Source organism: Cibotium barometz, chromosome 42, assembly GCF_041138505.1.
Source record: "Cibotium barometz isolate CiBa-2024 chromosome 42, ASM4113850v1, whole genome shotgun sequence".
NCBI classification, from domain to species: Eukaryota; Viridiplantae; Streptophyta; class Polypodiopsida; order Cyatheales; family Cibotiaceae; genus Cibotium; species Cibotium barometz.
This window is the reverse complement of record NC_141087.1, coordinates 26,698,231-26,770,319: the sequence shown is the minus strand read 5'-3', so window position 1 is coordinate 26,770,319 and position 72,089 is coordinate 26,698,231.

The following is a 72,089-nucleotide window of genomic DNA, read 5'->3' as shown; positions in this document are numbered from 1 at the left end:
TGCAACAAAAAAGATACTTAGGGCTCTTGTAAAGAGTTCCACTTTGTAGATGAATGTGGGAGAGGGCTTGACAATAATCCCACATGGGAACTTTTGGGAGTTCTAGAATTTTTGTATAAAAGGTGGCTCATTTGAGAGCATGGGGACATTCGGCAAACTCATGTTTGAGCTCTCTTGAGACTAGCTCTCCCTCTTCTTCCATAGAGGTGCAAGCTCTTCTCACTCCCCATCAACATTGTTGTAAGTTCTATTCTTTTGTTAATTCAATGCAATGAGTTGATATTTGTCTCTCTTCTCATGTCAATTCTCTAGTGTGCATGTTTCTTATTGATAGCTTAAAGGGTTGTGTGCATGCTAGGGAAATGAGTATTTGAGAATGAAGAATGCTTTGATCTTGTGTAAGCAATAGCTAAGCTTTCTTCTTGTTTGGATGTATGGATGAGTGGAATGTGGAGTTGAGTGAGCAATAGCAAGATTGAGCTTGAGTGTGTGTTGAGTCTATGTCATTAGTAGTAGTTTTCTTAGCATTCTCTCCATCAAATGGATAAGCTTTTGTGCACCGGTACGGGTTGAATCCCTAGCTCCGAAAGGGATGCAAATCCCATTGGATTGAGCTAAGTGTGGATCATACTACTCTTGCTACAAGTGAGAGAGTTTTCCGTCTCTCCATTGGCGCCGCTGCCGGGGAAAAGACTCAAATCCGGTTGAGAATGTGTGGAAACCACCACTATTTCCTCTTTTGGTTGCAAAACCATTGAGTGATTAGGTTAAGTTCGGGTGTGCGATCCCAGTGTGAGAAGATAAGGTTAGGATAAGAAAAAAACCATTGAGCGGTCGAGGTTTCTCCCGCATTGTTTTTTATGTTTCATTGCTTTTATGCTTTTTCAAGTACCGTTCATTATGCTTACCTTCATTGTTTTTTGTCATTTCATTCTTTCATGCTTTTCGTTAACATGTAATTAGTATAAATAAATAAAAAGAAAAGAGGTGCGTTGCTAAGCTCTTCCATAGCTTATGCAAGCTCCATGGACTCCCAAGCGTGAAGCCCGCTTAAGAAAGAGAGGAGAGAGGGAAAGAGAAGGGAGAAAGGAAGAGAGGAGAGGTTGAAAATTTGTTTTTTATTTTTTATTTTTTTGAGAATTTTGCATTGATCTTCACTCTGGCCGCACGTCACTCAAGGCGCAGCAAAAAGAATTAAAAAAGTGAACTAGTCGGCAGAGAAGGCGGCCTTAAAAAATATATATATATACATCTATATATATATAGATTTATATTTTTATTTTTTACAGTGGCGTTGAAGCGCTGCATCGTGGAGGCGGCTGGAGTTGAGGAGGCGCAGCTGCAGTTGCGTTGAGGAGTCGAGGCGGCCGACGAGTGGAAAAAGCCATAGTAAGTTGACTGGCGGCGGGCTGGCGACTCAGAGGAAGGCGGGCGCAAGCATAGCTGACGTTTCCTGTGGGAGGTAGAAGGTGGAGGCACAGTGGCAGTAGAAGGTCCGCGTGCAGGCAGCGTGGAGTCTAGGTGGCCGAGCGAAGAAGATAAGGAGGCGCTGCTGGCGGCCGGTTGGAAGTGAAGGCGTTGAGGCGTCGAGGCGGCTGAAAACCAGACGTGAACTAGCCGGCAGAAAGCACAGTGGGGAGCCGTAGGAGGCGAGCTACAGCTAGGGAAGGCAAGGAGTGGAGGTGGTGGTCGCGAGGCCAACAAGCGAAGGCAGTGGCCGGCAGAAGCAGAGGTCGACGGCAGTGAGAAGGAGAAAAAGGTGGCAAAGGAGTCGACGGCAGCAGAAAGCGCAGTGGGGGGCAGGTAGACGAGAAGAGGAAGTGGAGGTGAAAGCAAGCGAGGAAACCTGTGGGCGGCCGTAGAAGAAGCTGAGTGAAGACGGGCAGCAGAGTGAAGGCCGGTGCATTGAAGAGGGCCAGTGGGTGCGCCAGCGCGAAGTCCGGCGAGCGGCGAGCGGTGGAGATAAGGTTAGTGGATTTTTTATTTTTTTATTTTTTTATTTTTTATTTAATTTTCATGATTTTGTTTTTTTTAAATAAAAAAATAAATAAAAACAACAAAATAATAAATATATATATATATATATATATTTTTAAAAAGATTTTTTTTTAAAAAAAGAGAAAAAGAGATTTTAAGGAAAAAAAATAGAGAGAAAAGAAAGGAAAAAAATAAAAATAAAAATAAAAAATAAAAAATATTTTTTTAAATTATTTGTTTTTTTTAAAGGAGTCCATATTGTTTGCATATTTTTTATTTTTGCATTTCTATAATTTTTAGCATAATTAGAGTAATTTGCATTGTTTTAAATTTTTGTAATTAAAAAAAACCAACAAAAGGAGAAAAAACAAAAGAAAATAAAAAAAATCTATAAATTAAGTGTTTTTTAGGAGTCTATTTTTTGCATATTTTGTAACTCTTCATTTTTTTTATTTTTTTGCATGACTAGTGTAACCTGCATTTTTAATTTTTAACTTTGTGCATAATTAGTATCTTTTTTAGTGTGATTCATAATTTTTGTGTTAAAAAAAGTAAAAATCATTAAATCATTAAATCATTTAAAAAACATTTAAAAAACAAATAATAAAAAAATAGGATAGATAGTTACGCCACACATACCCATTTTTAGTTGCCTTTAGTGGTTAGGTAGGGTAAAATATATATATATATATATATATATATACATATATATATATATTTTTATCAAAAAAACAAAACACAAAAACCAAAACCAAAACAAACAAAAACAAAACAAAACAAAAACACACAAAAAGACCAAAACAAAATTTTGACCTTATGCACTTGCGGTCGAGACGTCGTGTAGATTCTGCCGTAGGACCTAGGGCACCTTCTAGAGTACCTACGCAGGAAAGTGGGACCCAATCGGTAGGAAATTTGGCAGATATTGCTGAAACCCTTTCTGAATCCCAATCCGATACCCTTTCCTCTAGAACAACTAGTTCATTGTCCATGGACAATCTAGGGCCGACAAATAGTCATCCCGTAGCCCCAAATAGGACACCCTCAAGATCCTTTAATCCATTTAAAGCTGACACCATGGGGTTAACACTCAATGTGAGACTCCAATATGTCTACACAAATGCTCAAGGAGCTGAGATCTTTAGGGACCCACAACAACGGTAATTTGTTAAGATCGTAGACATTTTCTCAGAACTTGATAGAGCACCTTTAGTCAATGACCAGGGTAACATGTATATGGGTGGAGATGGTGTTCGCTACGAAGTCACCTACCATCCAGAAAAGGTAGACAAATTAGGGGAGCTCTCTAAAACCGAGTTCTTAGACTTATCAGAACTTTCCAGAGCAAGGGAGTCTAGAGATGACTGGCTCATTGAGCCGGATATTCCTGGACCATCCAATGCCCAATCCTCAAAGCCATCCATAGATGATTTACCTCTTATAGATCTAAATTTGGAAAGGGATAGGAAAGGCAAGAGCAAACTGGATCAGGGGGCTAAATGCCAATGGGAGTTTGTACGACAAATTCCTGTGACAAAGGTCTTACAGGATGACCCACTTCAAGAGGTCTATAAGGACTCGTTAGAGGGATATTATGCCACAACTAGATTGCCACAGCTGGATCTTCCTCTAGCTCATGTGGTGGTAGTTGAGAAGCTTGCAGGCATGAATAGAATAATTGATAAATGGGCCAATGAATACCGAACCTTCGATTGGAAAGAGATTCGGGAACTCACGTGGAAAGGACAACCATTATTTATGGAAGTGTTCTCAACAAATACAGCCAAACCAGGAGAGACAGCCTTTCTTGGAGAAACTGTTGCTCCTCCCCTACGAGAGTTCACTAGAGAGGGACCCTCAATATCTAAGTGGACCACTGCTAGTAGCCCAACTCTAGCATCGTCCTACACCAAATGTGCGACCACAGGTCCCACCACACCAACATCTTTCTCATTATAACAATCGGAGGATAGGGGAGCCAACTCGGCCTCCCATAAATGCACCTCCTGAAATGCGGGTGACAAGATCCTTGGAGGGGTTTGGTGAGGCTGGTAATAGGGTACCAACACCAATTTTGGAAATATGTGGACCATCTTTCCAAAGAGAGGAACAATTCACTGATGAGATGTGGGCCGCAGTTCATGAGAAAGTTAATGAGAACATGTCTTCTGTTAGTTCGCCTCCATTCTCTGAGGTGGATTTTACCGGGGGCACGGAAAACAAATTTAGACACCCAAGCATCCAGGAGGAAGTTCAAACAATTGTTTCTCCTAGAAGTAAGAATACAATGAAAACCTTACCATCATATCTGGGAGAATATGAGAACTGTTCTCAAACCTTGAGGATACCCTCCATGCATAAAAGGTTGACAAAGGAGAAAGATATGAGTATGGTGCAAGCTATTTTGTCAGCACCAGTGGCTTGTACCTTACCTTTGCTTGATTTGATAAAAAGTCGACCTGAGTTGTGGAATGATATTGCCACATGTTTATCAGAGCAGGTATTGCTACAAAAGGGTCACCATGAGTGTACTATACACCCTGAGACAAAGCATGTAATGCCAGTTCCTATCAACAAAGTAGGAAAATTTTGTGAGGACGATCAGGGAAATGCTACCCTCCCATTAGAAGTGTGAAAAGTATCTTCAACTGCAATACTTGATAGTGGTGCAGGAGTGGGCATTGTGACAAGGTCCATTTGGGAAAAGTGGGGCAAACCAGCTATTAGGAGTACCAGGATGCGCTTGCAGCTAGCAGATGGAAGCTTAGAACATCCCCTTGGGCTGCTCGAGAACATATTGGTCACCACATGTGGGATTGAATATGAGCACACCTTTGCAGTAGTGGATTTTGGAAAACATCCAAACTACGAAGTGATATTGGGTAGACCATTCATGCGACAATTTCAAATGATTCAAGATTGGGGATACAATTATTTGTACCTCCGACATGATTCTGTCATCACAAGGGTCAACAACCTAAGGAATCACTCATATCGTGATGTAACAAGGTCTCCAATAGATGAGTTTGATTCTGCTTCATCTGAGGGCTCAAGAGTTACATTGTCAGATGGGCGAGAAGATCTATGGATGTGTGGAGCCTCATGTAGGGATTTCAACACTGAGAGACTTAAGGGTAATCGAAGTGTATCATACGAGGCATACATTCCACAACCCTTCCCTGAGCAATTAATTGATCCACTAGAATGGAGTCATGTCCTTGCAACATTATCGACATGTGCTTTACCGAAGCCAATTCAATTTTGTGACTCAGATGGATATGATATTATTCCTATACGAATGGTACAACCACGTGCCCTTTTAGATGATTTGTACTATAGGAATGCATCCACAACAGCATTGCATGTTAAGAAAGTCTCGGCTACTCCACGAGCTTTATCGTGTCAAAGGGGTAATGTTTCTACCTTACCCAACCCACAATCAAAATCTGCTCTTGAAGCTCCAAAACAAATGATGTGGATAATTGATGACTACTCAAGTGAGAGCCATGGGTGGCTGGCATGTTCCAACTACCCTAGTTGCTACTCAAAGAAGGCCAGGTAAGAAGGAATTATCAATGTGGCTACCCAAAACTGCGTACAAACTTGTACCATCTAGTCCAGTTGCTAAGCCTCTTAAGAAGCACATCATTTCCAAGCCTAAACCTCGGATTCGATGGGTCCCAAAACATGTGCTCAAAGCACAAGGCTATTATGAGGGTGCAACAGCAATTTGGCTTCTAAAATGCCATGCCTTGCTAGGGGTAACAGAGTGTGTCGGAAAGAATCCAAAAGCCACCCTTGATTTTCCATACCAGTGGGTGTAAAAGAAATCAACACAAACTCTTCAAGAAAGGAAAGGTGGTTGTAATAGCACTTACAAATCTACTTGTGTTGATCCTCCTAAAACAGGTATTGAAACACCAGTTGTCCCAAATTCTCCATGTTACACAATTCCATCATCAACTGGTGTACCTAAGACACATCCAACTCCAAAGGAGTCTCATTTGAGCATAGATTCTAGCATTTCAAAGCCTAAATCCTCTTATCTTGCTTAAATTCCAAGACAATTGATAAAATTTCCACTCAAGAAGGACATACCTAACACCAAAGATAAGACATTAACACTACAATTGATAAAATTTCCACTCAAGAAGGACATACCTAACACCAAAGATAAGACATTAACACTACAATTGAAGCTCTTTGGTAGATCAATGTTTAAATAGTGTGGTTCCTTATGCCTTTAGAGGATTATGTTCTTTTTGAGATGATCTCCACTACCAGCGCAAGGGTAAGTTCAACGACTCCATAATAAGATCGACAAGCCAGGGCACTTTTCTCCCACTGGGTTTTTCCCCTCGGCTATATTCGGTGTTTGGCACCAATGGCAAATTTTATTTTTTTTCTTTTCTTTTCTTGTTTGTTAATAAAAATTTTGCAGAGATCTTCGCTAAAACAAGAGCATCAAACACGCCCCAATAGTCCACCTATAGTGCAAACAAATTAGGAAGGGGGGAGACATGCTACGCTTACAAAGATCAAGGAGGAGTAATCTGCACAAAATCAGCAATGCATCAATGCAAACGAACAACATCAACAGGGCACTACAATAGGTGTATTCAAATCTTAATCTTTATTTCTTTATGTGCTCTTATCTTTCGAATATATGGTTTGCATGTTCACACAATGTTGGCTGGTTTAAGTTTTTGATTAGTTGTTAAAATATGGTGAGTGAATTCTAGAGTCTTAGAAGACTTAGGAAAAGATATTTCTATCTAAAGACAGTGTAGGATATATACTAGGGGAATATGCCAAGTTCTTATGCTTTCAAGGTATATTAGTTATCCCTAGTGGTAGCTACCTCTTAGATATGAGCTAGGTGCTAGGAGTAATAATAATTTATAAAAAAATTATACCCTAAAAAAATATATATCCAAAGTAAATTTAGACATGAAGTGTCTACCGCCATGTGAAATGCTTGGTAGGACCTGGGGTTGTCTTAGCACCTTGGGGCCGATGCGTTGGTTTCCATGGGGTGAACACTGATGTCTAAAAGCTTCAGAAAAAGACCTTTGAGAAATCTATCGCCTTGATGGATGTTGGTAGGACTCTGGGGTACACTATGGGCCCTCGAGACCGATGCCCTCATCTTCAAGGGGTACTCCTTAGGTCATAAAAGAAAGAAAAAGGGTCTGTCGCCCTTGAGATACTTAACGGTCTTTAGATTCTCTTGGCGGAGGTCTCTTGGCCATTGCTTGGGTCTCTTTGGGATGGAACCTTAATCTTTATCACCTTCTACACACACATATTAAGAAAAAAAAAAGAAAAAAGAAAAAAAAAGAGTTCCAATCACCTTTGCTCATATTTAGGAGTAGGTTTGCCACTTAGGAATAACTTACATACTTGTAGGACATTGAGACTGCGGTCATAACCGGCAGTGTACAAAGCACACTTGCCTTTGCATAGCGTTATCTACCACTTAAGTCTCATTTGGACTAGTCTTTACTCACCTATTTTAGGACTCATTAAAACTTTAATATGCCTTGCACTTATATGCTCACGTGTGAAATTATCATTGTTGGTTTTTCTTTTCTTTTCTTTTCTTTTTTTTCAATAAAAGACTTTTATGTATCCATTGTTTTTTTTTTGTTGCAACTCTTGCTACTACCGCGCTCGAGGACGTGCACAAAATAGGAAGGGGGGAGTGTTGAAGATTAATATAAGGATGCAACAAAAAAGATACTTAGGGCTCTTGTAAAGAGTTCCACTTTGTAGATGAATGTGGGAGAGGGCTTGACAATAATCCCACATGGGAACTTTTGGGAGTTCTAGAATTTTTGTATAAAAGGTGGCTCATTTGAGAGCATGGGGACATTGGGAAAACTCATGTTTGAGCTCTCTTGAGACTAGCTCTCCCTCTTCTTCCATAGAGGTGCAAGCTCTTCTCACTCCCCATCAACATTGTTGTAAGTTCTATTCTTTTGTTAATTCAATGCAATGAGTTGATATTTGTCTCTCTTCTCATGTCAATTCTCTAGTGTGCATGTTTCTTATTGATAGCTTAAAGGGTTGTGTGCATGCTAGGGAAATGAGTATTTGAGAATGAAGAATGCTTTGATCTTGTGTAAGCAATAGCTAAGCTTTCTTCTTGTTTGGATGTATGGATGAGTGGAATGTGGAGTTGAGTGAGCAATAGCAAGATTGAGCTTGAGTGTGTGTTGAGTCTATGTCATTAGTAGTAGTTTTCTTAGCATTCTCTCCATCAAATGGATAAGCTTTTGTGCACCGGTACGGGTTGAATCCCTAGCTCCGAAAGGGATGCAAATCCCATTGGATTGAGCTAAGTGTGGATCATACTACTCTTGCTACAAGTGAGAGAGTTTTCCGTCTCTCCAGGGCCTTCCCAACGTCGAAGAAACTTCTTATCTAGCTGTTTCTCCACACGGCCATCATGCCTCTTTTCCTCCTGGATCAAATAAAACTATCCCCCAGCTCCACATTACCTAGAAGGGCTAAAGACTCCATCAAAATGCATAGTGAAAGCAGTTGGTGGTGTCTCGAAATCTTCATATACTTCTTCCTTTACTCCTATTCCTTCTTCCTCTTCCTTCCTTGTAAGCAAATCTGCAAGAGAGGCCCTAGTGGTGTTTTTTGTAATAAAAGTGAAAGAGAATTCTTGAAGCTCACAAATCCACTTTGCAAACTTCCTTCCTGCAGGATTGGGCTTGCGGACCAAGAATTGTAAAGAAGGTTGAGATGTGAGAAAGAAAAAAGGGCGAGGTAACAAAAATGACCTGAACTTCTTTACTATAAAAACAAGAGACAAACCACCTTTCTCCGTTTCACCATACCTTTCCTCGGCATCAGTGAGTTGTCGGCTTGCATAATACACTTGCTCTCCCTTTTGTAAGAGTAAAGCACCCACTGAATTTGATGAGACACTTGGGTTCACATAAAAGTCCTCCCCCCACCTAGGAGGCTGCATAATTGGACTTTTACTCATGCATTCCTTGAGCAAACAAAAAGATTGAATTTGATCGGGCCCCTTCTTTGTTAACAGATTTATAGGATACATCTTCTCAGAGAATATGTCAAGATGTGGATGTGATGAGATGTGGATGGGATGTGATGTGATTTAAATGGATGTGGATGGAATGGATGTGGATGTGGATGTGAAGAGATGTGGATGAGATGTGATGTGAATGGATGTGATGTGATGTGAAATGGATGTGATGTGATGTGATGTGAATTAAGATAGATGTGAATGGATGAGATGCAATAGGAATGGATGTGATGCGATGTGATATGGATATGGATAGATGTGAATGGATGAGATGTGATGTACAGATGTGAATGGATGAGATGTGATCTGAATGGATGTGATGTGATGTGAAATGGATGTGATGTGAATCGGGATAGTTGTGAATGGATGAGATGTGATGTGAATGGATGTGATGTGATGTGAATCGAGATAAATGTGAATGGATGAGATGCAATGTGAATGGATGTGATGTGATGTGATATGGATATGGGTAGATGTGAATGGATGAGAAGTGATGAGAATAGATGTAATGAGATGTAATATGATGTGACTAGATAAGAATGGATGAAGAACGATGGGAATACATATGATTGGATGTGGATTAAGCAATGTGAATTGATGTAAAAGAATGTGGAACAATGAGGAAAGATGAGAGTTCGTTAGAAACTGTATTTATGACCTATTTTTAATGATTGTTTTATGTCAAGAATGCTGGGAAGCATTTTGACCACCTTGTGAATGAGGTCATGGAGACCTAAGTGATAAAGTTGCACACAATAACTGACGGAGAGTCAACGGAGGACGTCTCGCATATCAAGGTCTCGGCCGAGGTCTTGACAAGCCTTGGTTTGATTTAAATGGTGAGCTTCCAGTACGGTGGATGAGGGACCAAGGAAGCGGCCTATGAGTGAAGCGCTAGGTGACCTGCAAAAAGGAGCCTAGAGGGTGATGACCATACGATGCTCGGGCTCTCGGTCACCGAAGATACCCACATGTGCGTTGAGGAAGAAAATGAAACAAGGAGTTAGAGTTGTTTTCTAAACCCGGGCATGGATCTGGTTGATTGACCTTGCTGGTCCTCAAATGGATGAGTCCATGGCTCTTTTATATGGATCTGTTGGTTGATCTTGCTAATCTTCAACGGAGAGTCCATCTGGATTTTTATAAGTGAATATATTTTCAGGTACTATGAGCTAGGAACTATTGAAAAGGCCCTTGAGTGAACAGGTGGTGAGCGTTTTGGTTACCAATGATGCCATAGGTACTCCGATGAAAGAATGATTGGAAATTAGAATTCAACCTGGATATTGGAGGATTATGATCAATGATACTATGATTTCATAAAAAAGTTATTTTAAAAGATAGTTGAATTTGTGAAACAGGCAATGTTATATTGGGTGGGTAAGTGGTGTGACTATCTTGAAGTTTGCTTGAAGCGCTGGCTAGGGGGCCTGGGAACTCTTTTCCCTAGTACTCGGGACAAAACATAACCAAATTCCTAAATGGATCCTATCACTATAGTGGTTGGGCGGCTGGCTAATGCATGGGAATGGATGGGGTTAGTAGGCTGGACTGATGGATCCCTAAAATGAGACTCAATTCTGTTATGGTACGATAGATGAATGAAATCCCGGATAGTCTTTATTCTATTGAAAAGAATCAACGGCTGTGCCTCTCGATGAGGAAAAAAGCGTTGGTCTCTATGATCCAAGTGCAAGTCATTTTCTAGATCTGACCATGTGACTTATGGGTTCGATTGGATCAGTTTGGTTAGTTAAGGCCCTTGACTACATTAGAATAAAAATATCCTAGAGGAATCACTCGTGCTTTTTGGGTGAGGGAAGTTTTTTCGGGTTTGGTTTTGGAAGAACCGAAGGATTAGTCTCTTGTCCGGATATCCGTGTGGGCGCGAGGCCCCGAGTGAGAGGCTCTACCCTATGCAAGAAGTGCTACTTCCGCTACTATGTTAAAACCCTAAGATCTCTCTAGATAATTGTTATGCATAAATATGCATAAACTCATCCACCTGATCACCCCCAAGCCCAAGGGATGCACACATGAAATATAATGAAATATATCATACCTTTACCTTGATGTCCCATACCATCAAGAGGCATAACTTTAATCCAATAGCATGTAGCTATAGTGTGAAATGGTAGGTGAGTAGATATGATCCTCTACACAAAAGACCATAGCCTAAGCCTCCAAGCCTCAAGCCTCCCTTGAGTGTTCCCCATGCCCTCAAGTGACTCTTGACTCTCCATTTCCCATGTGTGACCCTTGGATGCCTGACCCTAACCTTAACCCTTAAGGTTAGTCCTAACCCATGCTCCACTAGATCTCGTTCCCATGCTCCCATGCTCACAAGCATAATGTGGGTTAGCCTCCTAGTATATGCACACATAATGTGCATATAACACACTTCCCGTCTCTCAAAACATTGCACTCTTGCAAAGAAAAGAAGGAGAACTACACTCAACAATATGAACCGACTCCCAAGTCAAATCGTCTATTTCCCTATCTTTCCACCTAATTTTAACCTCAGAGATTAGTCAACTACAAAGTTTCCTTTCCTTGAATTCAAGTACCTTACCAGGTTCATGTGGAACATAGGATAATTCTTTGACTTGAACGAGTTCTTCGGGAGGAGTAACTATGTTATCCTCACATCCCAGTTTTCCTTTCAATCTATTGATATGAAAGACTGGATGAACTCTAACATGTGGAGGTAGTTTAAGTTCATACGCAACTGTGCCAATCCGATGTATAAATCAAAATGGACCACAATATCTAGGAGATGAATTCAAGCATTTTCTCATTGACAAAGTCTGAGAATCTTTAAGAACTTTTAAATATACCAAGGCTCCTGGTTCAAAAGACCAAGTTGAGCATCCTGTATTAGCATAGAACCGTGCCCTATCCTGAGCACTCCTGATAGAATCCCGAGCTTCGATTAGCATTTCCTGCATATCATGCAAGAAATCCCTTGATGCATCAAGCTCGATGTCCTTAAGACCGACATCAAGCTCGATGTCTTTAAGACCGACATCAATAGGTGCCCTAGGTTGATACCCATACATAAGCATGAACGGACTAAAACAATAGCCGTATGTTGAAAATTGCTATAGGTAAACTTTATCATTGGAAGATATTTTTCCCAATTTGATGCTTTTCTCGAGACAAATGCACGAAGCATATCCTCTACAATCTGATTCATTTGCTCTGTTTGCCCATCAGACTACAGATAATCATAAGAATTCATACTCAAAGTAATTTCCTCATTGTAAACCATTCGGAATAAAGTAGGAAAACATGGCATTATAACACAAAAACTAGGGATTCATCGATGCCCCGACGTACCCACATCTGCACATGGAATTATCCATGTCTCAAGTTATCCATATCAACATATAGAGTCATCAGCGTCTCGATGAGTCGTTCATCTGTAAACCTATCAGGTGGACTGTATAAATCACCTAAAGGATAGAATTAATGCCAATAAATAAAGAATCCAAAATTCCTTAATTCGAACACAATAAGATAAACTCATTGAACTCTAAAGAAAGAGATTTCAACAAGTGAAAATGCCGACGAGATTACACTCATCAATACATGCAGGCTATAGATAAAAGAAGTTTATCTAGAGAATGCCCACACTATAACTTCTAGTGAATTTAGAAAATGAGATTGTCTTTGAATGTTGAGGTCAACATGCTAAGTGATGTAAGGAAAGCAACAATCTTGAGCCCAAATTATCCCATAAGATAATATATGTGAGGAATCGCTAGCGTCCTATACCACCATGATACCACCCATACATACCTTATTAATTTGAAACTCCCTAGTATGTCGTCTAGGAAAATATGACACAAATCACACTTAAACAAGTGCAAAATAAATTATCATGGAAAAGTGTCAAAGGTGAAACACACTTTGAATGCAGATTCTAGCCATCATTGAAAAAATTAAGGATCATGTCCAAAAAGAATGGCTAAACAATGGTAAAAAATCATGAAGACATCGTTTAGAATTAATCCAAACAAAAATATCTACTATTACGAGGTATAATCATATTAATAATATGTGAATAACCTGCATCTATCTAATGTCAGCACGTGAAAACGTATTTTAACATTAAATAACCCTCAAAAATATTAAATTCTCGAGAAAAAAATTATCATGATTTTTTAATAGTTTTTTCTAATTTTATAGGGCCTCAAAATACAATAATTTTGAAGTCCACCAAACCTATCTTATGGCATTACAAACCCATATTTTTTTAGTAACTTTTTAGCAATTTAATTTGCCAAAATACCATTGATATTTTAAAAAATACTAATTTCTTGGATTTCTAAAAATAAATTTTAGAATATTCCTAATTTTTCTTGAGAATCCCATCGTTCAATGAAATTTTCAATTCTGCCTCACAATTCTGAAATCCAATGAAAATTTACAATTTTAATGGATTTTTCAAATTTTTGGGTCAAAAATATATATTTTTAAAGGAATCTAAATGGTCACGGGTGCGCGAATGGACACACCACATGCCAAACATCAACCCCACATTTTCTCAAAATTTAAAATAACCTTTGTCCAAATTTTTTCTAGTTTTCAAGAATTTTTTGAAAATTTTAATTTACCCCCAATGCATTTAGAATACGAATGGTCAAAAAAATTCAGAATCCCAAAAACGGTTTTCTTGAAATACAGAAAATTCAAAATTGAGAGATGAAGAGGGCCCCACGGCCTCTACCTATAGCAATTTCAGATTCCTTTCCTCGTGATTGGAGATGGTTAACATTATCTGTCTCCTTTCTCTCAGCTCTTGTCCTATGAGTGTCAAGATCTTGTTTCCTTAAGCTCAATTCTTGGAGTTGTCATTCCACCTCACTTCGCTGGAAGTCCAATTCCATTTCCTTGGTGGTGGAAAAGAATATTTGACCCGTCCTATAACTGCACTTTTCATATCTCGTCTAATTCTAGTATTTGACAGCCTAGATATCAACGTCTGGAATGGCCCTTCTTATCTTGAACCAAGTCCAACGCTAGTTGATGAACCCATGCCTGCACCGCAGATTGTGCTTCTTCATCATGATTGGTTTGGAGACCAAAAAATCATCGGGCTAAATCAATGATTCCATTGGACTTGGTTGGAGAGTGTGGTTTGTCACCTTTCCCAAACCCAGTGTATCTCAGCCCTTCTTCCATGGATTCCTCACTACTACTGGTTTTTGTGGTGGTCTGGTTTCTCAAGACACTCAAGTGTGTGCTTGGCGGACTGTCTCGATATCCCACACTTCTTTGATAGGAAGTTCCTAGATGATTTGATGCACTATCATAGGCGTAAGGTCGTCTCCAACAATGAGTTTTCTAGATCTTAAGTGCATGTATGTATGATTTGATAAGATAGTATCCAACCCAAACTGATTCACGTCATGAAATAGCATATCTTAGTTCAGGTTGTGAAACTGTAGAAAAAATGGTTCACATTGTGAAACAAAACGTTTTTCATGCCGTGAACTACTTCGAAAATGGTTCACGTTGTGAAAGTCTACTGCACTTTCACGTGATCCAAATTTTCTCCTTAAGATTAAATTCCTTCTTTACTGTAAGATTCCTCCCCCAAAACCCTTTTTGATGTCTAGTATCTTCTTCTATAATCAATCCCTCTTCAGAAATATAAAGACCTTGTTTCTATCTGTTTTAGCCTAGAGAGAGAAAAATATTCTAGAGAGAGAATATTCAGATTTTGAATATTTTTGGATAGAAAAATATCTCTTCTAATTCAGATGAGTTCCCCTGAAACAGAAATTCAAAAAGAATTTTCCAATGTGCAATTGAAATTAATTGAAAATAGCTATAAAGAACCTTAGCCTAAGGGTCTAGATTTTCAGAAATCTTTAGACTATGGTCCAATTAAGGTTCCTATGGACCAATAGCATCAATCCATGTGTAGGGAGGAGATAAATCCAACTTGTAAAAAGAAAATACCCAAAAATGAGTAAATGCTCACATGAGGTGAAGAGTTGAAAATGTACAAGGTTTATTAGTAAAAAACTATGAGCAATATTAAAAATATGACATATGTAAGGAAGGGGAATTCTTTAAAGGAGGTGCATATTTCACATAAGATGAAGAGTTGAAAATGTACAAGGATTATTAGTAAAAAAACTATGAGCAATATTAAAAATATGACATATGTAAGGAAGGGGAATTCTTTAAAGGAGGTGCATATTTCACATAAGATGAAGAGTTGAAAATGTACAAGGTTTATTAGTAAAAAAAAACTATGAGCAATATTAAAATGATTCCATTATGACACATATGTAAGGAAGGGGAGTTCTTTAAAGGAGGTGCATATTTCACATGCTTGAATGAGTTTTAAACTCATAAAAATTGAGATATTTCATCTCTCCTCTCTCCTCATTCAAGTCTAGTTCCAAAAAGTTAGCTTAACTGATCTAAAAATGGTCAAATATTGACCAAACTGATTTAGAAAAATCTAGAATCAGTTTGTTTGGTTAGGAGCTCAATTTTTCCTATAAATAGAAGCCTCCCCCTTGTTGAAAAATATATAGTGTTTATGCATCGTTACTCTACTCCACCTAAGCCAGAAACTGTGAATTCATTTAATAATTCACTAGTTTTTGGAGCTTCTCTCTTTCTTCAATCCCCATTAGTGGCTCCATCAACATACTTAACCAATTGATTGGTTGGGGGCCTCTACCGTGAACAAAGAATCAAGCAAGTTGTAAGGTAATTAGTGAATATTGATCTTTCTATAATTTCTCAATGTTTCTCTCTTCTCAACCCCTCTCAAGCTTGAGAAGTTTAATTGGTATGGTTTTTTTTTAATGCTATTGAAGTTTGAATAGTAGTGAAGAGTTACATAATGCTATTGAAGTTAATTTTTATTTATGTTTAAATTCTAATGATTTTTATGTAAATTCTCTCTCTCACTCAAGAAATGGTCATACTCATGAACCGTTCTCAATCCAAATCAAGCTTTTCATAAAGCTTTTCCTTAACCCAAGACTAAGCTATGCTTGAGGCCAAATTAATGGCTTTTTTCTATGCTTTTAGTTTATGTATATTAATGATTCAATCCATTATGGATTGATAATCCAATTAGAGATTATTTTAATTATTTTCTTAATGATAAGCATTATCCCTTAGAAAAATTGAGATTTATCAGTCATAGCAGCGGAGCTATGGCAAAATTTTTATAAAAATTAGGCATAAAATAATCTCATTCAAAGCATAAAAAGAGGACTTCCTACCATATTCTAGGAATTATCATCCTAGATTAATTGAAAGAATTTCATTACAATCATGGAGAAATTTAATTTTAATATTATGCATAAAGGATAAGTTTTTATATCAAAAGTGTTATTTTTACCATTTTTATTTCATGCATAGAAGTATGCATAATGGATAAATTTTTATATCAAAAGTGTTATTTTTACCATTTTTATTTCATGCATAGAAGTATGCATAATGGATAAATTTTTATATCAAAAGTGTTATTTTTACCATTTTTATTTCATGCATAGAAGTATGCATAAAGGAAAAAATTTTATATCAAAAGTGTTACTTTTATTATTTTTAATTTTCATGCATAAAAGTATGCATAAAAGAAAATTTTTATATCAAAAGTGTTACTTTTATCATTTTTAATTTTCATGCATAGAAGTATGCATAAAGGAAAATTTTTATATCAAAAGTGTTACTTTTATCATTTTTAATTTTCATGCATAGAAGTATGCATAAAGGAAAAATTTTTATATCAAAAGTGTTACTTTTATCATATTGGATTTCATGCATATAGGTATGCATAAAAGATATTCTTTTTATACTAAAAGTATGATTTTCCTCATAAATGGATTTTATGCTTAACTTAGATGCATAAGAGAAATTCTTTTATTCTAAAAGTATAATTCCCTACCAAATTGAAATCATGCATAAGAAGATGCATAAAAGATTGATTTTAATTTCGAAAGTGTTAGTCTCCTTAAATGGAATTTATGTATAAATAAATGTGTAGAGAAATCTTATATCAAATAAAAGAATTCTCTTTTTAAAAAAAAAAAGATATGAAATGTGATAAGATGTGATAAGATATGAAATGTGATAAGATGTGATAAGAGGTGATAAGATGCTTATGAAATAAGTTAGGATGTGATAAGATGAATTAAGATGCGTATGGAAAGTGATAGGATGTGATAAGAGGTGTGATAAGAGGTGATAAGATGCTTATGAAATAAGTTAGGATGTGATAAGATGAATTAAGATGTGTATGGGGGGATGAGGTAAGAAGTGTATGTGATAGGATAAGATGTATATGGGTTGTGATAGGGCGAGAATGGATGTGATGTAAAAGATTAGATGTGAAGGTATATGGGGTTATATAAATGGGAACGTGAAAATGGATGTATGTATGTGGATGTGTGGATATGGAGATGGGAGTGTGGATGTATGAACATGAAAATGGATATATGCATGAAGATGTATATGCATAGATGTAAATGTGGATGTAGATGTGGATGTATGTGAATGTGAATGTAGATGTGGATGTATGTGAATGTGAATGTAGATGTGAATGTGGAATGTGGATGTATAGATGTGGATGTATGTATGTATGTGGATATAGATGTGGATGTATAGATGTGAATGGGAATGGGGATGTGGATGTATGTGAATGTGAATGTAGATGTGGATGTATGTGAATGTGAATGTAGATGTGAATGTGGAATGTGGATGTATAGATGTGGATGTATGGGAATGTGGATGTGGATGTATGTGAATGTGAATGTAGATGTGGGTGTATAGATGTGAATGTGGAATGTGGATGTGGATGTATGTATGTATGTGGATGTAGATGTGGATGTATAGATGTGAATGAGAATGGGGATGTGGATGTATGTGAATGTGAATGTAGATGTGGATGTATGTGAATGTGAATGTAGATGTGAATGTGGAATGTGGATGTATAGATGTGGATGTATGTATGTATGTGGATGTAGATGTGGATGTATAGATGTGAATGGGAATGGGGATGTGGATGTATGTGAATGTGAATGTAGATGTGGATGTATGTGAATGTGAATGTAGATGTGAATGTGGAATGTGGATGTATAGATGTGGATGTATGGGAATGTGGATGTGGATGTATGTGAATGTGAATGTAGATGTGGATGTATAGATGTGAATGTGGAATGTGGATGTGGATGTATGTATGTATGTGGATGTGGATGTGGATGTATGGATGTGTATGTATGAATGTGGATATGGGATGTGGATGTATAAATGAGGATGTGAAAATGGAGGTAAGCATGTAGATGTGGATGCATGGATGTGAATGTGGATGTGGATGTGGATGTGGATATGGATGTGTATGTATGAATGTGGATATGGGATGTGGATATGGATGTGTATGTATGAATGTGGATATGGGATGTGGATGTATAAATGAGGATGTGAAAATGGAGATAAGCATGTAGATGTGGATGTATGGATGTGAATGTGGATGTGGATGTGGATGTATGGATGTGGATATGGATGTGAATATATGATATGTGATGTGAAGGAATCTGAAGTGAAGAGATGGAAAAAGGAGGTGATTGGATGAGAACACATATACATGGAATGTGGAATAAGTAATGTGGATTAATGAGGAACAATGTGGAAAAATGAGAGTTAATATAGAAACTGTATTTGTAAACTGTTTGTAAATGCTGTTTGTAAATGGCTGTTTTATGTCAAGAATGCTGGGGAAGCATTTTGACCGTCTTGTGATTAAGGTCGTGGAGACCTAACTGATAAAGTTGCAACTGCTGACGGAGAGTCAATGGAGGACGTCTCGCGTAGCAAGGTCGACCGAGGTCTTGACCAGCCTCGGTTCGATTAAAATGGTGAGCTTCCGGTACGGTGGATGAGGGACCAAGGAAGCGGCCTATGAGTGAAGCGCTAGGTCACCTGCGAAGGATCCTAGAGGGTGCTGACCATACGGTGCTCGGGCTCTGGGTCTCCTAGGATACCCACGCGTGCGTCGAGGAAGATATTGGAACAAGGAGTAAGAGTTGTTTTGTGAAACCGGGCATGGATCTGGTTGACTGACTTTGCTGGTCCTCAACGGATGAGTCCATGGCTCTTTTATATGGATCTGTTGGTTGATCTTGCTGATCTTCAACGAGAGTCCATCTTGATAAGTGATTATATTGCCGAGTATTATGGGCTAGGAACTATAGAAACGGCCCCTGAGTGGTCAGGTGGTGAGCGTTCTAGTTGCCAATGATGCCATAGATACTCTGATGAAGGAATGATGGAAAATTTGAGAATCAATCAGATAATTTGGAAGACTGTGATCAGTGGTACTATGGTTTCATTAAAAGATTGTTTTAAAGTTAGCTGATGCTAAGAAAAAGGCAATTTCATATTGGGTGTGTAAGTGGTGTGCCTAATTTTATGTTTGCATGAACTTCCGGCTAGGGGGCCTTGGAACTCTTTTCCTTGGTACCCGGGACAAAACCTAACCAAATTCCAAATTGGATCCCATCACTACAGTGGTTGGGTGGTTGGCTAACCCATGGGATCGGATGGGGTTAGGCTGGACTGATGGATCCGTAAATCGAGATTTAATTTCTATTATTACGATAGATGAAGTAAATCCCGGATAGACATTGTTCTATGGATAGGAATCAACGGCTGTGCCTCTTGATGGGGAAAAAAGCGTTGATCCCAATGATTCAAGTGCAAGTTCTTCCTTGATTTGACCAAGTACCGTTAAAGGTGCAGTCAGATCAGTTGATCCGTAACGATCTTGACTACGTTAGAGTAAAGAGTTATCCTGGTGGAAGGAATCGCCCATGCTTTCTGGGTAAAGGAAGTTTTTTCGGTTTCGGTTTTGGACAAACCGACGGATTAGTCTCTTGTCCGGATATCCGTGGGCGAGGCCCCGAATGTGGGACCCCTGTCCCGCGCGAGAAGTGCTACTTCCGCTGCTAGTACCCGAATCCGTTGCTCGGTGGGAACAGGGGGATCTCACAGTATCAAAAAGGGTTTTGGGGGAGGAATCTTACATTCTACCCCACTTAAAAAACGCGAGATGTCCTCATCTCGCAACTTGTGATAATTTCGCAAGATTCATGAATATGAGACTTAGAGAAAAATTTTAATCAAGATTAACCACCAAGATAAGTCTTAAAGAGAGCAAGATTCAAAATACGAACAAGATTTAAACTTTATTCATTCTCGGATCTTATACAGTAAAGATAGAGGAACTCTTTACACTTCCATAAGCCCGTCCATCATATGGTCACAAAAGCAGTCCTCACAAGCTGCACAAGTATAAGGTAACTCATCTATGGGAATGATTCTGTGGGTTATTGCTGCGCCTATCTCAGTGGTATGAGGTGTTCTAACAAAAGGACCTCTGAGAGGCAAGCCAAAAACGGGGTAAAGGCATATCTTCTCATGAGGAAGAAAACACGCCAGTAAGAAGACCCGCTCAGAAAACCCAGGATGTCTTGATCTCATGACGCAGTAGTATCGGGGACCCAAACCCAAAGCTTCAATAACCATGGCCAAGCGGACATTGTTATGGAAGTGTTGCTGACCCCAGGGTGTTACCCTAGTTATGTCTTGATAGGTCCGCCATTTGGTATGCGCTAGAGAAGTTCCCAAGTGAGGGAAAAGTGAGCGCTCATACTGTTCTATAAAATCCTTCTTCACAGACTCACTTGCGTCTTGAAGGTGAGGAATCATTATGGATAAAACTAATTCTTGTTGCCAAGCCATGAAGGAGATTAGGAAGAAAGGAGATCGATGGGAGTAAGATTACTGTGAGCGACAAGTAAAAGTTACGACTTATATAAAGGAAGGAGCTAGCGTAACTTAGAAGCCAACGGTAGCTTGCCACTGAAGTTTTACCGTCTTTCCATGATTTGGGTTTGGCACAATTTTCTATAGAAGGCATTAAGAACTTTGAGATGAGGAGATAAAAGAAGCTCGTAAGCTAAGTCACTTACTTTCTTTGAAGTCAGATAAGGCTCACAATATCTGGGGGATAACTTCTTAAACTCCCCAATAGATAAAGAACTTCTTTTGTGCCGTACTCAAATGAAGACCAAAACCTTGGTATCCAAAACACCGATTTTCACTTCTGAACTCATTGTTCTGAATCCTTAAAACAGCGTGACTCTTGAGAAGTATTCTAGGGAAAGGGTCTTCCTTTTTTTAAACAAAATCTTTCTTTTATTTTTGAGAGGGAATAATTTTAAGATCAAAAAGGGAGATTCTTACTCCTGTATGCCTCGAAGGCTGGGGAGGAATCTTACATTTAGCCAACCCTCACAGCCTTAGTTTTGTCAATTTGTTGGTTCGGTCTTCTCGTGAAATAGTAGGATTGAGTTCACATCATGAAACAAAAAGTTTGTCACGCCATGAACTACTTCAAAAATGGTTCACATCGTGAAAGTCTATTGGACTTTCACGTGATCCAATTTTTGGCAGAATGAATCATGTCAGAGGTGTCAGGATAAGGGTTTCTATTTTTAGAATCTAATCCCATGATTTCCCGCATAAATCTCGACGCCGATTTCGTGAGCGACTCGCAACGTGAAATTGCAATAAAATGGTTCACGTCGTGAACAACTTCCTGCACTTTCACGTGAAGTCTTTTGCGTTGGCAATTTGTAGTTTTGGGTGTATGATACTTATCCAACTGATGAAAATTAAATTGTGCCAATGCTAGGGAATGAAATGCGAGTTCTTGGCTCAATCAATGGTCTTTTATGTTTTTGATTTTTTTTTTGATTTTTTGAAAAAAAGAAGAAAACAACAGACATCTTGCTTCTTCACGTTGGTGTTTTTTGTGGTGCTAACATCAAACCAATGAATCCTTTCCTAAACTACTTTCCACAACATTCACAACATCAAAACTATAAATTTTTTCTCAACCACACACACCTTATCCTTCCATTTTCCACACAATGCGTTACAAAACTGTAAAGGCAACAATGAATACTATGCAATGGGAGCTGGAACTCGAAGGTATGGAAGAAACAAAGGTGTTTCCCCCGTGTAACGGTGCCAAAAATGTTATGCCTAACCACACCTCCAAGAGGGAACTCTACACATTCACCTAATGGATGAGAAATGAAACACAACCATCGTGGGGTACTTACCTATTGAGAAAATGTGGTGCTCATGCTAGATCAAGTGTGTGGAGGAAAAGAGCTCACAAAATACAAGAACAATATCTTGCTTATTAAGTTTTTTATGAATACAACTAGGCCTTGCTCAATACAAAATGCTTCCTAGCTCTACCTATAAATAGATGAGCTAGTGGACCTTAAGTCCATTCACACTCACACCCTTCTCTTCCCCTTCTACTTAACCTTAGTCTCTTAATACCCCCCCTCAATACCAACTATGAAAGAATGGAATAGGTGGTATTGGACATAGGATGCCTTACATTAGGCATACAAGGTTTGGAATATAGGTGTGATTACATTGAGATTTAAAATAATTTCTCAGTAGAGGTAGACGCTGATACAAAGTTTGCCTCTGACTCTTTGTCAGGACATTTAGAAGTGATATGTCCCGTTTGTTTACACTCATTACATTTCATTTTATTGGGATATTTGATCCAACAATTATTTGCCAAGTGACCCACCTTTTTGCAATGGGCACATCTTACTTTGACCACTTGATGTGACAAAGCTTGCTCGATAGTAGTCGATGAAGTGGTTGCATTTGAAGATTTAGTTACTCCCTTTGGCCTCTTTTCTGCACATCTTACTTTGACCACTTGATGTGACAAAGCTTGTTCGATAGTAGTCGATGAAGTGGTTGCATTTGAAGATTCAGCTACTCCCTTTGGCCTCTCAAGACATGATTGAATGACTCCTTCGAGGGTGGGATTAGGTATGTTCTTCAAGGTGGTGACCAAGGTGGGGTACACCTTCTTGACGACTTTGAGCAAAACAGCCACTACATCATCTTCATCCATTCTCGCATTCACTGATGCAAGTTGAGCCATAAGGCCCTTCAAGTGAGAAATGAAGGCTCCGATGCCATCTCCCTCTTTGAGTTCCAAGCTGAAAAATTTGATTTTGAGTGAGATCTTGGAATTCTTACCCCACGAGCTCCATAGAGCTTATCAAGCTCATCCCATTTCTCCTTTACAGTCGGAAGCTGGTCCACATGGTGAATGAGTGCCTCATCAAGATGAAGCATGATGATGGCTTGTGCCCTCTCATCATCTTCAATATCTTCAGCCTTTGTTTGATCAGCAACCTTAGTGCCAGAGATGAATGGCCAAAAGCCTTTGGACATCATCTTGTACTTGACAAGGCTTTCCCAAGTGTGGAAGCCCTCTCCGGAGAACTTCTTGATTTGAGTGTTGTCCTTTGACATTGGGTATTAATAAGGTTATGAGAGAGTAATGGGCTGATTTATGAAGAAGAAAGAACTAGAAATTTATGATATTTAGGTGTTGTCCTTTGACATTGGGTATTGAAAAAGGTTATGAGAGTAATGGGCTGATTTATGAAGAAGAAAGAACTAGAAATTTATGATATTTAGGCTTAATTAGAAAGAGAGAGGCTTGTGAGAGTGCAACAACCCTAATCAAGTCAAGAATGCTGCATAAATAGGAGATTAATAAAGTAATTTTTATGGTTTAGCAATTAAGGTTTGTGCCCAATTACTAATTTTGATGGGGATTAGTTGCATTAGGGTTAAAGAACACTTTGGTTGGTAATTAAGATCACCATTAGTGTTTAAAAAACATAATTAGTACTTAAGAGCACATTTTTAGTATCTAATGACACTTATTTTGGTGATTAGTTCACCATTAGTGTTTAATAATACTCTTAGTGTTTAAGAACACTTTATAATAACTTCCCTTTGCTGGATAAACAGCTTTATTAGTGTTAAACAACACTATTAGTGCTCATAAGCACATTTTGAAAAGCTTTGAAGCTTGAAAGTGATGTTGATGATGAAACTTGATGAGAATGAGGCTTATGGATACCTCATGTGATTGGGCACCGCTTCAAACTCAAGAGAAAGATCAGCAACAATCATTCACATCATCACTTGGATGATTAGAGCAAGGAGGGAAGGATTAGAGCAAGAAAAAAACAAACTTGAACCTTTAATGAAAAGCTTCCATGGAGTTCATGAAGGACCGCCTAGTTTTTCTGCTAGCTACCACGTTGATGCACCATTTGAGCTCAGAATTGAGCTGTAGATAGGAGAGACATTGGGCTTCAAAAACCCTCCACTCTCATAAAATACAAGAACAATATCTTGCTTATTAAGTTGTTTATGAATACAACTAGGCCTTGCTCAATACAAAATGCCTCCTAGCTCCACCTTTAAATAGATGAGCTAGTGGACCTTAAGTCCATTCACACTCACACCCTTATCTTCCCCTTCTACTTAACATTAGTCTCTTAATATTACCAATGCATCGAGCACATGTCTTTTGAAGCCTAGTTGTTTATGAATACAACTAGGCCTTGCTCAATACAAAATGCCTCCTAGCTCCACCTTTAAATAGACGAGCTAGTGGACCTTAAGTCCATTCACACTCACACCCTTATCTTCCCCTTCTACTTAACATTAGTCTCTTAATATTACCAATGCTTCGAGCTCATGTCTTTTGAAGCCTCCAAGCTTGCATGTATGCTCCAAACTCCAAGCTCCACCTCCACACTGTCAGCGTGGAGTTGCTCACACCATCATATAGGCCAATCACACTCTCTCTCACTCTCTCATACAAGAATAAACACAAAAGCATGAAAGAGGCACAATGCTAGAATGCTCACTCCTCACTCTCTCTCAAGTACAAGGGAAGAGCTCTCAATAGCACAAAGGGGATTGTGTCCTTCGTTATGAGAAAATACCTTATATACAATTGGCCCTTATTCACACTTGGGTGCCAAGAACTTTACTAATTAGGCCTTGGGTGGCCAATGTCTCATAATGTACAATCTTTATAGTGCCTTTACATGACACTTATTAATGTCCTCAATTGAGGATCATGGTGTTAATCCAAATGGAATTAACAAGAGGACACCCTTCGCGCCAAAAAATCCTAAGTCTTCTTCTCCAAACCTGCCTACCTCTTCATCCTCCCCGTCCACCCTCTTACCGCCGCCAACCTCATCACCTGAGCTAATCTCATGAGATACAAGCAACCCACCACCATTGATGACACCATTAACCTCGCGGTTACCAATGTTCTATGCCCATACCCTTACCCTTCTTCCAAAACTACCAAAGCCCTACATCTCCTTCAACACAAGGATGGGAGACAATATATTGGGCTTATAAATCTTTACATTGCATGAGAACTCCCACCCTATACCCCTGCGCTCCTGGTCATCTACCACCACTACTACAATGCAGTGGTCCTTGCCCCACTAGGATCATGAAATTTGATAAATCCCTTCCCCCTTGACTTCTCCCTTGAAGAAGCTGAAGTAGCATGTGACTTCTTCTATTCCAAGTGCCCGACGATGACAACAATGATGATGGAGCCAGTCTCGGTAAGCCCACCATTGATCCCCCCGTGCTCCCATCCCCTCCACACCAACCTCCACCCCCTCGTCAATCCAAACCTAGAACAAGCTGACCCCCTTCACCGCCCCACCACCCCCACGTACTTCAACACCGCCACCACTTCCACCACAACTCTTCCCCTTTTCCCCTCACCATCCTCTACACCCCCTCACATTTCCTCTCCTCCTTTTTCACCCACACCTCTTTCACCACCACCCACCCTCAATCTTCATCTGGGCCTCCCAAAGGACCTTAAGAATATACCCTCAACATCAACAAGGCCCCCACCCTTCCTCGACATTACCTCTCCCTCAACTTCTCCTCCACCCCAGTCGCAATCACTACCTGACCTCGCTTCCCCCACACCCTTAGAGGAAAGAGACATTCCCCCACCACTCCCATAGGACCATGAAGAGGTGGACCCACCACTAAACCCCCTCAATTAGGGTGACCCACTGGATCACACGAAGCTCAAGCAAGAAATCAATATCCTTCTCAATCGATGACTACAACACACCCTTACTAAGTAGGCTTTTAGGCCAACTGGACATCCATGTTCTTCGGACTTATCTAGATTCTAGGAAGCGCCAACATCCACATCGACAATGCAGCAGGTTTTTCCCCTTCCAATGCTCGCCCCATAAACTTCACGCTCATGGGTAAGCAGCCGACCTTTTCTATTGAAGCGCTATAGTTGAGAGAAATGCTACAAGTCACCTCGCAAACCTTCAGATAAATCCTACGTACCTGCCTATCTGTAGATGCTAGGGTGGGGACTTATTTAAGAAGGATCATACAACGAATCCCAAGATACAATACACATTTCCTTGGTTTGCCCCACCAATGTCCCATAGCCAAGGAAAAGAGGCCACCATGCTGACAAAGATGCATACATTCATCAAACCGCTATGATCATGTCCCTGACCAAGCCATTGTGGCAACCATCCGCTTCTTTTAACTTGATTATCACACTCTCAAAGGCATTTTCGAATTGGAACCAATACTACGAGGGCAACCAAGGCTTGTCCTTCAATCTCAACAATGGCCCAACCTTGAAGTAATTGTTTGTCTACTACGAGCACATCCAATGGATTACCGTATGGCACACCTACAGACTTTTCAAGACATGATGGACACTACATTTTGAACCAATACTACGAGGGCAACCAAGGCTTGTCCTTCAATCTCAACAATGGCCCAACCTTGAAGTAATTGTTTGTCTACTACGAGCACATCCAATGGATTACCGTATGGCACACCTACAGACTTTTCAAGACATGATGGACACTACATTTTGAACCAACTACTACAAAGTGTTCCATTGATCCCCTTGCATCCCAAATGATGGTACGACCTCATCCGAATTTACTATCTCCTACCGTTGAGTCTCCTTATTGCCACCTTCAAAGACGGATCTGAATTAAGGAGGGAGGGGGTATGTTAACCACACTAGTTATCATCATTTCTAAGTTTGGTTATGCTTCTTGTAACTCATTTTTATGTAACAGCATTAAACGCTTCATGTAAAAGATATATGGGATGACTGAGTTTAGAACTTGTGTAATGCCGGCCATAGGAATAAGCCTAGGTGTACATAGAGCCAGAAAATCAGTTTTGGGCCCCCAATTGTTAAATGGGTGGCCGGTCATTGTGAAAAGAGAGCTCATGTATATAAGTGACTTATGCAATATGAAAAGGGACAATCCCATTATCACAATTAAGCTTTCCTTATCTCTCTCTCTCTCTCTCTCTCTCTCTCTCTCTCTCTCTCACACACACACACTCTCTTCTAGCTATAGTGGTAGGCTTGTGTATGTTTATGCTTGCTTGCTTGATTGTGGTTGTGTGCATGTAGGTGATGGCTTCTTGTCCCACTTCCTCTTTGCTCACTACCTAGCCTGTGGAACCTTCATTTGAGTGACACAAGTGAAGGTGGAGTGAGCCCCTAGCAGCCTCACATAGGGAAGTTAACCCTCATTAGGGTTGGTTAAGTGCTAGCCCCCCCAAACCCACCCTTACATGGTCTTCCTTCTCTTCTTCTCTCCCTACCTTTGAGCAAGGTAGCAAGTTTGATTTGATGAACATCCATGCCCTAAAAACAAAGCTGTCCACAATATACCAACAAGACCACATGTCCAAGAAAGACTTCCTTCTCTTCTTCTCTTCCTTCTCTTCTTCTCTCCCTACCTTCTCTTCTTCTCTTCCTTCTCTTCTTCTCTCCCTACCTTCTCTTCTTCTCTCCCTGCCTTTGAGCAAGGTAGCAAGTTTGATTTGGTGAACATCTATGCCCTAAAAACAAAGCTGTCCACAATATACCAACAAGACCACATGTCCAAGAAAGACTTGTTCATACAAGAACCTGCTACAAATTATATGGACTGGTTGATTCAATGGATGAAGTAGGAGATGCTATGTTCCTCGAGTTACACCAACATACTCCCTCGACATCAATATGAGCTTTATCTAGATATGCTTGGGCCTCTCCCATGCAGCATTAGGCTAGCAAACCACAATGATCCTACACACAGAGCTCAGAGGACTAACTAACTAACACTCTCTAAGAAACCCAAAATTCATCGTTGTGATTATGCAAAATCACAATCATGATTCAACAAAATCACATCACATTAGCTCTTCCCATCGTCACCATGATATTGGTGGAATCACGACCGTGATTTTGACACTTGCAAGTCACGCCCCAAAAATGAAACTCATCTTTTCTAAACCCTGGTTGTGTTATATGTCTAGAAATAAATGCATCACATAGAAATAAATGCATCACGCCCCAAAAATGAAACTCATCTTTTCTAAACCCTGGTAGTGTTATATGTCTAGAAATAAATACATCACATAGCTTTTTGCACTTACACTTGATGTGATTATCTAGCAATCATGGTCGTGATCACGGTGATTGTGAATTATATGATTGTGAATGACATGATCACACCAACTGTTGTCGTTTTATCATGGCACCAATCCCAAGTCTAATTATATTATGCCATGTGTTAAAAGCATTAATTCACCAACCCCCATGACCTCCTTGGCAACAATCCCATGTCTAATTATATTATGCCATGTGTTAAAAGCATTAATTCACCAACAAGCCCTATGATCCCCTTGGCTTTAAATAGGTGATTTTTTCCAATTTTGTCATTGTTTTTAATCATTTTAAACCTTTTTTCTTCTTTTTCTTGGAGCTCTTCATGCATGCTCACATCACCATGTCTCTTGTGGCCACATTTCTTCCACCAGCAAATAGCACCATTAGGTAGGGCTCATGGTCCCTTTATCATATCTTTATTGTGCTGCTGTTGTAATTTTCCATCTATGAGTCATTGTGACTCATAAAAAACAGATAGGTTAGCAAAATCACCTCCAAGTTTTATTCTCCCTTCTACACTTGTTATTGTTTTCAAATTCCAAACACACAATACAAGTGTATTCTCTTTCTCCACTCCTATAAACCTTCCCTCCATAACTCAAAAAACACGGGTTAGCGACCGCGATTGTGGAGATAGCATAATCATGAGCTCTAGAAACTGTGATTTCATAATCATGACGGCACACCAACCATATCAAAACTAACAATTAACCATGGAACTAAAGCATTTGAGTCACCAATGGTAATATTTGATGGTTAATCACATCCATGATTTTGTAGTTTAAGACCATATTAGGTATTATGGGAAAAATCCCGCATTATGGGAATTTTGAAATTGAGAGGTTTCATGTATTATGGGAATTTTGAAATTGAGAGGTTTCATGTATTATGGGAATTTCCCACTTAATGTGGGAATAGTTATTGTGGAATTTCTTAATATAGAACGGAGGAAGGTAGTGTTGAGATAATCACGGTTCGAAAACCAAAAAAGTGATATAATTAGTATTTGTGCATAATTATATTTTGAAAGGAGTTTGATAATCATGTAGGAAGGTGGTGTTGATAAACACCATTAATCAGAAAGTGGTATTTGTTTCTTTGCAACAAGGACCTACACCAATTGAGTTGTACACTACTGCACAAAATTTATGAAACAATTGAACAAATAAGATAGAAACATTATTATATCAAAAAAATGTAGGAGGCACAAAGAAAAATTTCATTCAATAAGTGAAAATAAAAAATAATTTAAAAGAAGATAGTACAAAAGTACATCTCTTTTGGATATTAGAGTTATAACCTAAAAATCCACATTGTCAATATTGCATCTACAAATGCTACTCCTCATTGAAGAAACCATCAATATGAGCTTCATCCTCACAGGCCAAGCCTAAGCATGCTTTTGCTTTACGGGCTTCCTTTTCTGGTATCTTGATTCTTTTGTATGGTGGTGGATTCCTTGGTCTCCACGACCAAAGAATTGCATCAGCATTTTTCCATACTTGTTGTTCTGCCTCATTAATTTGCCAATATCCCTTCCAACAATCAGCATAAGCTTGAGTATCTGTCAAACCTTTCTTCCTTGCACAAGGTTCCCAATATTGAATCAAGAGTTTCTTGTAATTTGGTGATGTAGGCTCATCATCAATATCCGATTCAGCCATAGCAAGCCAAACTGGATAGATGTTTGTGTCATCTGGGTGTGCAGCATAACAAAGTGTCCTTGTTGAATATGTAGCATAGGGGTAAATGCCTCCCTTTGTTTATCCCGTGCAATCCCACAATAATGATCATTATATTCTTCAATACCTAAGAATCTTTGTGCCTGCAATTGTTCAACATTCATATCATCTAATTGATGGGACCCTTCATATTTTGGCCAAAAATCTGTGTACTTTCTTGCCTCTGATTGTATTGGTTTTCCAAGCTCGTCGATTACATTACTCCAATAATCTATGATGGGCCTATAATATCTTGGCACAAATGAACCATTACTTAGATTCTGCCAAAATTTTATGTAACCCTTCAATCCTAATATTACTTCTGCATGCATCTTTATATGCTCAGTCATTGGTAGTAGAGGTGTATCTCCTTTTGGTAACCTTGGTTTACCTTCACTGTCTGTCTTCCAAAGACGGATACTTCCACTCCAATTACGAATAGCTATATGTGCCTTAAATTGCATTACCAGTGTGTCTCCTTCCATCAAGAACCTGAATAGAAGTGGTTTGGAGTGACCTATAAGTGCTTCTTGCCCATCACAAATGTAGCCATCACAATATGCCTTGAAGTTAGGGACCTCTGTAAGCAAGAAGGGAGTTGGAGAAGAAGTTGAGCTGGTTCTTAAAGTATCCATCAAATGTGGTAAAGTAAAGGTCTGCCCCACTCTTAATTTCTCTGAAAACTTGCTAAACATGGCATCTATATCCTCATGTGTATGTCCGACCATTAGAAATCCCAACTGTATAGTTTTGAAAGCACCCCGTGCAACAAGCAATGACAAATAGGCAAATAAGTACCGATTTTTATTTTCTCCAGCACAATTATCTAGTTGTAGCAACAAGTTTTCTAGCAACTTGCAAAACGAGGAAACCCAATTCATTGTGTCTCCCTGATTTATACATGGTTCAACAATGAGATCTTTACCATCACTCATATTGTGGTTGTCTAAAGCTGTCCTTGAATTTAAAGCATGTAGAAGTGAAACATTGCTCCTTGGAAGCCCATTTGTTTACTAGATCACCAAGAGGATGCTTATCCATCCTCTCTAAGTTATGTAAACAACTTGCAATTGAGCCAATTGTTAGATTGGGATCAGATGGCCATAAACCATTCAAAATAAAGTGTCCCTAATGACCTTCTGCATGGCCATGAGTGATCATACCAATCAATGCAATTGGTAAATTATATCCGAATCCACACCCTTGGGAAGGACCTGTAGTCTGGGAATGGCTGTTTTCTTTTGATCCATCTTGTCATGGATGATGCATACATACTTTTGTGGTTGGGTTTTAAAAAATATGCGCCATGCATAGTATAAGCTCCTGCAACTTTGTTGGTGTCCCATGTGAATATCTCTTTCACTGAGGAACTTTTAAATAAACCAAGGCTCCTGGTTCAAAAGACCAAGTTGAGCATCCTGTATTAGCATAGAACCGTGCCCTATCCTGAGCACTCCTGATAGAATCCCGAGCTTCAATTAGCATTTCCTGCATATCATGCAAGAAATCCCTTGATGCATCAAGCTCAATGTCCTTAAGACCGACATCAAGCTCGATGTCTTTAAGACCGACATCAATAGGTGCCCTAGGTTGATACCCATACATAAGCATGAACGGACTAAAACAATAGCCGTATGTTGAAAATTGTTATAGGCAAACTTTATCATTGGAAGATATTTTTCCCAATTTGATGCTTTTCCCGAGACATATGCACGAAGCATATCCTCTACAATCTGATTCATTTGCTCTGTTTGCCCATCAGACTGCAGATAATCATAAGAATTCATACTCAAAGTAATTTCCTCATTGTAAACCATTCGGAATAAAGTAGGAAAACATGGCATTATAACACAAAAACTAGGGATTCATCGATGCCCCGACGTACCCACATCTGCACATGGAATTATCCATGTCTCAAGTTATCCATATCAACATATAGAGTCATCAGCATCTCGATGAGTCGTTCATCTGTAAACCTATCAGGTGGACTGTATAAATCACCTAAAGGATGGAATTAATGCCAATAAATGAAGAATCCAAAATTCCTTAATCCGAACACAATAAGATAAACTCGTTGAACTCTAAAGAAAGAGATTTCAACAAGTGAAAATGCCGACGAGATTACACTCATCAATACATGCAGGCTATAGATAAAAGAAGTTTATCTAGAGAATGCCCACACTATAACTTCTAGTGAATTTAGAAAATGAGATTGTCTTTGAATGTTGAGGTCAACATGCTAAGTGATGTAAGGAAAGCAACAATCTTGAGCCCAAATTATCCCATAAGATAATATATGTGAGGAATCGCTAGCGTCCCGTACCACCATGATACCACCCATACATACCTTATTAATTTGAAACTCCCTAGTATGTCGTCTAGGAAAATATGACACAAATCACACTTAAACAAGTGCAAAATAAATTATCATGGAAAAGTGTCAAAGGTGAAACACACTTTGAATGCAGATTCTAGCCATCATTGAAAAAATTAAAAATCATGTCCAAAAAGAATGGCTAAACAATGGTAAAAAATCATGAAGACATCGTTTAGAATTAATCCAAACAAAAATATCTACTATTACGAGGTATAATCATATTAATAATATGTGAATAACCTGCATCTATCTAATGTCAGCACGTGAAAACGTATTTTAACATTAAATAACCCTCAAAAATATTAAATTCTCGAGAAAAAAATTATCATGATTTTTTTATAGTTTTTTCTAATTTTATAGGGCCTCAAAATACAATAATTTTGAATTCCACCAAACCTATCTTATGGCATTACAAACCTATATTTTTTTAGAAACTTTTTAGCAATTTAATTTGCCAAAATACCATTGATATTTTAAAAAAATACTAATTTCTAGGATTTCTAAAAATAAATTTTAGAATATTCCTAATTTTTCTTGAGAATCCCATCGTTCAATGAAATTTTCAATTCCGCCTCACAATTCTGAAATCCAATGAAAATTTACAATTTTAATGGATTTTTCAAATTTTTGGGTCAAAAATATATATTTTTAAAGGAATCTAAATGGTCACGGGTGCGCGAATGGACACACCACATGCCAAACATCAACCCCACATTTTCTCAAAATTTAAAATAACCTTTGTCCAGTTTTTTTCTAATTTTCAAGAATTTTTTGAAAATTTTAATTTACCCCCAATGCATTTAGAATACGAATGGTCAAAAAAATTCAGAATCCCAAAAACGGTTTTCTTGAAATACAGAAAATTCAAAATTGAGAGACGAAGAGGGCCCCACGGCCTCTACCTATAGCAATTTCAGATTCCTTTCCTCGTGATTGGAGATGGTTAACATTATCTGTCTCCTTTCTCTCAGCTCTTGTCCTATGAGTGCCAAGATCTTGTTTCCTTAAGCTCAATTCTTGGAGTTGTCGTTCCACCTCACTTCGCTGGAAGTCCAATTCCATTTCCTTGGTGGTGGGAAAGAATATTTGACCCGTCCTATAACTGCACTTTTCATATCTCGTCTAATTCTAGTATTTGACAGCCTAGATATCAACGTCTGGAATGGCCCTTCTTATCTTGAACCAAGTCCAGCGCTAGTTGATGAACCCATGCCTGCACCGCAGATTGCGCTTCTTCATCATGATTGGTTTGAAGACCAAAAAATCCTCGGGCTATATCAATGATTCCATTGGACTTGGTTGGAGAGTGTGGTTTGTCACCTTTCCCAAACCCCAGCCCTTCTTCCATGGATTCCTCACTACTACTGGTTTTTGTGGTGGTCAGGTTTCTCAAGACACTCAAGTGTGTGCTTGGCGGACTGTCTCGATATCCCACACTTCTTTGATAGGAAGTTCCTAGATGATTTGATGCACTATCATAGGCGTAAGGTCGTCTCCAACAATGAGTTTTCTAGATCTTAAGTGCATGTATGTATGATTTGATAAGATAGTATCCAACCCAAACTGATTCACGTCATGAAATAGCAGATCTTAGTTCAGGTTGTGAAACTGTAGAAAAAATGGTTCACATTGTGAAACAAAATGTTTTTCATGCCGTGAACCACTTCGAAAATGGTTCACGTCGTGAAAGTCTACTGCACTTTCACGTGATCCAAATTTTCTCCTTAAGATTAAATTCCTTCTTTAGCCAACCCTCACAGCCTTAGTTTTGTCAATTTGTTGGTTCGCTCTTCTTGTGAAATAGTAGGATTGAGTTCACGCCATGAAACAAAAACTTTGTCACGCCGCCATGAACTACTTCAAAAATGGTTCACATCGTGAAAGTCTATTGGACTTTCACGTGATCCAATTTTTGGCAGAATGAATCATGTCAGAGGTGTCAGGATAAGGGTCTATTTTTAGAATCTAATCCCATGATTTTCGGCATAAATCTCGACGCCGATATCGTGAGCGACTCGCAACGTGAAATTGTAATAAAATGGTTCACGTCGTGAACAACTTCCTGCACTTTCACGTGAAGTCTTTTTTGCGTTGGCAATTTGTAGTTTTGGGTGTATGATACTTATCCAACTGATGAAAATTAAATTGTGCCAATGCTAGGGAATGAAATGCAAGTTCTTGGCTCAATCAATGGTCTTTTATGTTTTTGATTTTTTTTTTTGATTTTTTGAAAAAAAGAAGAAAACAACAGACATCTTGCTTCTTCACGTTGGTGTTTTTTGTGGTGCTAACATCAAACCAATGAATCCTTTCCTAAACTACTTTCCACAACATTCACAACATCAAAACTATAAATTTTTTCTCAACCACACACACCTTATCCTTCCATTTTCCACACAATGCGTTACAAAACTGTAAAGGCAACAATGAATACTACGCAATGGGAGCTGGAACTCAAAGAGTATGGAAGAAACAAAGGTGTTTCCCCCGTGTAACGGTGCCAAAAATGTTATGCCTAACCACACCTCCAAGAGGGAACTCTACACATTCACCTAATGGATGAGAAATGAAACACAACCATCGTGGGGTACTTACCTATTGAGAAAACGTGGTGCTCATGCTAGATCAAGTGTGTGGAGGAAAAGAGCTCACAAAATACAAGAACAATATCTTGCTTATTAAGTTGTTTATGAATACAACTAGGCCTTGCTCAATACAAAATGCTTCCTAGCTCTACCTATAAATAGATGAGCTAGTGGACCTTAAGTCCATTCACACTCACACCCTTCTCTTCCCCTTCTACTTAACCTTAGTCTCTTAATACCCCCCCTCAATACCAACTATGAAAGAATGGAATAGGTGGTATTGGACATAGGATGCCTTACATTAGTAGGCATACAAGGTTTGGAGTATAGGTGTGATTACATTGAGATTTAAAACAATTTCTCAGTAGAGGTAGACGCTGATACAAAGTTTGCCTCTGACTCTTTGTCAGGACATTTAGAAGTGATATGTCCCATTTGTTTACACTTATTACATTTCATTTTGTGGGGATATTTGATCCAACAATTATTTGCCAAGTGACCCACCTTTTTGCAATGGGCACATCTTACTTTGACCACTTGATGTGACAAAGCTTGCTCGATAGTAGTCGATGAAGTGGTTGCATTTGAAGATTTAGCTACTCCCTTTGGCCTCTTTTCTGCACATCTTACTTTGACCACTTGATGTGACAAAGCTTGTTCGATAGTAGTCGATGAAGTGGTTGCATTTGAAGATTCAGCTACTCCCTTTGGCCTCTCAAGACATGATTGAATGACTCCTTCAAGGGTGGGATTAGGTATGTTCTTCAAGGTGGTGACCAAGGTGGGGTACACCTTCTTGACTACTTTGAGCAAAACAGCCACTACATCATCTTCATCCATTCTCGCATTCACTGATGCAAGTTGAGCCATAAGCCCTTCAACTGAGAAATGAAGGCTCCGATGCCATCTCCCTCTTTGAGTTCCAAGCTGAAAAATTTGATTTTGAGTGAGATCTTGGAATTCTTACCCCACGAGCTCCATAGAGCTTATCAAGCTCATCCCATTTCTCCTTTACAGTCGGAAGCTGGTCCACATGGTGAATGAGTGCCTCATCAAGATGAAGCATGATGATGGCTTGTGCCCTCTCATCATCTTCAATATCTTCAGCCTTTGTTTGATCAGCAACCTTAGTGCCAGAGATGAATGGCCAAAAGCCTTTGGACATCATCTTGTACTTGACAAGGACTTCCCAAGTGTGGAAGCCCTCTCCGGAGAACTTCTTGATTTGAGTGTTGTCCTTTGACATTGGGTATTGAAAAAGGTTATGAGAGAGTAATGGGCTGATTTATGAAGAAGAAAGAACTAGAAATTTATGATATTTAGGCTTAATTAGAAAGAGAGAGGCTTATGAGAGTGCAACAACCCTAATCAAGTCAAGAATGCTGCATAAATAGGAGATTAATAAAGTAATTTTTATGGTTTAGCAATTAAGGTTTGTGCCCAATTACTAATTTTGATGGGGATTAGTTGCATTAGGGTTAAAGAACACTTTGGTTGGTAATTAAGATCACCATTAGTGTTTAAAAAACATAATTAGTGCTTAAGAGCACATTTTTAGTATCTAATGACACTTATTTTGGTGATTAGTTCACCATTAGTGTTTAATAATACTCTTAGTGTTTAAGAACACTTTATAATAACTTTCCTTTGTTGGATAAACAGCTTTATTAGTGTTAAACAACACTATTAGTGCTCATAAGCACATTTTGAAAAGCTTTGAAGCTTGAAAGTGATGTTGATGATGAAACTTGATGAGAATGAGGCTTATGGATACCTCATGTGATTGGGCACCGCTTCAAACTCAAGAGTAAGATCAGCAACAATCATTCACATCATCACTTGGATGATTAGAGCAAGGAGGGAAGGATTAGAGCAAGAAAAAAACAAACTTGAACCTTTAATGAAAAGCTTCCATGGAGTTCATGAAGGACCGCCTAGTTTTTCTGCTAGCTACCACGTTGATGCACCATTTGAGCTCAGAATTGAGCTGTAGATAGGAGAGACATTGGGCTTCAAAAACCCTCCACTCTCATCACCTATAGTAGACTACACCCAGCGTATTACTGTATGGCCACGGCTGCCAGAAAATGCATCGACTTGCACAGGTGAGAATGTCGTCGCGAGGAGACGACCAATCCAGAAATTGACTGTACGAGTTGAAGTGCCCGGATGTCCTCCACGTTTCTTCAGTTGAGAGCTTCCCAAGATGAGGCCTCCACGAGTAGCTAGAGAGCCTCCATTGGTTGGGGGCTGAGCTCCACAACTGAAGAGATAAGAAAAATGAGGAGAAAATGACCTAATCTACACCACAAGGGGCCTAATCAACCTAGGCTCTGATACCATGTTGAGAAAACGTGGTGCTCATGCTAGATCAAGTGTGTGGAGGAAAAGAGCTCACAAAATACAAGAACAATATCTTGCTTATTAAGTTGTTTATGAATACAACTAGGCCTTGCTCAATACAAAATGCCTCCTAGCTCCACCTTTAAATAGATGAGCTAGTGGACCTTAAGTCCATTCACACTCACACCCTTATCTTCCCCTTCTACTTAACATTAGTCTCTTAATATTACCAATGCTTCGAGCACATGTCTTTTGAAGCCTAGTTGTTTATGAATACAACTAGGCCTTGCTCAATACAAAATGCCTTCTAGCTCCACCTTTAAATAGATGAGCTAGTGGACCTTAAGTCCATTCACACTCACCCTTATCTTCCCCTTCTACTTAACATTAGTCTCTTAATATTACCAATGCTTTGAGCTCATGTCTTTTGAAGCCTCCAAGCTTGCATGTATGCTCCAAACTCCAAGCTCCACCTCCACACTGTCAGCGTGGAGTTGCTCACACCATCATATAGGCCAATCACACTATCTCTCACTCTCTCATACAAGAATAAACACAAAAGCATGAAAGAGGCACAATGCTAGAATGCTCACTCCTCACTCTCTCTCAAGTACAAGGGAAGAGCTCTCAATAGCACAAAGGGGATTGTGTCCTTCGTTATGAGAAAATACCTTATATACAATTGGCCCTTATTCACACTTGGGTGCCAAAAACTTACTAATTAGGCCTTGGGTGGCCAATGTCTCATAATGTACAACCTTTATAGTGCCTTTACATGACACTTATTAATGTCCTCAATTGAGGATCATGGTGTTAATCCAAATGGAATTAACAAGAGGACACCCTTCGCGCCAAAAAATCCTAAATCTTCTTCTCCAAACCCGCCTACCTCTTCATCCTCCCCGTCCACCCTCTTACCGCTGCCAACCTCATCACCTGAGCTAATCTCATCAGATACAAGCAACCCACCACCATTGATGACACCATTAACCTCGCGGTTACCAATGTTCTATGCCCATACCCTTACCCTTCTTCCAAAACTACCAAAGCCCTACATCTCCTTCAACACAAGGATGGGAGACAATATATTGGGCTTATAAATCTTTACATTGCATGAGAACTCCCACCCTATACCCCTGGGCTCCTGGACATCTACCACCACTGCTACATCCCCAATGCAGTGGTCCTTGCCCCACTAGGATCATGAAATTTGATAAATCCCTTCCCCCTTGAAGAAGCTGAAGTAGCATGTGACTTCTTCCATTCCAAGTGCCCCAACCATAGCTTTGAGGACGATGACAACAATGATGATGGAGCGAGTCTCGGTAAGCCCACCATTGATCCCCCCGTGCTCCCATCCCCTCCACACCAACCTCCACCCCCTCGTCAATCCAAACCTAGAACAAGCTAACCCCCTTCACCGCCCCACCACCCCCACGTACTTCAACACCCCCACCACTTCCACCACAACTCTTCCCCTTTTCCCCTCACCATCCTCTACACCCCCTCACATTTCCTCTCCTCCTTTTTCACCCACACCTCTTTCACCACCCACCCTCAATCTTCATCTGGGCCTCCCAAAGGACCTTAAGAATATACCCTCAACATCAACAAGGCCCCCACCCTTCCTCGACATTACCTCTCCCTCAACTTCTCCTCCACCCCAGTCGCAACAATCACTACCTGACCTCGCTTCCCCCACACCCTTAGAGGAAAGAGACATTCCTCCACCACTCCCATAGGAGCATGAAGAGGTGGACCCACCACTAAACCCCCTCAATTAGGATGACCCACTGGATCACACGAAGCTTAAGCAAGAAATCAATATCCTTCTCAGTCGATGACTACAACACACCCTTACTAGTAGTCTTTTAGGCCGACTCGACATCCACGTTCTTCGAACTTATCTAGATGCTAGGAAGCACCAACATCCACATCGACAATGCAGCAGGTTTTTCCCCTTCGAATGCTCGCCCCATAAACTTCACGCTCATGGGTAAGCAGCCGTTTAGCATCAACCTTTTCTATTGAAGCCCTATAGTAGCTGAGAGAAATACTACAAGTCACCTTGCAAACCTTCAGATAAATCCTACGTACCTGCCTATCTGTAGATGCTAGGGTGGGGACTTATTTAAGAAGGATCATACAACGAATCCCAAGATACAATACACATTTCCTTGGTTTGCCCCACCAATGTCCCATAGCCAAGGAAAAGAGGCCACCATGCTGACAAAGATGCATACATTCATCAAACCGCTATGATCATGTCCCTGACCAAGCCATTGTGACAACCATCCGCTTCTTTTAACTTGATTATCACACTCTCGAAGGCATTTTCGAATTGGAACCAATACTATGAGGGCAACCAAGTCCTTCAATCTCAACAATGGCCCAACCTTGAAGTAATTGTTTGTCTACTACGAGCACAGCCAATGGATTACCGTATGGCACACCAACAGACTTTTCAAGACATGATGGACACTACATTTTGAACCAACTACTACAAAGTGTTCCATTGATCCCCCTGCATCCCAAATTATGGTACGACCTCATCCGAATTTACTATCTCCTACCGTTGAGTCTCCTTATTGCCACCTTCAAAGACGGATCTGAATTAAGGAGGGAGGGGGTATGTTAACCACACTAGTTATCATCATTTCTAAGTTTGGTATGCTCCTTGGAAGCCCATTTGTTTACTAGATCACCAAGAGGATGCTTATCCATCCTCTCTAAGTTATGTAAACAACTTGCAATTGAGCCAATTGTTAGATTGGGATCAGATGGCCATAAACCATTCAAAATAAAGTGTCCATAATGACCTTCTACATGGCCATGAGTGATCATACCAATCAATGCAATTGGTAAATTATATCCCGAATCCACACCCTTGGGAAGGACCTGTAGTCTGGGAATGGCTGTTTTCTTTCGATCCATCTTGTCATGGATGATGCATACATACTTTTGTGGTTGGGTTTTAAAAAATATGCGCCATGCATAGTATAAGCTCCTGCAACTTTGTTGGTGTCGCATGTGAATATCTCTTTCACTGAGGAGCCTTGCTCTTTCTTCTAGAGACTAGGTTTGGCTTCTAGTTTTGCCTTGAGACCACTACACAAGGTGCACTTGGAGAACTCACTTGCCTTTGTTAGGGACACTTATGGGTACTCTTTATTCCAAATTCTACTAAAACGATGACTTTGATAGCCTCTTCTCATGTCCCAACTGCTCAAGTGTTGCATTGATTTCATTTAAAATGTCAACTTGCTTGAATATTGATGGAATCAACAACCTGGTTTCGCTTGAGCCATCTAGCATTGTTCTACTTTTGTGTGGCGCAGGCTCGGAGTTCATGTTCACAAATTCATCAAGTAGTGCTCTTGCCTCACTAGCATGCATGTTGTAGGCCTCTCCTCAACACCCCTGTGTTTCCATGCATGTTGAGATATCGAGCTCTAGTGAGGCGGTGGACACTGATGACCCGCCTGGGGGATAGGCCCCACACTTACACCACTGGCATGGTTGGTGAGATCTTGGGTGATACGCGGCCCCAGTGGGATGACAAGCTGTGTGACAGCCATTCTAGAGACTGGCATAGTTATAGCGCCAGCTCATTTAGTCGGGTTCACACTATAGAGAACCCGTGTATGTATTGGTTGAGTACCTTTCATATTATGAGTACTCTTATCTTGTATATGGTGTGTTGAGTGTTGAGTAGAGAAGAAGAAGATTTTCAGCCTCTCATCTTGTGTGTTCTCTATTAGGGTTTTGTGAGTGTGTGTGTGTGCTTGCAAGAGCTCAAGCTCTCTTCCCCCCTGCATCTTTTCATGGTATCAGAGCCTGGTTCGTGCTAAGGGGGCTGAGCTGCAAGCAAGAGAACCACAGGAAGCGGTATGAGGGTAAGAGCTTCAACTACTCTTCCCTATTGTGTTGGTGACTACACCCTTGTCGGGAGCTCTACGGGAGGCACCGGCAAACGATCTCCAATTGAGGAGCTTTCTTCGCGGGAGTGAAACTATAGGGCAACTCTATAGTCCTATGGACTGAATAGTTGCGGGCCGAAAACGCGTTTCGGGCGCGTCTGGACCTCCGTTTTTCAGAAAGCAGGCGATTTCGAGCACTGCGGCGGGTAAGTCATCGATTCTCTGCATAACTCTATTTTAAGAACTGCAGGAAGATAGATTGACTGTGCAGACACTGTGGGTGTTGCAAAGAGGTCTACAGTTGCCATTGGGTGTATGTATGCACATTGAAGTCACTGGTTGTGACATTTGAGAGTACTACAGTACCGCTGTGCAGAAAATACAGCATTTGTGCAGGAAAAACCAGAGTGCAGTTTCTGGTAAAATTGTGTGTTTGGCAAGATGTCTAATGATGGCATAACACAGATTGTGGCTGAGAAGCTGGATAAGAATAACTTCCATGCTTGGAGGTTCAGATTGACTAATTTCCTGATGGGAAAAGGCTATTGGGACTACATAGAAGGTGAACATGAAGAGGCACCGGAGATACCGGACATAAATCCTACTTCTTGCAGATGTGAAAGAGTTTAAAGACTGGAATCAAGGAGCCAGGAAGGTTATGTATTGGCTATCCATTAGTATACAGGACACCATGATTGGGCACATTCAGGATGCCAAGTCCCCCAAGGAGGCGTGGGATACCTTGGTAAAGCTTTATGAAACAAATACCAAGGCACGTAAGATACAGTTGAAGAATGAACTTCATACTGTGGAGAAAAAGAGCATGTCTGTGAATGACTATGCGTTGAAGATAAAGGGTATTGTGGAATCCCTTGCATCTATTGGTGTGTCAGTAGATGATGATGACAAGGTGGAAGTCTGTCTACGTGGTCTCGGGCCACAATACAAGGCGTTCAAGACGTCTATCCAGACTTGGGAAAACATTCCCAACTTTACAGATTTGGTGTCTATGCTGATTATCGAAGAAAAGAACTTGGGTGAAGACCAACAGTCTTCACAAAGTAAAAACAGTTCAGAGCAACAGGCTTTCTACACGAGTTCAGGAAGAGGACGAGGTAGAGGAGGCCGTGGACGCGGTCAAGGAGGTGGCCGAACAGGTAATCAGAATTATGGCCAGCAGCAGCAACAACAACAATAGTCCCAGAATCAACAACAACAACAACACGCAGGTGGAAGAGGCAAATTCAGAGGCAGGGGGAGTCAGAGAGGCCGTGGAAATTGGCAAAGGCAATATAATGATGCACGTGAATGCTATTATTGTGGTAAGCCTGGACATGTGCAGTCAGAATGTTATAAGAAGCAGGCTGACATGCGAAATGGGAAAGTGCAGCAAAACAACTATGCATCCTCAAGCAGAAATAATGAGGATAATGAAAGGTTGTTTGTTATGCAGCATGTTGTGAATGCCATGTCTGAAAATGTTGATGCAGCACAAAAAGATAATGTATGGTATGTGGATTCAGGCGCTTCGAACCACATGACGAGTCATGGGGAGTGGTTCAAGGAGATGAAAAACCCGGACGAGTCATGGGGAGTGGTTCAAGGAGATGAAAAACCCGGAAATACCAGGTTTTGTGGAAACAGGGGATGACACTGCTCATCCAATTGCCCACATTGGAGATGTGCCATTGTCTATGCAGGATGGCAAAGTGAAGTACCTTGCAGATGTACTTCATGTACCGAACATAACAAAGAATCTGGTTTCAGTTGGCCAGATGATTGAGCAGGGTTTGCAGGTTAGGTTTAACCCTGATGGGTGTTATGTCGAAGACTTTAAAGACAAGTGCAGGTTGGTTGCAAAAGGCAACAGAGTGGGCAGAATGTTTACGTTGGATGTAGACATGCCTCAAATGAGTGCTGCGATGTTTGCAAATGGTTCAGGAATTGTTGCAGACACAGACATATGGCATAAAAGAATTGGACATGTGAATGTGCAAAGATTGAAGTCTATGCAGACAAAAGGAATTGTGACAGGGCTGCCAAAATTTAAAGTGGAAGGTATGCATAAAATCTGTGAAGCATGCCAATTTGGGAAGCAAACAAAGCATGTGTTTCCACGTAACAGATATGTGAGCAGAAATGCACTAGATGTTGTGCATTCAGATGTATGGGGTCCTATGAAGACCGTGTCTATGGGAGGCTGCAGGTACTATGTCACTTTCATTGATGACCACACAAGAAAAGTGTGGGTATATTTCATGAAGGAGAAGAGTGAGGTGTTCACTCAGTTTCAGAATATCAGAGTTTTGGTTGAAAAGCAAACAGGGAAATATGTAAAGTGCCTAAGGTCAGATGGAGGGGGAGAGTACTTCTCCAATGAGTTCTCTGAATTCTTGAAGAAGAATGGTATTCAGAGACAGTTCACATGCAGATATACTCCGCAGCAAAATGGAGTTGCTGAGCGGAAAAACAGGCACATTGCTGAGATTGCGCGAGCATTGATGGAAGAGAAGAATATGCCGCATTGCTATTGGGCTGAGGTTTTTTCTACAGCAGTATACATCATGAACAGGACTCCAACTGCAGCCATACATGATGTAACTCCAGAGGAGAGGTTTATTGGCAGAAAACCAGATTTGTCTCATCTGAAAGTCTTTGGATGCATTGCATATGTGCATGTGCCAGATGAGCTAAGAACTAAGCTGGATCCAAAAGTTGAAAAATGTGTGTTTATTGGATATTCCCTTGAGCAAAAGGGATACAGGTGTTATAACCCTACTACACGTGAGTTGAGGGTAAGCAGGGATGTTGTCTTTGATGAGATGAGCAGCTGGTATGCTGCTGAAAAAGAAGCTGTTGGGGCTGATGTGAGTGGAAGTGTGGTTGCACAGAATGCAGGTCAGCAATCACAGTTTTTGAGTGGACCAGGAGAGTCCTCATCTAGTGGGTCTGTTGATAGACCATGGAGTGGTCATAATACCAGTCCTGCAAATGTGATTAGTACATCACGTAAAGGAAAAGAGAAAGTGGTTGAGCCCCTTGGTATGCCTGACATTTCTGTAGGGCATTCTCATGTTGATGGAGAGTCTAGTGGCTCAGATATGAGCCTTGATGAGGAGCTTAGGATCCCAGCTATGAGAACACCTGGTGTAAAGAAGGCTATGGAAGCCATGAATGAAAAGCTGCGAAGATCAGGGAGAGTGAAGAACCCTCTGCAAAGATTTACATATGATGGTTATGTGGCACATCACTATGCATATATGGCAAAGGTTGTGCAGGTTATAGAGCCCACATGCATTGATGAGGCTGTTGGAAATGTGTGTTGGGAGAAAGCTATGGATGAGGAGATGGATGCACTATATGGAAATGAAACTTGGGATTTAGTGCAATTGCCAGAAGGCAAGAAAGCCATTGGATGCAAGTGGGTGTACAAAGTTAAACATAACAGTGATGGAAGCATAAACAGGTACAAGGCTAGATTGGTAGCCAAAGGATATGCGTAGACATATGGGATTGATTATGAGGAAACTTTCAGCCCAGTTGCCAAGATGGCAACGGTGAGAGTTGTGATAGCAGTGGCTGCGTCAAAGCAATGGTCTTTACATCAGATGGATGTAAAGAATGCATTCTTGCATGGGGATTTGCAAGAAGAGGTGTATATGTTGCAGCCACCTGGTTATGAGGATGAGGGTCACCTCGAGCATGTTTGCAGGTTGAAGAAAGCCTTGTATGGCTTAAAGCAAGCACCAAGAGAATGGTCTGACAAGATTTCTGAATATCTTGTCACTATTGGCTTTCATGTAGCCAATGCAGATTTCTCATTGTATGTGAGACATGGTGATAGAGGAGTTGTGCTTGTTGTCATCTATGTAGATGACTTGATCATTACGGGGGACCATGATGCAGAGATCTTTGATGTAAAGATCTTGCTTAGACAGAAGTTTGAGATGAAGGATCTGGGGGAGCTCAGATATTTCTTGGGCATTGAGGTGATTAGGTCACCACATGGTATTGGATTACTGCAGAGACAGTATGGCTTGGACATGTTGTCCAAGTATGGTATGACAGGCCGTAAGCCTATTTCTGTGCCATTGGATCAGAATGGCAAGTTGAGTGCAGATTCAGGAGAGATCTTGGAGGATCCTACTATGTACAGGAGCATAGTAGGAAGTTTGATCTACATGACGATCACCAGACCAGATTTGAGCTATGCTGTTGGGTTGGTGAGTCAGTTTATGCAGGTTCCACGGAAACCGCATTTGGATGTAGTGAGACGCATACTGAGGTATGTGAGGTCTACTTTGCATTGTGGACTATTCTATGAGACTGGGACAGAGATATGTGTACATGGGTACACAGATGCTGATTGGGCTGGTAGTATCTCAGACAAAAGATCTACCAGTGGATTCATGTTTTCTTTGGGGAGTGCTGCTGTGACTTGGAGCAGCAAGAAGCAGCCTATGGTTGCTCTATCGAGTACGGAGGCCGAGTACAGAGGAGCTGCTATGGCAGCGTGTGAGGTAGCTTGGTTGAGAAAGCTACTTGAAGATTTGGGTCTATCAGTGGATAGACAAGTTGTCATTTTCTGTGACAACATTAGTAGTATACAGTTGGCTAGGAACCCAGTCTTTCATGCTCGTATGAAGCACATAGAGGTCCACTACCACTTTGTCAGAGAGAAGGTCTTGGCAGGAGACCTTGACCTTGTCTATGTCAGCACAGAGGATCAGGTAGCTGACATCTTCACCAAAGCATTGGGTACAGAGAAGCTCCGCAGATTCAGGGCTTCGCTTGGTGTACATGAGATGGAGTTGAACTCGAGGGGGAGTGTTGAGATATCAAGCTCTAGTGAGGCGGTGGACACTGATAGGCCCCACACTTACACCACTGGCATGATTGGTGAGATCTTGGGTGATACGCGGCCAGTGGGATGACAAGCTGTGTGACAGCCATTCTAGAGACTGGCATAGTTATAGCGCCAGCTCATTTAGTCGGGTTCACACTATAGAGAACCCGTGTATGTATTGGTTGAGTACCTTTCATATTATGAGTACTCTTATCTTGTATATGGTGTGTTGAGTGTTGAGTAGAGAAGAAGAAGATTTTCAGCCTCTCATCTTGTGTGTTCTCTATTAGGGTTTTGTCAGTGTGTGTGTGTGCTTGCAAGAGCTCAAGCTCTCTTCCCCCCTGCATCAATGCAGATATTGACACACACCAGACTCAAACTTTTCCCTGTAACAGTAAAAGGATGTCTTTGGTATACCATGCATCTTATACCATGCTCTGCAACAAACAATCACCCCATTTAACCTAAATTCATATTTAATTTTTTGAGCTGAATCACGATGCCAAGCTGTAGAAAGCACATCATATACATAATTTGTATGAGGAGACTCTTGAGATTGTCCCCAAAAGTCTTGTCGTATCCTCATTAGTACATCACGATCGATTAGCTAACAACATTTTTTTTCACAATAATCAATGGATGAAATCCTTTGAACTGATTCACGTGACATATATAATGTAGAAGCTGGTTGTGGTCTCTGCTTTGGAATCCTGTTTATGAAAGTGTAGCGTCTTTTTGTAGAGGTTTGGGCAACAATAACCTCATTAGTTACATCTCCATCATTATCCTCATTACATACATCAGCATGTTCGACATGCACGCCATTAAGCGGAACATAGCATTGCAATGGGCTCCCATCTAGCATTGTCAGCTGTTTAATAGGCCATTTAACTAGGGTGATACTATCCACTTGCGGCCTAGTTTGAAATACATTTGCACTTTCAATAGCCACACCCACACAATCATCACCAAGTTGTTGAAAGTTGACACATTCAAATGGAAACACATATAAGATAGTCCCTTGATTGATAGTTTGCATCATGCTCTCATCATTTAGAAGAACCATCTCATTCTTCTAAGATTGTCGGATTTGCATGTCAAGTTTTGGAGATGTTATCGGTATTGCATCTATAGACTCTTCTTGATCTGCATCACTACATCTTTCACTCCACTCTCCAAATTCCAGCTCCCTTGTGAAAGGCCTTAAAAGCATTTTTGGCAACGAACATTACTCCATAATGCATTTTCTAGATAAATGGTATCCATTGTAGGGAATGGTAGTTCCACATCCTTCAAGCATTCCTCCACAAGTAATGACACATTTCCTTGACCAATCTTTGTTCCACTACAAGTGGAATTTGGATCAATTCTACACACGCAGCCAATACCAACAGAATCATTGTTCAACATCATGTAGACCCTCCCTCCAGATTGGAAATCCATCCTGCACATAATCATGTTGGACTGGTTAAACTAGTAATCAAATCTAGCAAGCAATTTTTTTTAGATTGAAACCTACATCAGACTCTACCATGAAGTATAGCTCTACCATGTGGCCGAGCTAGAACTAGAGCTAGAACTAGAGCTAGAACTAGCTCTATCATATGGTAGAGATAGAACCCATTGAAGACTATCTCTACTATGTGGTGGAGTTAGACTTCAAAGCATTCTAGCGATACCATGGTGTCTAGATAGATTATTTTGATATAGCTCTACCACATGGTAGAGCTAGATCAATGAACTCTAGCTCCGTTACATGATATAGTTACATTGATGCATTCTAGCTCCGTTACATGATATAGTTACATTGATGCATTCTACCTCCACCACATGATATAGTTACCAGATAGTATAGCTAGTTCAATGTATTCTAGCTCCACCACATGGTAGAGCTAGACCTCTAGGCATTCTAGGTCTACAACGTGGTTTATGGTACAGCTAGATTGATGCAGTCTAGCTCTACCACATGGTAGAGCTAGACCTTAAAGTTCTATGATGTGGTCTAGGTAGAATACAGCTCTACCACGTGGTAGAGCTAGATCAAATACTTGGAGGTCTAGCTCTACCATGTGGTGGAGCTAGAATTGCATTTAAGGTCTAGCTCTACCATGTGGTGGAGCTAGAATGCATCGATCTAACTGTGTACCATGCAGATTAACAAAACCAATTACTCCAAGAAGAGACCTACTTCACATGACAAGAACCAAGGAGCTAGAATTGCATTTGATCTTGCTCTACCACGTGGTAGAGATGTATTCTACCTAGACCACATCATAGAGCTGGAATTATTTGAGGTCTAGCTCTACCATGTGGTGGAGCTAATGCAGATCAATAAAACTAATTACTCCAAGAAGAGACCTACTTCACATGATGAGAACCAAGGATCTAGAAAAAAGGTCAGACTCCATTAGTCCTAAAAATAGGTTATTTATAAACTTAAATTATATGGGTTTATATATAAATAGGTTTGATTTATATAGCTATATAAAGTCTATAAATAAGTAAAGTATAATTGTAAACTATAAACATGCTTTAAGTTACTATAGTTAACCTACATATTTAAATATAGCTTTAATCCTATTTAAATAATCGCTTCACAGGCCATCGCTCGCCTCTCTTTCCCATTCGGGCTGCTGCAGGGCTGGGCCAGCCATGCCCACCGCTCACCTCTCTCTCCCTCGCGATTTTGCCCCCATGCACACACATGGCAATCTCTCTCTCTCTGCTCCATCTTCCACCGCCATAGCTAGGCTCCTTCATTCAAATTTCAAATTTGAATTTCCCTCCCTCTAGTCAAGGGGCCATTCCCACGTGCCACTTCCACAAACGCTAGGGTCTTTTCACATTACAATTAAAAAAAGACCTAACGAGGCTTGAAAAGGTAAGTTGAAGAAGTTATAAATATCTATACCAAATAATGATCAAAACTAGGGCAATGTTCAGTCTCAATACCTGTTAACCTGAGGCTCTTGATCATCAATTAATACACACATAAGCATAAATTTGTTGGTGGTTCTAGATTTAGAAGGTGAGATGGGGCCACGTATCAACTTGACCCATGCCCAACACATGACCTCAAAAACATCATATTCGACACAAGCCTCACCTTATTGTTATAATTATTCCTATGCTTTGCAAGGGTTATTACAACCCTTTTTTGCAACCCGTGAGTTGGAATAAGTGCCTATAGGCATGGTGAGTTGGAATAAGTGCATACGAGCATAAATCCCCAAAAAAAAAACTTAACTCTCGCCTTCTTAAACTTATCTAGTTTCAATCGGAGCTCCAGGTTCACTAAATCAATTATAGAAATCTTATATGCCCCCAGATACACTTGTAGTGCAAGCATAATTGCGTTTGCTAGGTCACCATGCCAAACAATCGAGCACCCTTAATGCAACCACATGAGACATGGTAATTTTCCACCCTTAATGCAACCACATGAGACATGGTAAACACCTCTCTCGGGGATCACACTGAAGGTATGCTTCAAATATTAAACCCATAGGAAGGGGTTGGGCATGTAGGTAGTCCACATAATTAGAAACCCATATGCAAAACTAACACATATTGCCACATGCATGAACAAATTTGATGGAACAAGAAACAAATTTCAACATTTAGAGTTGTTTGATAACTTTTAGAAACCCCCTTTACATTGACACTTAAGGCAAGGTGATCCAATGGTTTGGATCACCTTTTAGAAACTCCAATTAACAAAATTAAAGTTTCAATTTTAAACCTAATCGCTGCAACCTTATCACAGCAGAAATTTGGTAACCACCTTGGAACCAAACGACTAAAAAGTTACAAATTGTAATCTAATTTAGATTGATGATTACCATTTGGTAACTTTGCACTAGTAAAAAACTACAAATGATAACTCACCTTTTAAGAAAAATTACCATTACGGTTTTTCTATAAGCCTATATGATGCATGCTTAACAAGGCTCAAATTGATAACTTGAGGTTCACCAAGTAGAAATCACTATAATATCTTGCTCTTTTTTCCAAGTTCTCTCAGTTCTCTCAATAGAAATAGCTTTAATTTTTTGTAACTCGTACATCTAGTCCCGAGCTATGTCGGTCCGCTATGCGCGCACACGTGTGTATGGATGCATAAGGAGCATAGATGAGTCTAGGGAACTATGGATTAGGCGTCAAGAGCCGGGGACCTCGATATTGATTTTGCACAAGTGCACACAGCCATTGCATGTTTAGAAGATAAAACAAGGTGATTTGTCAAGATAAATTCGTAATAATTGATCTTCATAATTTAAGTAAATCCAAGAGCAAAAAAAGAATTATATGAAATTATCTTTGCTCTTGATTTTATATTTCAAAATTGTGTACATGATGGGATGGCCTAATCCCAAATGTATGGAGAAATGAAGAGATCTTTGGAAACTTTAAGATCTAGAAAATTACCAAATTGTAACTTAAAATTTGGTATATGTTACCAATGCTAATTTTATGAAAATATCAAATCCTTATCCTCAACCTTATCCGACGCACGTTCTGGGCAGCTTTCTCTCTCTCTGCGTGGCGAACGTTTCCGGGTGGCTCTCTCTCTCTGCATGGCGAACGTATTCGTCTCTCTCTGCAGGTTCAGTTTTAGCAAACCCGGGTGCAAAACTGCCATAGCTCTGAGCCCCCCTTAGCATGTTGTTGCCATAGCTAAAGTTCTGCTGGCACAGCACCCATTCGTGGTGGGCGGCTCACACCAACACGAACGGCAGCTTCGTCGACGTGGGCGCCATCAAGCTATTGAACGAACCATTGTAGCAGGTGATGCCCTCGCTGCTGGTACTACTCGACCGCTTGGAAGCGGATCCGGGGTGTGGAGGACAGTATCAACGTCGATCCCGGTTCTGTGTGCGCCTCCATCAACACAAGCTATAACAATTCTCTCCTCTGTTGTAGGTTCTGTGTGCACCTCCATCAACACAAGCTACACGGCTACAACTCTTCCGTGGGGTGCACGTTTACGTGGCCATTGTAGGCTTGCGTGGCTTGCTTCTCTCTGGGCGGCTCTCTCTCTGCAGCCCCCTTATGCGCATCTTCTACTCGCCCCTTCAGCAGCTCTATCCACTGGATGATTATGTACACCTGGGGTTATTTAACTAAGCTTATCTGTCCCTCAACAGCCATGCAATCTGGATTCTAATAGGTGTATGGGCATCTCTTAAACTCTAATTTTCTGATTTTCTCTTCTGAATCAGACAATAAAAAAGATAAAGGGCAATAAACACGCCATAAATTTCTCATGCTTGGTTTTCTTTAGGTGTCTCTTATTGCTGTGAGCAGGCCCACTCTCCTACGCAACATATACAAGACATTGCATAGTTGCAGGGCCACATCTTCTACAGCACCGGCAGACAGAGCAGCCAGCATAAACTTGTCTACGCAGGTCCATTCCTGACTCTTCAACCATTCTTGAGTTTTTGAATTCTTGCATGCTTTTATTTTCTACTCTATATCAATGTGGTCAAAACTTTAAATCTAATCATAGATAATGATTTAATATGAGACAAAATATGTGTACCTTGTTGTATCGTTGAATTTGATAATGGATGCTAGATGTCCAAGTGCTAGTTGTCAATGACAAGATGGGAAAGTAGGTTTGTATTACATAAGCGACATGGACCTCAAGGAAAACTTGAAAAATAGCAAGACCATTTTAAATTCTTTAAGGGTGGGATAATTTGATTTTAAAATTGGGCGGGATAATTTGAATTTAAAATTGGGCAGGATAATTTGAATACTCTACCACATGCTAGAGATGGAAAAATGCATTCTAGATCTACCACATGGTAGAGCTAGAGTTGAAATGACTTAAACTAGTGCAAGATTACTTGAAATGAAAAACCATCCATCTAGAATCATACCTCTATTCATAGCATATCTTCTCCCCTCTCTCCTTGCTTGAAATTGTACTTTCCTGCTCTTACACAGATCTATGCAAGAGAGCTCTCATAATAATGCAAGATGTAGCTCCTAATGCTCTTACTCTCTAAGCATGAGACTATGCATGAGAACTCTTTTACTTTTTACATGAGATCTATCCATGGGAGCTCTTATAATAATGCAAGATATAGCTCTATGTATGAGAGCTCTTATAATAATTAATGCAAGATCTAACTCTATGCATGTGATCTCTATGTATGAGAGCTCTTAATGCAAGACTTAGCTCTATGCATGAGAGCTCTTTCACTCTATACATGAGATCTATCCATGGGAGGTCTTATAATAATGCAAGATATTATAGCTCTATGCATGAGATGTATGTAATAGAGCTCTCATAATAATGCAAGATCTAACTCTATGCATGTGAGATCAATGTATGAGAGCTTTGAATGCAAGACCTAGCTCTATGCATGAGAGCTCTTTCACTCTATACATGAGATCTATCCATGGGAACTCTTATAATAATGCAAGATATAGCTCTATGCATGCGAGCTCTATGTATGAGAGATCTTAATGTAATACCTATCTCTATGAATGAGTGCTCTAATGCAAGACCAGGCTCTATGCATGGGAGCTCTATGTATGAGAGCTCTTAATGTAAGACCTAGCTCTTTGCATGATGAGAGCTCTAGTGCAAGACCAAAATCTCTATAGCTCTCATGCATGATATGAGAGATCTATGCATATGAGAGCTATTAATGCATGAGAGCTCTTACAATGCAAGAGGGATCTCATGCATGAGACCTCTTAGAATACAAGAGAGCTCCATGCATAAGATCTCATGTATGATAACTCTATATGCACCACATGGTAGAGCTAGACCTCGAAGCATTCTATCTCCACATTGTGGTTTAGGTAGAATACAGCTCTACCAATGTCACATTCAACCTCAGCCGGGTACATTCATTGAAGTCTAGCTCTACCACATGGTAGAGCTAGAAGAATGCATTCTAGCTCCACCACATGGTAGAGCTATATTTCAAAGCATTCTGGTCAATACATTTATTAATCTTGCTCTGCCACCTGGTAGAGATAATATCCATTGAAAAACCAGCACTAGAATACTTTGAAGTCTAGCTAGAATGCATTTATCTAGCTTTACCATGTGGTAGAGCAAGACTAATAAATGTATTGAGAGCTCCAAGATGGAGTAATTGAGATAGAATGCTTTGAGGTCTAGCTTTACCATGTGGTGGAGCTAGATTTGCATTTGAGGTCTAGCTCTACCATGTGGTGGAGCTAGAATTGTAGAGGTAGAAAGCTTTGAGGTCTAGCTCTACCACAATTGCATTCAACCTCAGCCGGTTACATTCATTGAAGTCTAGCTCTACCACATGGTAGAGCTAGAAGAATGCATTCTAGCTCCACCACATGGTAGAGCTAGATTTCATAGCATTCTGGTCAATACATTCATTAATCTTGCTCTGCCACCTGGTAGAGATAATATCCATTGAAAAACCAGCACTAGAATACTTTGAAGTAGTCCAGCTAAAATGCATTTATCTAGCTCTACCATGTGGTAGAGCAAGACTAATAAATGTATTGAGAGCTCCAAGATGGAGTAATTGAGATAGAATGCTTTGAGTTCTAGCTTTACCATGTGGTGGAGCTAGAATTGCACTTGAGGTGTGAGATCCCCCTGTTCCCACCGAGCAACGGATTCGGGTACTAGCAGTGGAAGTAGCACTTCTCGCGCGGGACAGGGGTCCCACATTCGGGGCCTCGCCCACGGATATCCGGACAAGAGACTAATCCGTCGGTTTGTCCAAAACCGAAACCGAAAAAACTTCCTTTACCCGGAAAGCATGGGCGATTCCACCAGGATAACTCTTTACTCTAACGTAGTCAAGATCGTTACGGATCAACTGATCTGACTGCACCTTTAACGGTACTTGGTCAAATCAAGGAAGAACTTGCACTTGAATCATTGGGATCAACGCTTTTTTCCCCATCAAGAGGCACAGCCGTTGATTCCTATCCATAGAACAATTTCTATCCGGGATTTACTTCATCTATCGTAATAATAGAAATTAAATCTCGATTTACGGATCCATCAGTCCAGCCTAACCCCATCCGATCCCATGGGTTAGCCAACCGCCCAACCACTGTAGTGATAGGATCCAATTTGGAATTTGGTTAGGTTTTGTCCCGGGTACCAAGGAAAAGAGTTCCAAGGCCCCCTAGCCGGAAGTTCATGCAAACATAAAATTAGGCACACCACTTACACACCCAATATGAAATTGCCTTTTTCTTAGCATCAGCTGACTTTAAAACAATCCTTTAATGAAACCATAGTACCACTGATCACAGTCTTCCAAATTATCCGATTGATTCTCAAATTTTCCATCATTCCTTCATCAGAGTATCTATGGCATCATTGGCAACTAGAACGCTCACCACCTGACCACTCAGGGGCCGTTTCTATAGTTCCTAGCCCATAATACTCGGCAATATAATCACTTATCAAGATGGACTCTCGTTGAAGATCAGCAAGATCAACCAACAGATCCATATAAAAGAGCCATGGACTCATCCGTTGAGGACCAGCAAGGTCAGTCAACCAGATCCATGCCCGGTTTCACAAAACAACTCTTACTCCTTGTTCCAATATCTTCCACGACGCACGTGTGGGTATCTTCGGCGACCCAGAGCCCGAGCACCGTATGGTCAGCACCCTCTAGGATCCTTCGCAGGTGACCTAGCGCTTCACTCATAGGCCGCTTCCTTGGTCCCTCATCCACCGTACCGGAAGCTCACCATTTAAATCGAACCGAGGCTGGTCAAGACCTCGGTCGACCTTGCTACGCGAGACGTCCTCCATTGACTCTCCGTCACAGCAGTTGCAACTTTATCAGTTAGGTCTCCACAACCTTAATCACAAGACGGTCAAAATGCTTCCCCAGCATTCTTGACATAAAACAGCCATTTACAAACAGCATTTACAAACAGTTTACAAATACAGTTTCTATATTAACTCTCATTTTTCCACATTGTTCCTCATTAATCCACATTACTTATTCCACATTCCATGTATATGTGTACTCATCCAATCACCTCCTTTTTCCATCTCTTCACTTCAGATTCCTTCACATCACATATCATATATTCACATCCATATCCACATCCATACATCCACATCCACATCCACATTCACATCCATACATCCACATCTACATGCTTATCTCCATTTTCACATCCTCATTTATACATCCACATCCCATATCCACATTCATACATACACATCCATATCCACATCCACATCCACATCCACATTCACATCCATGCATCCACATCTACATGCTTACCTCCATTTTCACATCCTCATTTATACATCCACATCCCATATCCACATTCATACATACACATCCATACATCCACATCCACATCCACATACATACATACATCCACATCCACATTCCACATTCACATCTATACATCCACATCTACATTCACATTCACATACATCCACATCCACATTCCCATACATCCACATCTATACATCCGCATTCCACATTCACATCTACATTCACATTCACATACGTCCACATCTACATTCACATTCACATACATCCACATCCCCATTCCCATTCACATCTATACATCCACATCTACATCCACATACATACATACATCCACATCTATACATCCACATTCCACATTCACATCCATACATCCACATCTACATGCTTATCTCCATTTTCACATCCTCATTTATACATCCACATCCCATATCCACATTCATACATACACATCCATATCCACATCCACATCCACATCCACATTCACATCCATGCATCCACATCTACATGCTTACCTCCATTTTCACATCCTCATTTATACATCCACATCCCATATCCACATTCATACATACACATTTACATCTATGCATATACATCTTCATGCATATATCCATTTTCATGTTCATACATCCACACTCCCATCTCCATATCCACACATCCACATACATACATCCATTTTCACATTCCCATTTATATAACCCCATATACCTTCACATCTAATCTTTTACATCACATCCATTCTCGCCCTATCACAACCCATATACATCTTATCCTATCACATACACTTCTTACCTCATCCCCCCATACACATCTTAATTCATCTTATCACATCCTAACTTATTTCATAAGCATCTTATCACCTCTCATCACACCTCTTATCACATCCTATCACTTTCCATACGCATCTTATCAATTCTTATCACATCTCATACACCTCTTATCACATCTTATCACATTTCATATCTTTTTTTTTAAAAAAGAGAATTCTTATATTTGATATAAGATTTCTCTACACATTTATTTATACATAAATTCCATTTAAGGAGACTAACACTTTCGAAATTAAAATCAATCTTTTATGCATCTTCTTATGCATGATTTCAATTTGGTAGGGAATTATACTTTTAGAATAAAAGAATTTCTCTTATGCATCTAAGTTAAGCATAAAATCCATTTATGAGGAAAATCATACTTTTAGTATAAAAAGAATATCTTTTATGCATACCTATATGCATGAAATCCAATATGATAAAAGTAACACTTTTGATATAAAAATTTTTCCTTTATGCATACTTCTATGCATGAAAATTAAAAATGATAAAAGTAACACTTTTGATATAAAAATTTTCCTTTATGCATACTCTATGCATGAAAATTAAAAATGATAAAAGTAACACTTTTGATATAAAAATTTTCTTTTATGCATGAAAATTAAAAATAATAAAAGTAACACTTTTGATATAAAAATTTTTCCTTTATGCATACTTCTATGCATGAAATAAAAATGGTAAAAATAACACTTTTGATATAAAAATTTATCCATTATGCATACTTCTATGCATGAAATAAAAATGGTAAAAATAACACTTTTGATATAAAAATTTATCCATTTTGCATACTTCTATGCATGAAATAAAAATGGTAAAAATAACACTTTTGATATAAAAACTTATCCTTTATGCATAATATTAAAATTCAATTTCTCCATGATTGTAATGAAATTCTTTCAATTAATCTAGGATGATAATTCCTAGAATATGGTAGGAAGTCCTCTTTTTATGATTTGAATGAGATTATTTTATGCATAATTTTTATAAAAATTTTGCCATAGCTCCGCTGCTATGACTGATAAATCTCAATTTTTCTAAGGGATAATGCTTATCATTAAGAAAATAATTAAAATAATCTCTAATTGGATTATCAATCCATAATGGATTGAATCATTAATATACATAAACTAAAAGCATAGAAAAAAGCCATTAATTTGGCCTCAAGCATAGCTTAGTCTTGGGTTAAGGAAAAGCTTTATGAAAAGCTTGATTTGGATTGAGAACGGTTCATGAGTATGACCATTTCTTGAGTGAGAGAGAGAATTTACATAAAAATCATTAGAATTTAAACATAAATGAAAATTAACTTCAATAGCATTATGTAACTCTTCACTACTATTCAAACTTCAATAGCATTAAAAAAAAACCATACCAATTAAACTTCTCAAGCTTGAGAGGGGTTGAGAAGAGAGAAACATTGAGAAATTATAGAAAGATCAATATTCACTAATTACCTTACAACTTGCTTGATTCTTTGTTCACGGTAGAGGCCCCCAACCAATCAATTGGTTAAGTATGTTGATGGAGCCACTAATGGGGATTGAAGAAAGAGGGAAGCTCCAAAAACTAGTGAATTATTAAATGAATTCACAGTTTCTGGCTTAGGTGGAGTAGAGTAACGATGCATAAACACTATATATTTTTCAACAAGGGGGAGGCTTCTATTTATAGGAAAAATTGAGCTCCTAACCAAACAAACTGATTCTAGAATTTTCTAAATCAGTTTGGTCAATATTTGACCATTTTTAGATCAGTTAAGCTAACTTTTTGGAACTAGACTTGAATGAGGAGAGAGGAGAGATGAAATATCTCAATTTTTATGAGTTTAAAACTCATTCAAGCATGTGAAATATGCACCTCCTTTAAAGAACTCCCCTTCCTTACATATGTGTCATAATGGAATCATTTTAATATTGCTCATAGTTTTTTTTTACTAATAAACCTTGTACATTTTCAACTCTTCATCTTATGTGAAATATGCACCTCCTTTAAAGAATTCCCCTTCCTTACATATGTCATATTTTTAATATTGCTCATAGTTTTTTTACTAATAATCCTTGTACATTTTCAACTCTTCATCTTATGTGAAATATGCACCTCCTTTAAAGAATTCCCCTTCCTTACATATGTCATATTTTTAATATTGCTCATAGTTTTTTACTAATAATCCTTGTACATTTTCAACTCTTCATCTTATGTGAAATATGCACCTCCTTTAAAGAATTCCCCTTCCTTACATATGTCATATTTTTAATATTGCTCATAGTTTTTTACTAATAAACCTTGTACATTTTCAACTCTTCACCTCATGTGAGCATTTACTCATTTTTGGGTATTTTCTTTTTACAAGTTGGATTTATCTCCTCCCTACACATGGATTGATGCTATTGGTCCATAGGAACCTTAATTGGACCATAGTCTAAAGATTTCTGAAAATCTAGACCCTTAGGCTAAGGTTCTTTATAGCTATTTTCAATTAATTCCAATTGCACATTGGAAAATTCTTTTTGAATTTCTGTTTCAGGGGAACTCATCTGAATTAGAAGAGATATTTTTTTTATCCAAAAATATTCAAAATCTGAATATTCTCTCTCTAGAATATTTTTCTCTCTCTAGGCTAAAACAGATAGAAACAAGGTCTTTATATTTCTGAAGAGGGATTGATTATAGAAGAAGATACTAGACATCAAAAAGGGTTTTGGGGGAGGAATCTTACATGAGGTCTAGCTCTACCATGTAGTGGAGCTAAAATCATAGAGGTAGAAAGCTTTATGGTCTAGCTCTACCACAGTTACATTCAACCTCAGCCGGTTACATTCTTTGAAGTTTAGCTCTACCACATGGTAGAGCTAGAAGAATGCATTCTAGCTCCACCACATGGTAGAGCTGGACCTCAAAGCATTCTAGCTCTACGATGTAATCTAGATAGAATACAGTTATACCACATGGTAGAGCTAGACATCAAATGCAATTCTAGAACCACCACATGATAGAGCTGAACCTCAAAGCATTCAGTTCTATGAAGTGGTCTAGGTAGAATACAGCTCTACCACGTGGTAGAGCTAGATCAAATGCAATTCTAGCTCCTTGGATATTGTCATGTGAAGTATGTCTCTTCTTGGAGTAATTGGTTTTGTTGATGTGTATGGAACACAGCTAGATCGATGCATTCTTGCTCTACCACATGGTAGAGGTAGACCTCAAAGCTTTCTACCTCTACGATTCTAGCTCCACCACATGGTAGAGCTCGACCTCAATTGCAATTCTAGCTCCACCACATGGTAGAGCTAGACCTCAAAGCATTCTATCTCTACAATGTGGTTTAGGTAGAATACAGCTCTACCAATGTCACATTCAACCTCAGCCGGCTACATTCTTTGAAGTCTAGCTCTACCACATGGTAGAGCTAGAAGAATGCATTCTAGGTCTACCACATGGTAGAGCTAGATTTCAAAGCATTCTCGTCAATACATTTATTAATCTTGCTCTACCACCTGGCAAAGATAATATCCATTGAAAAACCAGCATTAGAATACTTTGAAGTCCAGCTAGAATGCATTTATCTAGCTCTACGATGTGGTACAGCAAGACTAATAAATGCATTGAGAGCTCCAAGATGGAGTAATTGAGATAGAATGCTTTGAGGTCTAGCTTTACCATGTGGTGGAGCTAGAATTGCATTTGAGGTCTAGCTCTACCATGTGATGGAGCTAGAATCGAAGAGGTAGAAAGCTTTGAGGTCTAAGCTCTACCACAGTTACATTCATTGAAGTCTAGCTCTACCACATGGTAGAGCTAGAAGAATGCATTCTAGCTCCACCACATGGTAGAGCTGGACCGTAGCCAGTTACATTCATTGAAGTCTAGCTCTACCACATGGTAGAGCTAGAAGAATGCATTCTAGCTCCACCACATGGTAGAGCTGGACCTCAAAGCATTCTATCTCTACGATGTAGTCTAGATAGAATATAGTTCTACCACATGGTAGAGCTATCTGACCTCAAATGCAATTCTAGAACCACCACATGATAGAGCTGGACCTCAAAGCATTCAGTTCTACGAAGTGGTCTAGGTAGAATACAGCTCTACCACGTGGTAGAGCTAGATCAAATGCAATTCTAGCACCTTGGTTCTTGTCATGTGAAGCATGTCTCTTCTTGGAGTAATTGGTTTTGTTGATGTGTATGGAACACAGCTAGATCGATGCATTCTAGCTCTACCACATGACAAAATTATGATTTGAGAGACGAAGAGGATCCCATGCACACGGGAGAGCATTCCATGCATCAATTGACTACCCCACACTGCTTTTTAGCAAAACATTGGTAGAAAGTCAAAAGCATACCCGTGCAAAACCCGCAAAATGCATTAAAAATACATTTTTAACCATAAAAATGCTCAAACAATTTCTAAAAAACTAGGTAAAATTTCCTAAAATTTGTAGGAAATCAGGGAATTCATTCTACCAAAAATATCCACAGTAAAATATGTGATATTTTGGTAAAAACTTCCATTAATGCTTATTTTAAACCATAAAAATTTGAAAAAAATAGCATTAAACTCACGAAATTCTCCCGCAACGTCGATTCGTTCATTGAATAGAAGAAACACACATTCCAATCTCCATATCGATGATATTAACAATAATTAACTAGAGATTGCTCTGATTTTATTGTTTAAACCCTAAGATCTCTCTAGATAATTGTAATGCATAAACTAGAGATTGCTCTGATTTTATTGCTCTAATTAACTAGAGATTGCTTTGATTTTATTGTTTAAACCCTAAGATCTCTCTAGATAATTGTAATGCATAAACATGCATAAATTAGGCATAAACTCATCCACACCACCCCCACACCACCCCCGAGGGGATGCACATATGAATTATAATGAAGTACATCATACCTTCACCTTGATGTCCCATACCATCAAGAGGTATAACTCCAATCTAGTAGCATGTAGCTATAGTGTGAAATGGTAGGTGAGTAGATATAATCCTCTATATAAGAGAACATCATATCATAACCTAGCCTCAAGATAACATAGCCTTAGCCTCCCTTGAGTGTGCCCCATGCCCCTATTATATAGGAGGGCCCTCAAGTGACTCTTGACTCTCCATTTCCCATGTGTGACCCTTGGATACCTGACCCTAGCCTTAACCCTTAAGGTTAGTCCTAACCCATGCTCCACTCTAGAGCTTGTTCCTATGCTCCCATGCTCACAAGCCTAATGTGGGTTAGCCTCCTAATATATGCACACATAATGTGCATATTACATGAATCGTGATATGATTTGCTCATAAACAAATTTTGCACTTGTTCGCGCATCCTCTTTCTTTGAAGTTCTGGCCTCCGCCCACTTTGTGAAATAATCAGTGGGGCTATGATTATGTAGCGGGCTTGTGATGGATGAGCCACCGGACTTATAGGCCCCACAAAATCTGCTTCCCATTTCTCAAATGGTTACCTGACAACGATGGTGGTTAGTGGCATCTTGTCTCTTTTTTGTGGGATAGCAAAATGTTGGCATTCCTCGCATCGTTTGACGAACTCATTAGCATCCCCGAATAACACACGTGGGCCACCAGAGTCCAGCTTGGAGCACCATCCGGTCTGTAATTTCTCCGGTAAAATGCCCGCTTGCTATCCTGGAATGAGACTCTTCTAATATGGTCACGAATTCATCCTCCTTTCTTATGCATCGTCTGAGCCAATTGTCTTTGCCTAGCCTATACAACTCTCCGGCAAATTGATATGGTGCTGCAAGCTTGATAAGCCTTCGCATCTTATCCTTATTTAAGGGTATGTCCTTAGGGAAGCCATAAGCCAAATACTCTGAGATCTCTTTGTTCCACTCCGGTACAATATCCAATTTGAATAGACAAGCATCAGGGAGGTCATCGTCGCTCGACACCAGTTTGCTGGTTCTCCATTTGGAACTCTAGACAGGTGGTCGGCCAACACATGTTGTGTTCCCTTCCTTACCGTGACAGTAAAGTCAAATTCTAACAACAATAGTAGCCAACATGTGATTCTTCCTGTGGTGCAAGGTTTATTCACTAGATATAGCAAAGCTTGATGGTCCATAAAAAATATGAATTTGTTAGCCAAGAGATAATGTTGGTATTTCTTAACTGCGTAGACCATGGCCAATCCTTCTCTTTCAGTAGTGGTGTAGTTCACCTCTGCATCATTCAATTGACGATTAGCAAAGCAAACTGGATAGTCCAACTTGAATTCACCAGGTTAGCATGCAACCAATTGTAAAATTTGACACATCGATTTGTACGTGGAATATAAGATCCCAATTGGGAGGTTGCAAAATGGGTGCACTTGCTAAGGCTTGCTTCAGACGATCATAAGCCTCTTGACACTCCTTGGTCCACTCAAAGACAAGGGTCTGGCTATCTCCGCATAAAATATAATGAAGCGTCAATAATAACCCACATGACCCATAAACCTTTGCACACCTTTGTAGTTGGTGGCGGTGGTAGTTCCAAGATCAACTTGACCTTTCTATCATGAGTGGATATGCCATTTTTTGACACTATGTGTCACCATGCTTGACCCAAAACTAGCACTTCAAAGGGTTTAGTGATATCCGATATAATCGGTAGCGTTCAAACACCTTCCTCAAACAATTCAAATCATCTTCCCATCAAGAATGCACACATAGATCATCAATAAACACTTGCAAGTAGTCCTTAAAAGCTATACACATCAATATTTGAATGAAAGGTTATCAGGGGATTTGTAAGACCGAACGGCATGACCTTACAAGAGTGAATGTTCCCCACATGGTGTTGAAGGCAGTTTTATGTTGGTCTTCTGGTGCTATGGACACCTGATTGTACCCTAAAAACCCATCCAAGAAGCTGTACGCTTCCCTTCCAAACACTCTTTCTAGGACATGTTCGGTATACGATAATGGGTAATGGTCCTTTTCGAGTGGCTGCATTTACTTTAAGAGGTCAAATCCTTGGAAATATATACGGGCCTTGAGATCACAACATCATTTATTTCTCGATTTCTCTTTGACAATATATACATGTCTAAAGGTGCTATATCGAGATACTCTTCACCACCATTAGCAAAATCCTTCACATAAACAACAAGTTGTCCAGGTACATTCTTTAAATCTTGTAGATTCTTCTCTTCAAGGTCTGTCAACTCATCTCCCATTATTCTTTCTTCATCAACTCTCATTTCTTCCTCAACTACCATCTGTTCTTTTCCCAATATCATTAGCTTATAAAGATAGCTTATATACTTGAGAGATATGAAGATCACAACATCCTTTATTTCTCGATTTCTGTTTGATAGCATATACATGTCTAAAGGTGCTATATCAAGATACTCTTCACCATTAGCAAAATCCTTCACATAAACAACAAGTTGTCTAGGTACATTCTTTAAATCTTGTAGATTCTTCTCTTCAAGGTCTGTCAACTCATCTCCCATTATTCTTTCTTCATCAACTCTCATTTCTTCCTCAACTACCATCAACTCTCATTTCTTCCTCAACTACCATCTGTTCTTTTCCATTCTCATTCTTTATTTCATTTGCAGTCCTTATATCCCTATCATGGGTAGGATCCTCAATCTTAATACCTGCACCCTTAGGTTTTCTAGATGGTGGGACATTCAAAATATTGAATGCCTTAGGATCACTCAATGGTATAGGATGCAATAACTTCTCAAATTTGTATCTTATTAGCCTGGAGGTGTGCATGTCTTTGTCCATAAGAGTGACCCAAACACATGGGCAGAACAAATGTAACTATCAATAAAAAAAGTTTATAATGAAATCCTCTGTTACAGCTTCTTGAAGGGCACATATTGCATTTCCAATCCATCTCTTCCTAAGATTTTACTCATCACAAATCTCTCACAACTCTCATGAAGGTAAGCTTGGGTATGAGTAACTCAACATGTTTCTGAGCTTTCCTTATCTCCCTCAGGGCATTAAAATGCTGATTGATTCTCTTTTTCAACTTCTGCTCTGACAATGTGCTTTCACTTTGCTGCTTTTTTCTCTACCAACCCTCCTTGGTGTTTTCTTTGCTCTAGCCATCTAAGCTAGACCTGTCAATCAACAACAATCAAATATGACTTCATATAAGAACTTGCTTCATATAAGAACTTCATATAAGAACTTGCTTCATTTTGGATATAAATATGGTGGAAAATGACATATACTATACATCATATATGCATGCAATTCATCATATAGATATGGTAGAACATGATACAGTACAACAATTCATATGTACATCCAATTTATGGAGACTACTCTGGGAGAATAGACTTCTCCTGTTTGAGAGATCCAAACATATGGCACCATGCGTGCTACATAAATTCATCAAGCCACACTGTAAACAAGGCAAATGAAGGCCATTATGCATATATTTGCCGCAAAATAGATATTTTCTTAGTGTAAGTTTAGTTTAGTTTTGTTTGGGGGAGGTTTGTGGGAGTGGTCAAACTAATATTTCATCCAAGATCTTGAGCTATTATGAGTTCAATTAAGGGGAGACATTGATTCTTCTCAATTCGATTCCATGCAACCTTTACGGTATATGATATTTGACTATATCTTCTCTTCTATTATTTTCAATTAGTTACATGGTCTAGGCCACTTTTCTAAGGTGGCAACCATTACGCATAAAATCAATTTTAATGAGAATAACACTTTTGAAATAAAAATAAATCCTTTATGCATCTTTCTATGCATAAGACCAATTTTAATGAAAATAACACTTTTATAATTAAAAAAATTTCCATTAGCATCTTTCTATGCTTAGAAATTAAATTTAATGAAAATAACACTTTTATAATAAAACAATTTTCATTATGCATCTTTCTATACATAGAAATCAATTTTAATAATTAATATTAGTGATATCCATGCATATTCGTAGGTGAATATGTACATGGAGTAATTAGAATATTTCTTTTAGAATGCACAAATGGTGGGAATTATTCTTTTGGACTAACATAAAAATAAACTTTCTTTTCCACAAAATTCTGGAAAATTTTGCCATAACCTCCTTTGTTTGGCTGACCATTTCTCATTTTTATCATTCTAACTTCAACTTAAATTAACCCAATCTAGATGTATAGAACTCTAATCTACACAATTTTCAGAATTCAATTTATCATAAGCTATGAGGTCGACTCTAAGATTAACAGGTGGGAGACATGGATTTTTCTCAATTGAGTTAACATATTAGCCTATTGAAGCTAAAGAGGAGCACGAGACACATCAAGGCAGTCAATTGACTGTATGTGCCACATGCATATATTGAAGACATAACACTATGCATGATATCTAAGATTTTCTCATTGGTTTTCTCTTTTCTAAGGATCTCCATTGATAGACACTTTTGTCTCCATACGTTTCCCCAATGGCTTCCCTTCTTAATATACACTTTTGTCTCCATACGTTTCCCCAATGGCTTCCCTTCTTAATATACATCACTTAAAAAACTGTGATCATCATGGTTTCTTGTTTTCACATTCTTAACACCTGGACTAGTATATCCTGAAGGCTCTTCTTTGTGCCCTCTCAACTACGAGGTGTCATGTGCTTGACATTGTAGGGAATCACACCTTGTTCTTATTAGATCCTACAAAAATGTGCTAACCTTCTTTAGGTTTCACTCAAGCCTTTCTCATTGTTAATTTCTTCATCATCATGGCATGATTAACATGGAGCCAACAAGGAGGCAAACCAAATCTTTTCTTTTTGACTAATAATGCATCTTCATCCATCCTTTTTTTGTATTCTCTAACATTTTGGCTATGAATGGATCTTCATACATCCATCAAGTCAAACTAACAACACAAGCACACATTCAACTATTTGAGAATAATATAGAATGGAAATAAAGTTATTCACATGATGAATTGGGTTTAATTAGGTGTCATGCGATCGTGAAGCAATGCCATTTGGATTCGTCATACTACTAAGCAAGGAATCCCAAGGATTAAATATCAGACATATTGCAAGGATTCTACAATCCTCTTGCACCTTGTTCGCAACTTGAAAATAAGAAGGGTCTAACGTCTGACGAGGGTTCTATTGAGATTCAAGCTCCATGTCAATGTGAGCCAGCTATGCTATGTGCTGGCATGTTAGGTAGGAACATGTGTGAGACATAAATGACCGCGTGTCCAACTGGTCATAGTGTGTGGACATTAGCTAGGGTTAGATGTGTGTGGACACAACTCATAGTGTGTTGTGTGTATTATGGATTATGGCTTTATGCATTGTGTGAGAAGGGAAATGGCTTTCCTCTATGGTTAGGGTTTGCAATATACATTAGGGTTTGCTCCTGTGTGTGTGTCTCCTCTCCCTCTACCGCTTTTTCAACATGGTATTAGAGCCTTGTTCTGTCTATTTTAGGGTTTATGAGTGAGTGAGAGAAGAGGGAGAAGAAGCTGTGAAGCTTTCCATTGAAGTTGTGAAGCTTGGAGCACACCAAATACTATCAGATCTGAGAGCTTGGCCTACCGGGTAAGGTCTTCTAAACATCCTTGAGCGGATTGCAGGTGATTCAGGCAAAAACAAAGCAAGTTAGAGCAACTCAAAGCAAAGAAAAATTTTGGTTTTTTGGAAGCTTTCCATTAAAGCTTGGAAGCACTGATGTATGGTGGAAATACATGTAAATCTGGCAAAAGACACATGTATCTAACAAGGAGGAATATATTGGCAACTCCTATTCAAGCCTTAAACTAATTTTGGAGCAAGTTGGAAGCATTTGAATGTGTGAAAAATTTTGGTTTTTTGAGCTCTCCATTAGGACCTCAATGGAAGGCTGCTTGGGCTCTTTTATTTGGCAGTTTAAGGGAGTCAAACCTTTTCTCTTAAGAAGAAACATTTTCTAATTAGAAGCTTCAAAACGGCTACTTTATTCGAATTTGAATTTTGGGGGAGAAATGGAATTTAAAATCTAGCAAATAAAACCATATCATGTAACATATCTATGGAAAGCTCTTGATGCGTAGATCACGGATTTGTAATCTCCGCTCAAATCAGAGCTTGTATGTAGAAGTTATGGAGGTCCGAAAATTGTAAAATTACCCCCTCCCCCTTTTGGGGGAAAAAGTGCACCCTTTGACCACTCTTACACCTCTCTTAAAAACCCAACATTTCAGTCCACATGGCAACCCCCCATTTGGCTATTCCTTAATCACCTTGATTAGGCTTGGGCAAATTAAAGGGCCCAAGAAGACCCCATTCACTTCCTAATGACAAAATAGAGAAAAAGGAGTCAAAATTTGATGCATTTGGAGCGTGTTTTTGGCAAAAATCCAAGCATTGATTGGTTGCACACATACCTAAGTGTGTTGGACACTTGTATACCTCTTCAATTAATACTTTAAACACTCCCAAACCCTCCTACAGGAGGCGGCATAGAATCAACAGTGAAACAGAGCAGAATTTTGATCATTTTGAAGCAAGGAGATCGATTTCCACTTGGTTGCTTGATTACTTTCACAATTGCTTTATCAATTGGTTGCTACACATACTAGAGAAGAGGGCTACATGGTTGGATTGATCAATTATGCCTAATTGAGCTGGGAATGAGCTGATTAAAAAGCCTGTTGCACAGAGTGATTTTATTTGAGCAATTAATCTTTGGTCTTATACAATTGGAAAAATTCCTCTTACATGGAGTTAGTGGACACTATTGCTAAGCTAATGAATGCCTGGTTGCTTGATTTGGACAAATATTGAAGAATTTAGAGCAAATTTGCTACTGGTTTTTCTGGTTTTTCCCAAAACAGAGAAAGGGGTTTTCAAAAATTGATATGTACACATGTCAGATGGTGTTGATACTCTACATTGAGGTTGTTTAGGTGTCAATGCAAGTTTCCCATACTTGATTGCACCACTACATTGTGATTTGGAGCCTTGGAAGTTGCATCAAATCTCTCGGACTACATGAGACAGTTCATTTTGGATGCATACAGGTTGATTTTCTACATCAAATTTGAAGATTGTTGGCTATTTTGGAGTACCTGGAACATTCATTGGAGAGTGGTTGAGCTGAGGAAGGCTCATTTACAGATTTGGAATTGTGCAGAAGGTGTATTGCATTGAGCAAACATGTCGGATAATCCAGTACAGATTGTTGGTGAAAAGCTGGATAGGAAGAACTTGCACGCATGGAAGTACAGGATCAAAAGTTTCTTGAAGGGAAAAGGTTTTTGGAATCTCATTACAGGTGCTGAGCCGCCAGAGCTAGAGCTACCACGACAACCTACACACAGCAGTAGGTTATAGCTCATAAACAATGTTCAGAAATAGCATTCAAAGTGCTGCATTATCTATCTATATGTATTTCGGATGCTATGCTCATACACATACAGGATGCTGAGAATCCCAAAGATGCATGGGATACTTTGGTAAAGATGTTTGATACAGACACGAGTGCTCGCAAGTCTCAGTTTTGTGACAGCAAATACATAATGTGAAGCGGAATAAAAGGAGCATCCATGATTATGTGCAAGAAATTAAGAAGTTTGCAGATGCATTGGCAACAATAAATGTCCCCATGCCGCTTGATGATGATTTGGTGGATATTACCTTGCGTGGTCTTGGCAAGGAATATAAATCCTTTGATACATCCATCTCGGTTCGGAGTACAGGTTTACCAGACTTTGATGAGTTGGTTTCACTCTTGCTTGTTGAGGAAATCAAACTCAGTGATTCTTTTCTAGATGCATCTACTAGCCACCATGATGATAATGGCAGAAATCAGGCTTTCTACTCGCAAAGAGGCTTTAGAGGCCGGGGGAGATTCACATCACGTGGCCGTGGTGGTAATGGTCGTGGATGGCAGGACAGGTTATCACAACAGAATTTTCAGCCTTCATATGGTACTAGAGGTGGTCGTGGATATGCACCTCAGAGAGGCAGAGGTAATCCTCGTGGTAGAGGATGTTGGCAAGGCCAACAAACATCTATGCAAGATGTGGAATGCCATTATTGTGGGAAATTTGGTCACATGGCAAGAGATTGTTTTCGCAAACAGAATGATTTGAGAGGGGGTAGAGCACAACGTGGTCGTCATTATGGTGGAAATTATGCACAACATGGTGGTGGAAATTATGCATCAAGTAGTAATGATGGCACTGCAAATCACTTGTTTGCCATGAAACATGTTGTTAGATCTATGATGACAAATGCTGAGAATGATGACACTTGGTATATGGATTCTGGAGTATCAAACCATATGAATTGTCATGGTGAATGGTTTGAGCATATGAAGCCTATGGATGTAAAAGGCTATGTAGAAACAGGAGATGATACTCAGCATGCCATTACACATGTTGAAGGTATACCATTGGTAATGCACAATGGTCAAACAAAATCTATGTTAGATGTATTGTATGTGCCTTCGATCACAAAAAGCTTTCAGTTGGTCAAATGGTGGAACAGGGATTACAGGTTCGTTTCAACAAACATGGTTGCTTCATTGTTGAGGATTTCAAACATGGATGTAGAGTCATTGCTAAAGGCAAGAAAGAAGGTAGGTTGTTTAAGCTGGTGGATGCTGGAATTCCTGAGTTAAAATCGGCCATGTTCTCTAAAAGCAAAAATGTTGTACAGGACATTGATATTGGCATAAGAGGATTGGACATGTCAATATACAAAGGTTGAAGAACATGCAGACAAGAGGCATTGTTAGTGGGCTACCTAGATTCAAGTATGATGGGCATATGCATGTTTGTGAAGCCTGTCAGTTTGGAAAGCAGGCAAGGTTGCGGTTTCCTAGAGAAGGAAACATGAGTAGCAGGCAACTTGAGATAGTACATAGTGATGTATGGGGTCCTGCACAAAACCCATCTATCAAAGGTAGTTTATACTATGTGACATTTATATGATGGGCATATGCATGTTTGTGAAGCCTATCAGTTTGGAAAGCAGGCAAGGTTGCGGTTTCCTAGAGAAGGAAACATGAGTAGCAGGCAACTTGAGATAGTACATAGTGATGTATGGGGTCCTGCACAAGACCCATCTATCAAAGGTAGTTTATACTATGTGACATTCATTGATGATTTCAGCAGTATGACATGGATATATTTTCTGAGAGAGAAAAGTGGTGTTGGAAAAGTTTATGGATTTCAAAGCTTTTGCGCAGAAAAGAAATATGGCTATTGGATTAAATGCTTGAGGACAGATGGAGGTGGTGAATACACCTCAAAGGCTTTTGAGCATTTCTTGAGGAAGCATGGTATAAGAAGACAATTGACTTACAAATATACACCTGAGCAAAATGGTGTGGCTGAGAGAAAGAATAGAGTCATATGTGTATGGTTGGTAGTCTCATTTACATGACTATCACACGCTCGGATTTCAGTTATGCTATGGGACTAGTAAGCCAGTTTATGCAGAGCCCCAGAAAACCTCATTTGGATGCAGTGAGACGCATTATGAGATATGTGAAAACCACTGCACATTATGGTCTACTTTATGAGAGTGATAAAAGCTTGGATATACATGGCTACACAAATGCTGATTAGGCAGGTAGCTCATATGACAGGAGGTCTACTAGTGGTTATGCTTTTACACTTGGAAGTGCTATGGTGAGTTGGAGTAGCAAGAAGCAACCTACAATTGCTTTATCTAGTACAGAGGCTGAATACAGGGGTGCAGTCATTGCTACTTGTGAGGCAGTATGGTTAAAAAGTCTCTTGGCAGATTTGGGTGAGCCTATTGATGGCAAAGTTGTCATTCATTGTGACAACATGAGCAGTATACAGTTGGCCAAGAATCCACAGTGTTTCATACGAGGACCAAACACATAGAGGTCCATTATCACTTTGTCAGAGAGAAGGTGCTGGATGGAACAGTTGATCTACAGTATGTGAAGACTGAAGGGCAGGTGGCAGATATCTTTACAAAGCCACTTAGCAGGGAAAAGTTTGAGTACTTCCGTACTATGTTGGAAGTACATGGGATGAGCTTGAGGGGGAGTGTTGAGAGCTTTGATATCTCAAGCTCATCTACATTTTCATCTATGGAAGTACATCATGAGCTTGGAGGGGCTGTTGAGATTCAAGCTCGATGTCAGTGTGAGCCAGCTATGCTATGTGCTGGCATGCTAGGTAGGAACATGTCTAAGACATAAATGACCGCGTGTCCAGTTGGTCATAGTGTGTGGACATTAGCTAGGGTTAGATGTGTGTGGACACAACTCATAGTGTGTTGTGTGTATTATGGATTATGGCTTTATGCATTGTGTGAGAAGGGAGATGGCTTCCCTCTATGGTTAGGGTTTGCAATATACATTAGGGTTTGCTCCTATGTGTGTGTCTCCTCTCCCTCTACCGCTTTTTCAACAGGTTCGTCAAAAGCTGCTTCTACAAGGCAGTCCAAGCAAGGCAGTCCAAGATGGGGTTCTCATGTGAAAAAATGATAAGCCACGTGCAAGAAAAAGATAGTGTGCATAATTAAGTACAAAGGAACTAGACTGCGAGAAGTAGTTAGTGAAATGCAAGGATGCAAGTTCTCACTCCTAATGTAGTGCAAGTGTGCAAGAATCCATTCAACAACTTGAAAAACAATAATAATAAAATAGAATACTAGTTATTACTAGTATATATATATATATATATTTGTGTGTAAAGGAGGAGAACACTCTACCACCCCTTTTTTTAGAGTGATCGGCCACCTTAACTAGCCAAGTATTGTACTCAAGAAGAGAACTTAAATCAA